General features: G+C 46.8%; 3 protein-coding genes across 13 annotated transcripts in view; all 3 read right to left on the bottom strand.

The window, feature by feature from the left end:
• The window catches only part of LOC102451362 (CD59 glycoprotein-like), an 11,278-nt gene extending 3,753 nt beyond the window's left edge, over positions 1-7,525 (bottom strand). The window contains exons 1-2 of one of the 4 annotated variants that reach the window (XM_075927680.1): positions 7,407-7,525; positions 3,650-3,733 (exon numbers count right to left, since the gene is read on the bottom strand). In XM_075927680.1, the coding sequence (XP_075783795.1) occupies positions 3,650-3,719 (70 nt within the window). In that variant the 5' untranslated portion in view covers positions 3,720-3,733; positions 7,407-7,525. Of the gene's footprint in view, positions 1-3,649; positions 3,735-6,627; positions 6,702-7,251 lie in introns of those variants that run through there. The other 3 variants (XM_075927679.1, XM_075927678.1, XM_006127306.4) reach the window with 3 other exon arrangements.
• Positions 7,526-34,853: 27,328 nt separating this feature from the next.
• Positions 34,854-57,385, bottom strand: LOC102443421 (CD59 glycoprotein-like). Of its 8 annotated transcripts, none has more exons than XM_075927675.1 (4): positions 57,230-57,385; positions 49,606-49,689; positions 44,819-44,920; positions 34,854-35,555 (listed from the first exon to the last, which is right to left on the bottom strand). In XM_075927675.1, exons 2-4 carry the CDS (start codon positions 49,673-49,675, stop codon positions 35,359-35,361), a joined length of 369 nt encoding a protein of 122 aa, XP_075783790.1. In that variant the 5' UTR covers positions 49,676-49,689; positions 57,230-57,385; the 3' UTR covers positions 34,854-35,358. The 8 variants fall into 8 exon arrangements, with proteins under 8 accessions (XP_075783790.1, XP_075783792.1, XP_075783785.1 ...); XM_075927677.1 differs by lacking the exon at positions 57,230-57,385 and adding an exon at positions 56,542-56,627; XM_075927670.1 differs by lacking the exon at positions 57,230-57,385 and adding an exon at positions 55,553-55,693.
• A 7,673-nt stretch (positions 57,386-65,058) lies between these two features.
• The window catches only part of LOC102451598 (CD59 glycoprotein-like), a 19,018-nt gene continuing 13,137 nt past the window's right edge, over positions 65,059-70,939 (bottom strand). The window contains exon 4 of the mRNA XM_006127307.4: positions 65,059-66,715. Within this exon, the coding sequence (XP_006127369.2) occupies positions 66,522-66,715 (194 nt within the window). The 3' untranslated portion in view covers positions 65,059-66,521. The remainder of the gene's footprint in view (positions 66,716-70,939) is intronic.

Here is a 70,939-nt window from a genome sequence, read left to right as displayed (position 1 = left end):
AAATCCAACTCCACAAGTCTCCTCCAGTTGCAGGAACCTGTGGCTAGATCTACACTAGAAGGTAAGTTCATATTAGGATATGCAACTCCAGCTACGTTAATTACATAGCTGAGTCAAAGTATCTTAAACTGCATTTTGTCACCATCCACAGCAGAAGGTGGTTCACAGAAGCACACTCTTCCTTCGACTTCCCTTACTCCTTGTAGGAGAACTACTGGTGCCAAGGGAAGTGCCCTCTCAGTTTTAATTAGTGTATTTTCACTGGACCCACTAATTTGAACCCTGGAAGATCAACTGTGTCAGCTTCGATCTTCTCTTTAGTGTAGACATGACCTCAGTGTTCTGCAGAAGGAAGAAGCACCCAAAGGTGGGTCTGGTCAGGTCTGCCCGTGCTCTGGTCCTTCCACCACCAGAGCAGTTTGAAGGACAGGTCCTGTCCTTCCCTGGATCAATCAGAGACAGAAAGCTCTCTGTGATGGGTTGCTTGTAGGAGCAAGGAGACAGATTTCATGGGAAAGGACTTATTTCATGGTCTGTGACATTTTTCACAGCTGTGAAGTTGTTAGGGCCCTACAAATGAAGCAGGAAGAGCCCTTAACTCCTCTACATTCCATGGAAGTATAGACCTATCTTTTTTGCACATTCTATATCTGCAATACCAAGGGTGAAAGCAACTTAAAATTTCTTACAGGTATAGTCATATCCCAGCCCTCCACCTCAGGGCAGAGGGTTGCGAAATAACAGTACCTGTAAAAACTTTGAGGGGTGGGGGAGGGCTCAGGGCGGAGAATTGAGTGTGTGTGGATGGGTGCAGGGGGCAAAAACTCCATTTAGAGATAGTGAAGGGGGAGGCTGAAGATTCATATGAGGACACTGCTTCTCTTCCCTTTCCTGTCACTATCAGGGAGCAAGAGGAAAGCATATAGCTTGGGTCATTATTCTTCTGCTCCCTACTCTCAGCAGCCAGGAGGGAGAGGAATGGAAGTAAGTTGTGAACCCCCCCTCTCCTGCCTAGGCACCCCACAACAGACACTTTCTGCAAATTGAACTCATTTGGGGCCCACTCCAGAGCCTAGGTAGACCCCAGAAAAATCTACTAGCCTTAACTGTTCTGGGACTTCAATTTGACCCTTACAGCCCACCCGCCCGCCACAGGGCTGGAGAGCAAGGGCAATCCTGGCACCCTGAGTTGCATGAGTGAGACAAGTGTGTCTAATATCTTCTCATATGGGAGCCAGATCAGTCAGTTTTTTCTTTTCACTTGTGCGGGTCCTGACCTAAAAAAGGTTCCCCACCCCACTCTAATTGCTGTGCTCTAATGTTTGAAATAGACCGAGACCAGGGAAGTAAGTGACAAGTAATCACTTTTTTTGGCCAGTGCTGCTTTTTAGGTATTGGAAGTGGATTAAAAGAATTACATCTTTCCAGGTTGGCAAAGGCCAGTGGGGAAAGTTCAGGGCTCAGTGCTGCTGGAAGCTGACAATACTTCCTATACTAATGAAAAAAAGCTACCAGATACAGGCCTTGGTACAGTTTAAATGCAGACTGAAAAAAAATAATAATCACAGCATTTGCTTACAAGTCTGGACTACTGCCACCTTTCACTGAGTCTTTCCTTTGGGTAGGTCTACACTACAGAGGTTTTTTTCAGAAAAGACAAAAAACCTGTCTTTCGGAAAAGACAGCCATTTTTCCAAAAAAAATTTCAATTATGTCCACACTGTAATCCCATTCTTTCAAGAAAAAAAAAATCTAAGAACAGAGGGGTTTTTCCGACATTGGTAAACCTCTTTCTACGAGGAAGAAGCCTTTTTCTGAAAGAGCTCTTTTGGAAAAAAGAGTGTGTGGACGGGGAAGAAAGAGTTCTCTTGCAAGAAGGGAAAAGAGGAAAAAGCACAGGTGCCCTGGTGGCCATTCCACCCATAGTAATCATAGCTTACATACAAGATGGCATCCATTCAGTGTGGATGCTATCTTTCGAAAAAGGAGATGGCTTTATCGATGCGCTTTGGCAGTGTGGACATGCTCTTTTGGAAGACTTCTTCTGAAAAAGTTTCTTCTGAAAGAAGCCTGTAGTCTAGACATAGCCTTAGTGATAACAATTATCAATACAAGTGGAGAGAGTTGTCCCACTATTGTATAATAGATGCCTCAGATTTCCTTGACATTCCAGTCCGAAGTCTAAAGTATGGTGCAGAGACTGCTCCTATTGTGTTAATGGAGGCTCTCAGCCATGAATGATGATAAAATAGCTTTCTGATATCAGATTTATCAAATACTTTAAGTAATGTCATCACAAGGCATCGATGGCAAGCTTGTGGACCTGTTACTGTCTGAGCAAGAAGCACCAAGTCCGTTAGGAGTTCTCTGAGCTGGAACTGCTGGGTAATCACTATTCTGACCTGAAACTCATTTGGCATTCTCTTGGTCAACTTTATATGCAAAATAGGTGCCAGGAGGATTAGCGAAGTAGCATGGTTTGCAGTGTGTAGCACAAAGCTGAGCAACATCTGAATGTTGCTCTTTCTATTGGAGCCCAGACAGTGCGGCTGAACACATTTCCCAGCGTCTGCTTAAATACGGGGCATTGAGGAAAATAAACTGGCTGAGACTCAATGCAGCTAGATCCGGCAAGGTGGGGAAAGTAGCACCAGCTGGAGATGGGAGATATATAGGTGATGGCTGTAAGTACCCAACCTGGGATTCTCATTAGATTTCTGATCATCACTGAATGATCAGCTTCAGCAGCAGTCAAGATGGCTTTTTATTGGGTAGAAGGCTATGGCTTCATCTTTCCAAAAACTGGTCTCAGTTTAGAGTGTGCATTTGTCAAAAAAGCAGCATTACTTGGGATGACACCGTAAAATGCCATTCAGAAACAAAAGCAAATGCACAATGTGGCATCCTGCTTGGTGAGCGAGAGGTCTTCTGATATGCATAGTGCTTTGAGATCCACGCGGGCTGATTAACCTAATCTGGACTCCTAATCTCACTCATCTATCTCCCCCTTGTGATAGAGACATTTGAAAAGACTTCATTTTTTTAGTTTATAAACCTGCAAAGTCTACTTCAGAATTAAGATTTTAGTAATAAGAAGAGTTAGAAATTAATATCCCATGTAGGATGACCTTAGAGATTCCTCTATAAAATTTCCACATGCCCCCTACTTAAGACAGATGTGTAATAGCCTGCACCTTTAATGCTAGATACAGCAAAACATCCTATGCAGCTTGGCATTCCAAGCTCTTCATCTGCTTGCCCTTGATTTCTTCCATATTAATATTTACCTAATTCAAACTTATGCTGATGGTCTATTGCTGAAGAAGGATTCTGTTATTGCACTGGGCTACAATTGGTTTGTTGTCTGGAATACAACACATCCCGCATAAAAAAAAGCAGATTGTCAGACCACAGAGCAAAACCAGGTGTGGCTAAACTCAGCAAGGGGAGGGGTATACTTCCCAGGGCTAGACAGCACCCACTGTAGTGAGTTGGTCAGAATAGGTTTTGGGAAGAAGTTCTGCCATGTGAAGAAAAGTGTAGAGAGGATTCTCCCCCTGAATAATTGCTCTGCACCACCATAGCTAATTGAGTCTGTTGTGGAACTCATGATTTGGCCTTTAAAGTAGGCTCTCTCCAGTACACCTACCAGAACTGCAAAACAGAGCCAGAATGAAGAAGACAGTGAGGAGGACACAATTCATTTTGCTCCCATTCATGTTTCTTCCTTTATCTGGAAGCAAAAACACAGTCATTACATGCCTTCGCTCATAATATTGAATGCTTACAAAATATCTACAAAACCAACCTTTCTAAGGTCAACAGGACCTAGAGGATCTAGTTCGGGACCAAGGTGCCAACGTGGAGATAATGATGCTCCAATAGCTCACAGGGATGTTAGGGAAATAAAGTCATTAGCATGAGAGATACATTGACTTTTACAGTGATATGGCTGATTGCTCTAATTTATGTGGCCCCCGTGATAGCTACAGATTCTTCAGAGAATCCCAGCTCTCATTAATAAAGTTAACTTCTCCTAGGGTGACTAGATGTCCTGATTATACAGTGACTGTCCTGATATTAGGAGTATCTTACATAAGACCCCCTTTGCCTTCTCTATCCTGATTTTTCTCACTTATCTGCTCAGCCTAGTTTCTACTTATTGGGTAATGAATACAAAACATTCAAAACGTGAATGAAGTACGTAAAAAAGCAAAGTGATGAAGTCTGCCAGAAAATGCAGCCAGCTTGTTAAAGCAAGTTTTCTACCTCCATTCATTTCACTAAATTCTGAAGCCTAAGGATGATACTTAAAATATCATTGTTATTATTTCACTGCTGATCATTTAGCAGAAATGCAAATCGACAGCCAAAAATTTCAGAGAGGAAGACTGTAAGTTGCTGCAGAAGTGAAAGGAAACTGAAAGAAGAGACACAAAGCAGTAAAGATAAAGGAACTTGGCGAAACAGGTGTTTGGCAAGGGAGTTCTGCAGGTAAAGGAGTAGGGTTGCCAGGAGTCTGGTACTGACCCGGACAGTCTGGTATTTTTCTTCTCCTTTGCCTCACCAACTTTGGTCTTCCCCTTTTTATTTTTCTCAGGAGAATTTTTTTCCTGGTGGTTTTTTTTTGGGGGGGGGGGGCAGTTCGGTATTTTTAGTTAAACCAGTGGTTCCCAAACTTTTCGGCATCACCCCCCCCTTTTTGATTTTTGAAAAACCCTCCCCCTCCCCTCCTCCCCCCCCACACACAGCAAAACTTGTTGCCTCACGCCCCCCCCCTGGAATTTTTTTTACACACCCCCAGTTTAGGAGCCCTGAAATCCAGGACCTGAAAGAATAATTTCAGAGAATGTTGCCAAATTCTACACACAGAACCAGACAGACAAGCAGAACTGTTGGATCTCAATACATGGATGAGACAATGTAGGGAGGAGAGGGTCTAGATTTATTAGGAACTGGGGAAACGGGAAGCCTGGGTTCCACCTATTCCAAAAGGGAACCAGATTGTTGACACTTAAAACCAAAAAGGTTGTAGAGCAGTTTTTAAAACTAAGAGCTGGGGAGACACCGACAGGTGCTGAAAAGCACATGTATCAGACAGACATCCCATAGGGGAGGATCTAAAAATAGAGATTCTCTATGTCCTAGTAAAGAAGAAAGGATGGAAGATATGGGTAAGATCAGATGAGAAACAGTCAAACAAAAAAAGTCCCATTCAATTGCATCAGGTAATGGCAATCAGCTAAACAGTGATAAGTTTCTGAAGTGTTTATTTAGACTTCTAGCATTTGTATATAAGAAGGGTGAACTAAAGTGCCTTGTATTGAGTGAGGATATAGATGTAATAGGTAGGCATCATAGAAACTTGGTGGCATGATGATAATCCATGGGACATGATCATACCAGGGTACAAAATGTATTGGAAGGATAGAACAGGATGTGCTGATAGGGGAGTGGCACTATATGTGAAAGAAAGCATAAAATCAAATAAAGTGAATAAGGAAAAATTATTTACTTGTTCCCATAACATAAGAATCTAGGGGTCACCAAATGAAATTAATAGGTAGCAGGTTTAAAAACAAGCAAAATGAAGTATTTTTTCACACAATGCAGTGTCAAATTTGGAACTTCTTTCCAGAGGATGTTGTGACAACCAGGATCTTAACAGGGTTCAAAAAGGAACTAGATCCATTCATGGAGTTCATCCATCAAGGCTTAACAGCAAGAATGGGTCAGAATGGTGTCCCTAACATCCGTTTGTCAGGGGCTCAGAATGGGTGACAGGTGAGGGAATCACTTGATTACCTGTCCTGTTCATTCCCACTGGCAGTGGCCACTGTGGGAAGACAGGATACTGGGCTAGATGGACTTTTGTTCTGGCCCAGTATGGCCATTCTTATAATGAAAGGGCAGAAACAGCATTGATCCTGAAGGGACCATATTTTTGGCATTACTCAGTGGGGGCAACAACAATAAGGCATTTAAACAATAAATATAACAACTAGTAAGTTAGCTACTACAGGAAAGCCATGCCTTAGGGGCCTCCTGAGCATCCAGACCGGTGGTCTTAAAGTCAGTCCATGGTATTCTGCTTGTTCCCCCCACCCCACCTTAATCTACTCAAACACACACAGTTGTATCCATTTCCATCTCTCTTTGTGTTCTGCTTATTAGGTTAACAAGCATTCAAAATAGAGTTTAAGACCATCCATTCTCCTAGGTCTTTCCCTACTGTTGCCTCACTCCCAAAGTTTCACGTTTATCTCCTGGAAGCTATTTGGTGAGAACTCCGCAAGGCCACTGGCTTCCTTGTCTCTGCTGTCACTGTGGAAGCTGGCAACTTCTACTCAGGAACAGTACTCCCTCAGTAATTGGAGTTGTCTGATCTAGGACAAAGTCAAACTTTCCCACACCAGCCTCCCGCTCCCCAAAAACAGGGGCTGCTGCCACCCTGCACTGCTGCCCCACAGAGCACAGTTATTAAAATAACTGATTTTTAATATCCCTAAGGATTATAACGCATTATTTTGACAACAATTTTAAACATGTTGTGGTCAGGATTTTTAGTGGCATAGAATTGCCCCGGGAGTATTTTAGAGCTGACTTGACAAAGTCTTTTTTCTTTACCTGTGTTGCAGGAACCCCTCCCAGAATGGAAAACCCATTCCAGCTGCTTTGTGCTCCTCTAGGTAGGGAGGCTGCTACTGAAGCCTTACTGTTCAGGCAAGAAGGGGTGGTTACTACAAACCCTACCGGGGCGCGGGAGGGGGCGAGGGAGAACTACAGCAGCTCTATTGCAAACAAAGGAGGCTGCCGGGGTGGGCGCCAAGTCCCGGGTCAGCACAGGGCTTGCAGAAGACGACACACGGAAGAGGCCCACAGCCGACCCGGGCCACTCTAGTAACGCCGGGGGCTGCATGCGATTTCCAGGCACAAAGTGGGAGCTGGAAAGTTTGGGCGAAACTGTAAAAGAGCCCGAGCCCGAGGCAGCCCTTGGGGCGGGGGAGACAAGTTCCGGACGCCCCGCTCCCCTGAGCGCTAACGCGGGCGCAGGGAGGCCCCACCCGGCTATGGAGAAAGGGCGCAAGTTGGGGCGGGAGAGGGGTCCGCGCAGCCCCCGCCTCATCAGCCACGCGGGCCTCCCACTTGGCCCCGCGGGGGACGGAAGCAAGGAGGGAAAACGCGGGGCTCTGGCCCAAACCGTTATGCTCCAGGAGCCTCGCCTGACAAGAGGCCACGTCCCCGCTCCCCAGCTGCCGGTCTCGCGCCACCTGCCGAGAGCTCTGCCTGGGGAACTGACCGGCTCGCAGCCTCCGCTTCTCGCAGCGCCCCGGAAAAACGCAGCGAGTCTGACGAGCTCAGACACTGCTGCAATAGCCCGAGCGCCCCACCCTGTTGACTCCTACCCAGAGACTGGAGGCAGCCGCTTCCTGCGGATGATTAAACAGCTTGAGCACTCTCTTTCTCTAGACATAGCTAGTCTCTGAAGTCCCACAGGACTATTGGTTGTTTTTAAAGTTACAGACTAACAGAGCTACCCCCTCTGAGACTGGAAGACTAACAGTGTCTCTACACAGCTCCCTAAACTCAGAAAAAGATAAGCAATTCAGATCTATTTTGAAATAGCTTATTTTGAAATTTGGCATGTCTACAGGGTGCCAAATTTCAAATAGCCACTGTTTTGAGATATCCCTTAACCCTTGTGTAACGAGGTTTACTAGGATGGTGAAATAGCCTACCCGTTATTTCAAAAATATTTCAAAATAACAGGCAGCTTGTGTAGACAGGGGAAGCTATTTAGGGATACTAGAGGTATCCTGAAATAGTTGTGCAGAGTAGATTTACCCCCACACATGTATCTTATGCTCAAATAAATGTGTTAGTCTCTAAAATGCAACAACTGTCTTAGAAAAAAAAGAGAATAAAGACATGACTTTGGTCAAATACTCTACAATGAGGCACCTGTTTTACGTTGCTAAAAACATTCCTTCCCCATTTTTCAGGGATTACAAGATTTGAACTTGATTGTCTTGGTTTTCTCTTTACTAAGAATAGATGTTAAGCCTGGAGACAATGGTATTAGTTCCAGGGACTGTGCTTGTGAAGGAGAAGGAGGAGGATGGATCATTTAAAATTTAATGATCAAAAGGGTAGCTGTGTTAGTCTGTATCCATAAAAACAACAAGGAGTCCTTGCAACTGAACCAGGCTTAAGGATGGCCGGAAGCAGTGCCGGCAGGGCATCAGAGGAGGACTTAGAGCGTGGAGATGCTGTCTCAGGCTAGCCGAGGGCTGTGCTTAAAGGGTCCCGACCCCCACCCCGGACAGACAGTTCTCAGGGGTGCCCCGCTTACAAAGCAGTCCTGGCTTGGAGTGCCTGGACTACCCACACTGGGCACATCACAGCACTCGGCCATCAGACCAGCTGCACTTGCCGCAGGCTGCCATCTGGGGAGAGGGGGCAATTGGGGGGCTGCAAGAGAGGTTCCACCCCCAGAAGCCCGCAGAGCCAGCCCAGTCCTCCCCATAGGGGGCTCGTACCCCATTCCTCCCTCACCTCCTTCCACTTACCCTTCCCTAGCCCCCCTTCTTATTGATGTACAAAATAAAGGACAATTGTGTTCAAAAATAGAATCTGTCTTTATTGAACAAAACTGGGGGAGACTGGGAAAAGGAGGTGGGAGAGGGGAAGAGAGAGGCTGGAAGAGGGGAGGGCAACTACAATGATCAGGGGTTAGGAACAGGTCCCATATGAAGAGAGGCTAAAGAGACTGGAACTTCTCAGCTTAGAAAAGAGGAGACGGAGAGGGGACAGGATAGAGATCTCTAAAAGCAGGAGTTGGGTGGAGAGGGTGCATACAGAAAAGTTCTTCATTAGTTCCCATAAAGAAGGACTAGAGGACACCAAAGGAAAGGAATGGGTAGCAGGCTTCAAACTAATAACAGAAAGTTGTTCTTCACAAAGCAAAGAGTCAACCTGTGGAACTCCTTGCTGCAGGAGGCTGTGAAGGCTAGAACTAGAACAGAGTTTAAAGAGAAGTGAGATCAAGTCATGGAGATTGGGTCCATGGAGTGGTATTAGCCAGGGGATAGGAGTGGTGTCCCTGCCCAAGGTTTGTGGAAGGCTGGAGAGGGATGGCACGAGACAAATGGCTTGGTCACTGTCTTCGGTTCATCCCCTCCAGGGTCCCTAGGGTTGACCGCTGTCGGAAGACAGGCTACTGGGCTAGATGGACCTTTGGTCTGACCCAGGACGGCCATTGTAAGCTCAGGGCTCAGGGTCGGGGGTCTCACTGGACCCCCTTGATTTTCATGCACACCTGCTCCTGGTGCGGAGTGCGTGCCTAGTGCCTAGTGCGGAGGTCGTGGACGAGGTCCACGATGTCCGCACTAGCCCAGGCGGGTGCCCGCCTCTTGCGGTCCCAGGCAAGCTCCCGGGAGCCGCCAGCCTGGTCTCCGGAAGAGGGGGAGGGCTGGGGGGCATCGGGTGGGTGGCTCAAGCCGTGCCACATGCAGGGTCTGCTAGCTGGGTGCTGGCAGGCTTGCACCTGGCACGGGCACCGTAGCCAGCCCGTGCCCCTTTAAGGGGTCCAGGGCCGGGAGGGGGGCAGACGAGTTTCCCTGGTGTTGGCCAGAGTGGCCACCAGGGAAACCTGGGGAGAGCTAGCTTCCCACTAGTTCGAATTAAGGGGCTACACACCCCTTAATTCGAACTAGGAAGTTCAAACTAGGCTTAATCCTCGTGGAATGAGGATTACCTAGTTTGAACTAAGCGCTCCGTTAGTTCGAATTAAATTCGAACTAACGGAGCGCTAGTGTAGCGCCTATGAAAGTTAGTTCGAACTAACGTCTGTTAGTTCGAACTAACTTTGTAGTGTAGACATACCCTAAGAGAATAGAGGAAGCTGTAGTAAAACAAAACAAGGATGTGGCTAGAGCAAGGGCTGTAAAATCCCATTTAAATGGTTCACAGATTACTTATTAAAGGGGGCCGTCAGAGCAGTCCCTGGCATGTTGCAGGCAGGGGGTGGTCTGGATGTCCTGATCAGCCCCTTTCTGTGCCAGGCCCCCTAGAGGGCTGGAGCAGCCCCCCCACCAACAGCAGGTGGGGAATTGCTCCAGCTCCCACCAGTTAACCAGAACTGGTAAGCATCACCTGTTAAGCCTTTTACAGCTAGCCAGAGGTGTGGTTCTCAACGTTTCCAGACTATTGTACTCCTTTTGTGAGTTAGATTTCTCTTACATTCCCCCAAGTTTCACCTCATTTAAAAACTCAGAGAAAAATGAGTGTTACAGCACACTTTTATTGAAAAGTTGCCTACTTTCTCCTTTTGCCTGTATGAAATTTTAGTATGCACTGACTTTGCTAGTTCTTTTTTGTAAACTATTGTAAAACTAAGCAAATATCTGAATGAGCTGACATATCTGCTAGAAGACCTGGTTGAAACCCATTATGACAGCAGGTAAAGGAGACCTTAAAAAATATGTTATGATTGTGAAGCCCCACGTACAGGGTAGGACTTAATTTATATTAATATATTGTACTGCATGTAAAGCTTCAGGGCAATACTTTAACTACTGGTCTGAGGTAATGAAGGCCAGGATTAGTACATTTGTTTGATTACAAAGAACCACCCAATCCCCATCAAATTACCTAGCATATGTTTTCTATTCCTGGATTGGAATCAACCCAATTCCCAATCATACACTTTCAGATTGTGGGCCTACAGATACTATTTCTAAATCAGGCCCAATAGAGATAACATAGCTTCCTGGATAGCTGAGTAATAGAGAAGGTAACTTATTATACAGGTAGAAAAACACCATTTCTTTATCTTCAACAGTTGTGCAAAAGTCAACTTGTATAAAATTACTATTGGCATGTACATCAGATGGACTTTCATGCTGAGTGTAGTTAACAAATCTATCTCATCTATATTTTGTAGTGCGTCTGTGAGTCTGTTTGTTCAAGAACTCCTCCTAAACCACAAGAGCTAGTTTACCAAAAGACCATCAAATTTGGTATGCCGCTTCTTTTTTCTCTAACTTAAACCAAAGTCACGGTTTGGTTGTGCCTGGAAAACAGGAAATGCAAGGAACAGGACTGTTTTCAATAACATGAAAAGGGAAGGGACAGAGAACAGAGGGACACAAAAGGAAGGGGCACAGAGAAGAGGGATGAGATTCTGAGAGTGGCCACTGGGGGCATCTGCAGGACAAAGAGGCTGTGTCTAGACTGGCTAGTTTTTCCGGAAAATCAGCTGCTTTTCTGGAAAAACTTGCCAGCTGTCTACACTGGCCGCTTGAATTTCCGCAAAAGCACTGACTTCCTACTGTAAGAAATCAGTGCTTTTTGTGGAAATACTCTGCTGCTCCCGTTTGGGCAAAAGTCCCTTTTGCGCAAAACTTTTGTGCAAAAGGGCCAGTGTAGACAGCTGAGCTTTGTTTTGCGCAAAAAAGCCCAGATCACGAAAATGGCGATCGGGACTTTTTTGCGCAAAAGCATGTCTAGATTGGCCACGGACGCTTTTCCGCAAAAAGTGCTTTTGCGGAAAAGCGTCCGTGCCAATCTAGATGCTCTTTTCCGAAAATGCTTTTAACGGAAAACTTTTCAGTTAAAAGCATTTCCGGAAAATCATGCCAGTCTAGACGTAGCCAGAGAGTGGTCAGCAGGGCTGGGGCTCTGCCATCTTAACTGGCTCCTGTTGTGGCAAGCCTTGGCTACACCCTTATTCTGGGCCAGGCCTCCTCTTCTCTCCACCTGCTTTGTTTGCAGCTTCTCCCTCACCCCAGCTAGCTGTAGGAACTGCTGGGTGTGTGGTGGGCCTCTGCTTCCTTGCCCGTGGGTGGAGAACCGCCTTTTTCCATCTTTTTGGGGGACTATCTGCCCCCACGACCACGTGGTAACAGGCAGCGGAGTTGTCTTCTTCTCACAGGAGGTTGAAGCACTTGGCTTGACCCCGGCTGCCTCAGAGGGGGGTCATCTTGTCCTGGAGGAACAACAGCTGCCCTCTTCCTCTCCCTGTGATCTACCATCCTCACTTCTCTCTGCTTCCAAGTTGCCCCAAGGTGCAACCACCGCCCCGGCCGTGAGCAGCACTTTGACTGTGGCCACTGAGCCCCATGGCACTTTTAGTGGGCAGGAGTTCCCGTTGTTTCCCATCACCTCCAGTGTTGAGGCCTCCAGTGCTGCACTCCCTGTGGCATCGGGGCCTTGTTCTGAGGAGACCCTACCTTCCCCTACAACGGTTACTGGTCCCTTGCCCTGTGAGGAGCCTCCGCTGGTGCCTCTTCCACTGAGGCTGCTGTTCCTGTTCCTGCCCCCAACCCCTGTTCTACTCCTATTCCCTGCTTAACCTCTCTCCCAACCAAATGTTCCACTCCTCCTGTAGTTCCCCTGCTACCCCTTCCTCTTACTCCTTTTCCTAATCCCTCTCTTCCCCCTCCCTGTTCTCCCAGAATCTACAGCCTGAGGTGCTAGGGACTGCTGAGGTCATGCAGGGTCACCTGCTGTACCTCTGATTTGGGTGGAGAGGCTGATGTTAAACCTTCTTAATGTCTACACCCCGACATCTGGCCTAGAAAGGCTCCACTTCTTCCAGCAGGCATCTGCCTTCCTCAGCTCTCGGGATCCTCATGAGTGCCTGGTCCTGGGCAGGGATTTCAACTGCACCCTCAAGGAGCGGGACTGCATGGCATCAAGCAGTGCCAGGCCACCACAGACATCCTCAGGGAGTAAATAGATCAACGCTTCCTGGTGGATATCTAGCACAACCACCGCCCAGACAAGGTCACTGAATTCACCTTTGTCCGGGTGGTGGGTCAAGAGTCGTTTCACTTCTGGTTGGACCACATTCATCTTTCTTATCGTCATCTTTCCCAGGCCCACTCCTGCAGCATTCAGCCAGCCCCGTTCAAGGACCATCACTTGGTAGCCATGATGGCCTCTCTTTCTTTGGAGAGGCTGGGGCCAGCCTGCTGGCATTTCAACAATAGTTTGCTGAAGAACGTGGGCTTTGTAGCGTCCTTCTGGGAATTCTGGCTGGCCTGGTAAGGGCATTATTATTATTATTATTTAAATATTTTTACCCTGCCTTTCTATTTAAAATATTCAAGGCATTAGTGTGCCTTTCCCTTGGCACTGCAGTGGTGGGATGTTGGGATGGTGCGTTCATGGCTTTTCTGCCACAACTACATCCAGGGTGCCTGTCGGTAGCAGGATGTTGTGAGAGAGCAGCTGCAATGTGAGGTTTTAGAGCTAGAGAGGCATCTGGTCACCAGCCCCAGAAATCCATCCCTCTGTGGAATGTACCAGGAGGCGCTCTGGGCCCTTGATGACCTTCGGGCCCTGGGGCACCTTTGTTCGATCTCGCACCCATCTTCTCCGGGAGATGGACCACAGGCTCCCACTTCTTCTACGTCCAGGAGAAAAAGAGGGGCTGAAAAGCACATCATCTGACTTGTAGGGTAAATTGAGGCAGTCCATGGTATCTTGCTGAGAACTGACAAACTCAAATCTGAAAGTAGCAGGCCAACCCTGGGAAGTATACAGTTCAACAGTTACTGTGACCCTGGTTCCCCTAGCAACTACATTCCAAGGGGCCTTTCTTACTCTGATAAGGCCTGGCTGGTATCAGCCAGGCTGCATGGGTTCTCACTGTCTCTTGTGCTTTCAGATTAATGAGCCTGAGTCCCAAGGACTGTGCCAGCGCGAGAAGAAGTCATTCCGCCCTAGACATCACAATTTCAGCTAACAAGCTTACAGCAACATATTCATTCTGGGAGCTGCCATCCTGTTTATGTTGGCTTATTTAGCTTGTTAGGAATAACTACCTGCATTAGTGATAACATGTTAAATTGGCAATGGGCGGCGATACTGTGTAACTGTGGGTATGGCTTATGTGCATATCTCACTTCCGCTGCTAGACCTATCAAATCACTTCTCCTCCGTCCATTTGCTACCTATATAATCTAATGTATGTTTTGGTTAAGTTAGTGCTCACCAGGTTAACTCCTGATGGGTACTCCACCAGCTGTGTGAACCAATAAATCCTCTGCTTGTTTTCACCTGCACCCAGTGTGTCCAAGAAATTATTCCCTACATGACTTCTGATGGAGGATAGCACAGAAAAGCACCTCTCACAGATCTGGTGGAAATGCATGAGAGGCCTTGAGTCTTCTATGCCTCCCTGTTCTCCTCAGATCCAACGGGTGCTAAGGCTCACAGAGCTCTCTGGGATGAACTCCTGACGGTCAGTATAGGCAACTGGGATTGGCTGGAGCTGCCTCTCTCTCTAGCCTAGTTCTCGGAAGCCCTCTATCTCACACCCTCCAATAAGTGTCCAAGCATAGACGGGCTGACCATCTATTGCGTGTTCTGTGATGTCCTCAGCCCCGACCTGGCTAGCGTCTAGGCTGAGTGCTTGGACAGCAGGGTCCTCACTTTATCATGCAGGCAAGCTGTGCTCACCTTGCGTCCTAAGAATGGGGATCTCCATGATCTGAAGAATTGGTGTCCTATCTCACTCCTTAGCACGGACTATAAAATTGTTGCCAAGGACATCTCACTGAGGCTGCAGTCCATGTTAGCAGACTTGGTCCATCTAGACCAGACCCACACCATCCCAGGCCATAACATCTTTGATCATCTTCATTTGGTCCAGGATCTCATAGGTGTCAGGTGTGGGGATGGTCTGTCATTCACCCTCCTGTCCTTGGATCAGAAGAAAGCATTTGACTGGATGGACCAGAGGTATCTCCTGGGCACTTTGTGGGCCTTTGGCTTCGGGCCCATTTTGTAGAGTTTCTCCAGGTGCTGTACGTTTCTGCAGAGTGCTTGGTAAAGCTCAACTGGACCCTGACGGCACCAGTCAGCTTTAGGCAGGAAGTGTGTCAAAGCTGTTTGCTGTCTGGCCATCAAGCCCTTCCTTCATCTCCTTCGCAAGAAGTTGACGAGGCTGGTGCTCTGTGAGGCAGAGATATGGCTGGTCAACGGTTGTTGGGGCTGTGTGGCAGATGAGCTCCCTCCCACCCAGGCTTAATTCCATCTGGTGGAGCGCAGGTCCTCTGCTCTATCTTGGTGTTTTCCATTCTGCCATGCATCCCACCCTGCTGGAGAACTGGCAGGGTTTAGCGTCCAGGGTGGCTGAGCAGTTGCAGAGGTGGACAGTGCCTCTCCCTGCATGGAAGGGTGCTGGTGCTTAACCAGCTAGTCCTGTCCATGTTCTAGCACTGCCTCAACACTCTGCTCCTGACCCCGGGTTTCCTGGCCCCCATCCAGCAGCTGATGCTGCGGTTCTTCTGGCCAGGACTGCACTGGGTCTCTTCAGGGGTTCTCTATCTTCCCCTGGAGGAGACAGAACAGGGCCTGATGTGTTGGCGCATGTGGGTTCATGTCCTCCACCTCCAGGCCCTGCAGAGGCTCCTATTTGATTCAGGTAGTCCGGCATAGAGCACGCTGGCGCTCACTTTCCTTCGCCACTTCCAAGAGCTCTGATATGACTGGCAACTCTTTTATTTGAGAGCGTTCCGCGAGACTTCTCCGAGCTGCTGGCCTTCTACCAGCACCTCCTCCAGATCTGGAAGCTGTTTTCAGTGACCAGGTCCTTGGAAGCCACCGTGGGTGTAGACCTTGTGGAACTCCTGCTACGCAATCCCCATCTCCATGTTCTGGTGGTGGAGTCCCCCTCAGTGTGCCAGAGGCTGGTCTTGGCAGAAATCATCAGAATTGGAGACCTTGACTGGGGAGACTGGCTGGATCCTCCAGCACTTGCCCACCTCAAGGGGATCTCCACCCTTTGTACTCCCTGGCGCGTACTTCAGGAGGTGAGGGACGCTTTGCCACCCATTACTCGGGTTTACCTCAACTGGGTCCTGCGAGAGGGTGCACCCTGACCACCCCTCACTCCTTGCCTTCTAGGTCCCCAGTCCCATTTGCTGTGCCTTCCCGACAGTCTCCTCCTCATCTCCCAAGCCAACTGCACACATTGGAGCTGGTCCCCTTTCAAAACGCTTCAAAAAGCCATCTGTACATGCTCATGCTTCACACTCTTCACTTCCTCACCCTTGTGTCCCACCCAGATAACGAATGGTGAGATCTCTTACCTCCAATAGAGGGAGGGGAGCTCCGGTGGGCCAGTCTTTACTCCACTTTGGTTCAGTGACCTGCCAGGGACATCAGCTGGAGAATCCTCCACTGCACCATGAGCACGGGCTTGCATTTGGCACTGTTTACCCCTGTTCCCGACACTTGCCCCTTCTATGGCATGAGGGAGACCCTGGCGCACATCTCTCTCAAGTACACCAGGTTACAGCCCCTCTTTTGGCTCCTTCCACTTCTCCCCAGCCTTGGTTGTAATTATGATACAATCAGGGCTTGCCCGAGCCCCTTTGGGGCCCTGGGCGCGGGCACACAGTGCTGCTCTCGGGCGCATGGCGCATGCGCGGGCCCGCCCCCCCAAGGTGCACAGGCCTGCCCCAAGGGCCCACAGCAAATGAGCACGCCAGCCACGGCTGCTTGCGTGCAGCCTGGGGCCCACCCCCGGGGTGCACGGTGCATGTGCTGCCCAGCTCGGCCTGGCCCGGCCAGCGCTGCTGGTGCACGTGAGGGGCTGAGCCGTGGGGGGAAGGGCACTGTTGGCCGGCGCCGCGGGGCCAGTGCTGCGGGAGCTGGGCACACAGCACCTGATGGCAGCTGTAAGGGACACCGCGTGTCCCTCATCAGTTGACACCCCTGGCAGCTGCCCGGCTCTCCCATGCCTCCAACCCTGGATATAATGATAGCTCAGTCAGCAACCCCTGCACTGACCCTGCTGGGAAAGATGGGAAATGACTGAGGTATAACAGACAGAGATTGTTTTCCCTAGCAGCCAGGCTTGAAGGAAAGGTCTGGCACATAGTCTGGAGAGGCACAGAGAAGTAATTCTATCTCACATCTGGGAGAACATCCAATTGAAGGAGGTGGAAAGCAAGAAGTCAAAGCCTTGCTGTACTGTCACCCGTGCCCAAGGTCTAGTTCAGTGTTTCTTAAACTGTGTTCTGAGGCACATCGATGTGCCGTGGAGAACAACAGAGTTCAAACTGACTGCCCTTAAAGGGGCAGGCAACTTTTTTTTTTTTTTTTTTTTGCTCAACAACTTCCCCCCTGAAGCATTCTTCAGTCTTAAAAAGTTTAAGAAACACTAGTCTAGATAAAGCAAGAGGCGAAGGAAGGCTGTGCTACTGTCAACTGCCAGGGCTTCAGCTATCCAGAGAATTCACTCCACCACTTCTCAGCTGGAATACCAGATCAGTAATTTATTTGTCCCCCCATAATCACTTGGTTTTCTGGACTGTTTGGACCATAGGCTGGGGGAGGTCCTTTAGATGTGTGTGGGCTTAGACTCGCCCATCTCCCAGAATCCAATGGGACAACAGAAGTAGCTCCCCCCATCCCTCCCAAAGAGGAAGAGAGGAGGATGTAAGGGGGAGGATATGTGACCAACTCAGATCAGCCATCTGCTGCTCACTGGCAGAGGAAATGCATGCTGAAGCTTGGGTGAACAGCTTTCTCCTCCCTGAGTTAAAAAAAAAAAAGGCCAAGTCTAAGGGCAGCATAATCAGACAGGCACTTGGGGTCAATTAGAATTTGCTAGAACCTACAGGCTAATTAGATACAAGCAACCAATTAAGGCCTGTGGTGCTATTTTAAAAGGTCTCCCCCAGGCAAGGGAGGAGGCAGTGTGGTGTAGAAGAGCTGGATGGGTGTGAGATGATGATTGATAAGCAAGTATGAAAGGAAAGATGCTGGAAGGGATTGCTTGGGGGAAGTGGCCAGGGAAAAGCTGCCAGACTGAGAGGCACTGTTGCCACTGCCTTAGGATCTCTGGGCTGGAACTTGGAATAGTGGGTGGGCATGAATTCCTTCCAAACCTCCCTGTGACATCACAAAATCTGCCCCTGAGAAGGGAGATCAGGATGCCAGAGGGGAGTTTACCCCTAACTCCTGAACTAGCCTGTTATGAGTATGGCTCAGTAGGCTGTAGCTCCTGCCTCTAGTAAAAAGAAATAGGCCATGTGGAGGGCTCTAGCGAGCCTCTGAGGTTAACACTATCTGCCAGTAGTATGAGACCCATGGGGAACAGATGGAACTTTGCCACAATTTATATAAGAAAAGAGGAAATAATAGGAACCAATAGCATAAACAACCTGGCTACGTCTAGACTGGCATGATTTTCCGCAAATGCTTTTAACGGAAAAGTTTTCCGTTAAAAGCATTTGTGGAAAAGAGCGTCTAGATTGGCACGGATGCTTTTCCGCAAAAGCACTTTTTGCGGAAAAGCGTCCGTGCCAATCTAGATGCACTTTAACACAAAAAAGCCCCAATCGCCATTTTCGCGATCAGGGTTTTTTTGCGCAAAACAAATCTGAGCTGTCTACACTAGCCCTTTTGCGCAAAAGCTTTTGTGCAAAAGGACTTTTGCCCGAATGGGAGCAGCATTGTATTTCCACAAGAAGCACTGATTTCTTACATGAGATCATCAGTGTTCTTGCGGAAATTCAAGCAGCCAGTGTAGACAGCTGGCAAGTTTTTCCGCAAAAGCAGCTGCTTTTGTGGGAAAACTTTCCAGTCTAGACACAGCCCCTGAGTATATCTCTATCAGGCTGTTAGCAGGCAGGCAGAATCAGGGAAGCTGAGAGATCAAAAATGAACGCTAATACTTGACTTTCTGTTTTTATCATAAGGAAATAGTTCTGCTGAAGTCAATTCAAAACTCGTATTGTCTGGACTTGGTCCAGGAATTGGCTATGTATAAGAAAAGACTGTCATACTGGGGGGAAAGTTTTCAGATCCACAAGACTCAAAACATAACCCATTTGTACCCTTCAGCTACGTCTAGACTGGCATGATTTTTTTCAAATGCTTTTAACGGAAACATTTTCCGTTAAAAGCATTTGCGGAAAAGAGCATCTAGATTGGCATGGATGCTTTTCCACAAAAGCACTTTTTGCAGAAAAGCGTCTGTGCTAATCTAGACGCGGTTTTGCGCAAAAAAGCCCTGATCGCCATTTTCGCGATCAGGGCTTTTTTGCGCAAAACAAATCTGAGCTGTCTACACTGGCCTTTTTGTGCAAAAGCTTCTGTGCAAAAGGACTTTTGCCCGAACAGGAGCAGCATAGTATTTCTGCAAGAAGCACTGATTTCTTACATGAGATCATCAGTATTCTTGCGGAAATTCAAGCGGCCAGTGTAGACAGCTGGCAAGTTTTTCTGCAAAAGCAGCTGCTTTTCTGGAAAAACTTGCCAGTCTAGACACAGCCTCTAAGTTATTTTCTGCCTCATATTCCAGATTTGCCAATCTATTTGTGCTTGAACAAAAGCATTGCCCCTCAAAAGCTCCTCTTCTGTAGTAAAGTCACTATCCTGAATTTATAACAGTAACAGTAATTTCCATAAGCAAATGAAAATGGGTCAGTGACTTCACTACAGGATTAGAAGAAGCAGCAGCGTATGTGGGCAGAAAAAAATAATTGATTACTACATCTCCAATACCCGATGTTGCCCCTGTGGATTATGACATCCACACAGTGTTTTTTGCCCTTACAATGTGTGGTGAAAAAGCTACTCCAGCACAGGAGATATTACTATATGGACCTGGGCAGGAAAAAAAAATGGGTGTCTGTCCTACTACATATATGGGCCAACAACACTACCCTTGCAGGATAAAGACACCCTTGAGCCAGTATGTGTGATCTTACAACCCTCTAGTGGCTGCACATTAAATAGGCCAGGCTATTGTCCATTCCTTGTCGTGGTGAGATGGCTTGTGTGTTTCAATGACCAGAAGACCTATGCCAACGGGAGCTACAGCTTCTGGAAAGGTCACCCAAACTGGACAGGTCAAAGGATAAAGACCAGACAAATTTGGGTCACCTCTCCCCAAGGTAAAAGGCTTATTGTTAACAACCCTATCCATTAAAAAAAAAAGTTACAGAAACATCTACAAGGAAACTTATAACTACACAAGTCTTGAGAGGAGTGGGCAATTGAGTATGAAGCACAGATTGAGTATGAAGCATGGTAGGGAAAGCCGAAAGGAAGCTGCTCCACAGATGATCCTTCTCTCATCCAGGACAATCACCCAGTTTGGTACGTGGAATGTTCGGACCATGTATCAATCAGGGAAGACAGCACAGATTGCAGCGGAGATGAAACAGTACAAGGTTGCAGTTTTGGGCTTGTGTGAGACAAGATGTACACAGTCTGGGCAGCTGTGCCTGGCAGCAGGTGAAACTGTCATCTACTTGGGCCATGAAGAAGAGGGCGCACTAGACACGGAAGATATGGGCTTGATGTTATCACACAGAGAGGCATCTGATGCAGTATCATCATGCATCATCACAGCCAGATTCTACACCAAAGAATGGAAGGTACTGATTGTGCAGTTTTATGCACCAACCGACGAAGCAGCTGAGGAATGTAAAACAGGTTTCTATGAAAAACTACAAAGTGTTGTGAACCAGGAAGCAAAGAAGTATATCTTGATTTTTACTTCAATGCGAAAATTGGAAGTATAAATACAGGTAGGGTACGTCTAGACTTCATTAAAATAAAAACGGCCTCCTTTGTCGACTGCGCCGCGTCTAGACTGCTGCGCTGTGCTGGCTCAGCTGATCTTCGGCACAGCACGGTGGCCATTTTTATTTTAATGAAGCAGGGATTATTTAAATCCCCGCTTCTTTGACTATGCCGAGTAAACTACTTTACATGGCTCCATCGACGTAGCCATGTAATCTAGACATACCCAAAGTGCGTGAGGGTAGAAGAGTAAGCAGGGCAGGGCTTCAGGGAAGGGGCAGGGTAGACTCTGGGTTGCCCTTAAACACAAAAAGTTATTTGGGGCATAAAAAGGTTGGAGACGACTGACCTAGACTATCCCTGAGAGCTGTTTAACTTGTGCTTAAAAACCACCAGTGACAGGGATTTCACAACCTCCCACGGAAGCCTGTTCCACTGCTTAACTATCATTAGCTAAATTTTTCTTAACTAATCTAAATCCCCTGGCTGCAGAATAAGTTGATTACATCTTGTCCTATCTTCAGAGGCCATGGAAAACAAACTATAACCGTAGTGTTTATAACAACCTTTAACATATCTGAAAATTGAGATCAGATTCCCCCCCTTTACTTCTTTAAGCAATTCTAAACGTGTCCAATTTTTGTAACCTTTCCTGTATGGGTCAGCTTTTCTACACCTGCAAAAATTGGTGTTGCTCTCCTCTGGCCTTTGTCCAATTTACTCACATCTTTTCCAAAACTGGAGCTATTAATTAGCCATTTTTAAATTAATTTAATGTGGGCCATATTGGTTTTGCAATGTTTTAGTTTCTTAACTCTAAGGCTATGTCTAGACTACATTCCTCTTTCAAAAGAGGAATGTAAATGAGGCAAATCGAAAGTCCAAATGAAGTGCAGATTTAAATATCTCATTTTTCATTTGCATATTTGCATCTGAGCACTTTTTCGAAAAAGGGTTTTTCGAAACAAAGTGCAGTCTAACTGGGGTTCTTTAAAAAAAAAAAAACCCTTTTTCAAAAGAACCCGTACTCCTCATTTTTTCAGGTGGGGTTTTTTTTTTTTGAAAGAACGTCGTCTAGACTGCGCTTTCACTCTCCTCTGGCCTTTGTCCTCTTTACCCACATCTTTTCAAAGTCCAGAGCCCAGAACGGGAGCTATTAATTAGCCGTTTTTTAATTCATTTAATGTGAGCCATATTGATTTTGCAGTGTTCTAGTTTCTTAACTCTGTCATGTGCTACCAAGTCAAATGCCTTGCAAAGGTCTTTTATGTCAAGGAATCCTGCCTCTGCCTATTATTTTTATCAACCAGACTTGTAATTTCATTAAAAATATTAGTTTGACAATCTATTTTCTCTTATTGGCAAATATTGAATTGGCATTAATTATATTATTAATTATATTATATACACCATTAATTCTTTATTAATAAAGTCCATTATTTCGCTCAAAATTAGTATCACGCTGATAGGTCTATAATTACCTGGGTCACTTTGTTTTCCCTTTTAAAATATAAGCACAATATTAGCTCTCTTCCAGCCCTCTGCAATTACTCCAGTGGCCCAAGGTAACTCAGAAATTTTGTTACTATGCATACTCTACTGTGTATATAGCTATATAAATATCTCTACCAAGGCTACTTAACATGTGGCCTGTGGGCCACATGCAACCTGCGGCCTATTTGTTTGCAGCCATGGTGCAGTTTGGGTTTACACAGGGCCAATGGGAGCTTCTTGTTAGAATAATAGGCACTATGAAGATCTGGCACTCCTATCTCATGCCCCAGATCACAATCCCCTCCGACCCTAGGTCACATGCCAAACCCGTGCACTCCAGTCCCCTGCCCTAGGTACAACCACCTGCTTCATTCCAACTCCCTCCTGCACCCCAGTCCCTTACCCCAAGCTCCCTTTTGCAGCCAACCTCCATCCCAGACCCTGCATCTCCTCCATTAATATCACTGAAGAGTGTAGCCCTCAACCACTTTCCAAAATTTGGGAGTGGCCCCGTCAAAAATTATTGCCCACCCCTGATTTAAGTGTTCATCATCTTTCCAACAACAAGTGGTCTGGAATAGCCTTGGTTGGGCAGTTTGGCAGCCGGGGGAGAGTGGTAAGTGGTTCCACCTCTTTGAAAATGTACTCAGTACCTAGCCCAGCTAATAGTCTGAAGTTAGGCTCATAATTTGCCCTTTAATGTAGAAGCTCCAGGATACCCAGCAGAACAGAAAACAAAGACAGATTTAATGCCTGAGAAAGATGAAGGGAAGGGTTAACAGATTCAAGAGACTGTGCTTTAACTGTAAACTCTGTCACAGACTTCCTGAGCAATCTTGGACAATGCTCTGAGGCCCAGATGCACAAAGGTGTGTAAGTCCTAGTTTGGCTCCACTGTGAGCCACAAAACTGACGCCATCCTCTAAGTTTTGGGAAGAGACCCTTTTTGGTTCATTGGTTAGTGCACTCTGCTAAAGTGTGGGAGACTCAGGTTCAATTCGTGCCTCTTTGCCAGATAGGAACTGAAAGGAGTCTGAGAAGAAAGCTTTAATCCCTGAGCTATAGGATTTTCTGATGTGGGGCTCTTTGAAATCTCTCAGGTTCAAGCTATTCCACTGTGGATAAATAATGAAAGAATGATTGGAGCAGAGGAACTGGATTCAGGGTGCTTCCTACCTTCCACGTGAGTGCCCCACCACGAAACTGCAGAATGTCTCTCTCTGGCCCAATGTCTAAGTAAGTATTTATACACAATGCAACAGACACTGAACCATAGAGATTTCTTTTAGCCTGAATCTCCCACCTCCTAGCCAAGCACTTTACCTCCCTCCCTTGTCTGTTTTGTGTGGAGTAAGGCACGCATCTAACGCATTCCCACAAGAATCATCTTAGGCACCTAAGCTATCTGACTCCAGACAGCAGGTTGCCATTTGTGGATCACTAAACAGAGCTAGGCACCTGCCTCCAAAAGTGGGTCAGGGCTTCTCTCTCATCCACCTGCCTGCATCTCCTCTTGGCTAGCTTAGGTAACTCCCTGCCTTGTGTATTGTCTCTTCTGGATTGCATTATAACGCACCTTACTCTTCCTATTCTTTGTATAGAGAGCCTCAGCACCTAACTTGGCTTTGTGGATTGCAACCATGCGCCTATGATTTTCTTAGCATACAAAGGTGTGCTTGATGTCCTACTCATAAACCTAACAGAATGCTTAACATGGATTTAATTAAATTACTCACAGCTGTAAGTTGTCCTGTCTTTCACTGGGTTTTCAGTGTGGGGAAAGGCACATGCAACAGTCTCTGGGGGTGGAGTCAGCACTGGGCACAGAGGCTGTTGGGAGTGGAAATCGGTGTGGTCATGACACATGTTGACACTGACCCACAGGGCTGGATGGCATGCTGAGTTAAGTCATGGGGTGGCGCTCCCTCCTTCTTGGCTCTCTGTGCCATGTGACTTGGGCCTACTGCATGGGCCTGGCATGAGCTGCCCATGGCTCACCAAACATTCCTCCACAACTCTCTAGGAGGTGTGTGCCCCAGTTTAACTAAGGAGGATATGCTAGAGTTACAAAATCACGATTGATGTGGAGAAAGTAAATAAGGAAGTGTTATTTATGCTTCAGAACACAAGAACTAGGAGTCACCAAATGAAATTAATAAATAGCAGGTTTAAACCATGCAAAAGGAAATATTTCTTCACATTCAACCTGTGGAATTCTTTGTTGGAGAATGTTGTAAAGGGTTAAAAAGAGAACTAGACTAGTTCCTGGAGGATAGGTCCATCCGTAGTTATTAGGATGGGTGTAAAACATGCTCTGGAATGTCCCTAGCCTCTGTTTTCAAGAAGCTGGAAATCGGTGAGACGGATAGATTGCTTGATGATTACCAGTTCTGTTCATTCCCTGTGAAGCACCTGGCATCGGCTGCTATCAGAAGACAGAATACTAACCACTGGTCTGAGGCGGTATGGCCATTCTTATGTGTGTCCAGGGTGAGATGGCTCAAAAGGGGCAGTATGGAGTCTATGTAGCTATATCAAAGTTCAGATTTCTATGTGGTACACTTTTAAATGTAAAATGAATCCCAGCCTATGTCGTGAGGAAGTACAAAATGGCTATCGCCCAGCAAAAGCTTTCTCTGCTGGAACTCCTGGGATCCACCCTATGGTCACCAGGTTCAGCCAAATTCATAAAAACACAAAGATATAAATATGGAATGGGATTATATTGCAGGGCTTCCTGGAGTGATAATTTACATTGTGCCTGCTGGGTATCCACGTTGTTTATCTCAGATGCCTTGCTGAAATCCAGACAGAGTGGAGCTACTGCATTTCCTTTGTTTAAAAAAAACAATTGTCTCAAAGGAGAGCAGGTTGAACTGAGAATGTACCTTTTCTAAAGCTATGTTGCATTTTATCCTAATTACCATTGAAATTCGTTCCAAGACCTTATATACAGATGATGTCAAACAAACAGGGCATATGTAGTTTCCAAGATCACTACAAAAAATGTAGATGGTATAAGAGAGTTACTCACTCTCTGCAGTAACTGACATTCTTCGAGATGGGTGTCCCTGTGGGTGCTCCACCTTAGGTGTTTTGGTGCTGCAGTGCGCCTGGGCAGAAGATTTTTAATAGCATTGGCTTTGATAGCTAGCTCGCACATGTACAGACATTCTATAGCGCTGGATGGCTAATGCGCATGCGCGAGATGTGATCCCTTCAGTTCCTTCTCTGCCCCGGAGAAAAAAGGGAGAGCACCGAAGCAGAGGGGAGGAAGGGTGGGTGGTGGAGCACCCACAGGGACACCCATCTTAAAGAACATCAGTTAGTGCAGAGGGTGGGTAACCCTCTCTTCTTCCTGGAGGAGTGTCCCGTTCCAGACAAAGAGCTACAATAGCTGTGGAGACAGCGTGAAGAGGCAGGGCAAAGTTGTTGAGGAAAAAAAAAGCCACGCTGGGGGAAAATAGGTGCTGGTATACCATCCCACGGCTTTTTTTTTTTTTTTTTTTTAAACATCTTTCCCCCAGGTCTTTGCGGCCTTTTTTTTTTTTTTTTGGTCCTGGCTCTTCACGCTGTCTCCACTGCTATTGTGGCTCACAAAAAAGCACTGGGAAGGGGTGAGAGGTGCAAGCTCTGGGAGGGAATTTGGGTGCAGGAGGAAGTAGAGAAGAGGATGCTGGCTCAGGGAGGGAGCTCCAGGCTGGAGAGTGTTGGGATCAAGTGGAGGGTTGGGATACTGAGCAAGCCGCAGGCTTGTGGCTGTGAGGGTGCAGGAGTTTGGGCTGGGATGCATGAGGGGCTCAGGGCAGGGAGACTGGGAGTATGATGGGCTCAGGATACAGATTTGCAGTGTGTGGATGGTGCAGGAGTGTTGTGGCAGAAGACTGGGGATGTGGGGCTGCAGGAGTTTGGGTATGTGAGAGGCTAAGGACAGGGGGTTCCAGTGTATGATAGGCTCAAGTTTGGGGCCTATGGATACAGGAGTGTTATGATGCTGCGGCCAGATGGGGGCTTGGCACCAATTGGAGGCTTGTTGGCCAGGCTTTATTTTTAAATAAAATATGTCAAACACAAAATGTTTCAGCGTTGTCTTTATTTATGAGAAGGGCAGGGAACCTGTTTTGAGTCAAAGGTCACTGACCCACAGAAAAGTCAGTTGGGGCCAAACAAGTGAGATACAAAAAACCAACCCCTCCAAAACCCCCCAAGTCTTACTAATGTGGCCCCAATTGTACTCGTGGGGGCAGCGGACAGGGTACTGGGGCAGGGTGCTTGTGGGGGGGAGTCTGGCCAGGGGGAGGGGACAGAGACAGCTGGGACCAGTACCTGGGGATCCCCGGTCTCAGGAAGCGTGCGGGTTGCTCTTCCCCTCCTCTAAACAGCTGGTGCGCTTCCTGAAATGCCCGGTCTCTCACTCCGCCAGGGACTTCCTTCCCCCCTGCCTGCCTGCCTGCCTGCTTGCGCAGGGGTTGTGTGTAGGAGTCCCAGGTCTGCATGCGAGCTCCAACTTCTCAGGAAGCACGTGCTCTTCCTCTGCTCCCCATGACAGCTAAGTGCTTCCTGAGATGTTGGAGCTGGCATGCAGTCCCAGGATTCCTACTCCCTCCCCCTTCTCCCACCACGTAGGCAGGCAGCAGGGGAAAAGTCCCGGTGGTGCAACAGACCCTGCATTTCATGAAACGTGCCAGCTGTTTAGGGGAGGGGAAGAGAAGCCTGCTCTAACTCATTCCCCCTCTCCTTCCCCTTCCCCAGAGCCAGGCACACACAGCCCCCAGCCCAATCCCCTTCCCCCCACTCTAACCTAATTATCGGGTCCCGGAGCCACCGCTACAGCCGCATGTCTCCCTCCAGGCGCTGGGGCATGTGCACTGAGCAGCTGACTTTGAGCAATTGCTGGCTGGGACACCGTGTGCAACCCAATCCTCCTTCCCTTCACTAGAGCCAGACACCTCCCCTCCCCGCTATAACCCAATTCCCCTCCCCTCCAACCTTATGCTCGGGTCCCAGAGCCACAGCTGCTGCGCCTCATCCAGGACACCATGCGCCCCCCGCCATACCTGATCTACCTCCTCTCCCCTCCCCTTCTCCAGAGCCAGGCATCTCCCCCCCCACCCCAACCTTATGTCTGGGTCCTGGAGCCACTGCCGAAGCTACTGCCTGTGCTCAGCGGCCGACTGCTAACAAGTGCAGGCTGGGATGCTGTGTATGACCTGGCCTGCACATGCAGGATATGATGCAGTACACTGGGGGACGTGAGTGGAACAGCGCGAGCCATGAGCACGCATGCAGCTCACAGGAGCCCGGCCGTGAGAGTGGCTGACCAGAGCAGTTCTGGTTCTGTCAGGAGCCACAGTTTTTTTCTTGCGGCTTGCGAGCCTCAAGTTGGCCACCTCTTACGTAGTGCCCTTTTGGGCTGTGGTGAGGATTGTGTGTCCGAATGCTGTTTCTCTGGACGTGTAAGAGTCCAGTGCATAGTGAGTAGTGAATGTGTGAGTGGAGGACCAGGTGGCCAATTTGCATATATCAGACAATGAAATGCCTTGTGTATAAGCCATAGGTGTCACCATGGCCCTAGTGGAATGTGCACAAAGTTGTACAGGTGGGTCTTTGCCAAAAATCGAGTATGCTAGTCTGATGCATTCAATGATCCATTTGGAGATCCTCTAGGAGGAGCTGGGGAGTCCCTGGGATCATTCAGCAATTGACACGAATAACCTTTTGGTTTTCTGTGTTCACTCAGTTCTTTCCAGGTAGAATGCAATGGCCCTCTGTAAATCAAGTGTGTGGAGTGTGGCTTCTGTCTGATTGGCATGAGATTTTGGAAAGACGACTTGTAAGTTATTAGAGTCATTGCAGCGAAATGGGGAGAGCACCTTAGGCAGGAACTTGGGATTAGGTTGGAAGACTACCTTGTCTTTATGGAAGATGGTGAAGGGAGGGTCTGCCATAAGGGCTGAAATCTCACTAACTCTCCTGGCAGATATTATTGCCACTTATAGAGTCACCTTCATGGAAATGTGAAGCAAGGAACAAGTCGCCATAGACTCAAACGGTTTCCATGTTAAGGCTCTCAGGACCTAACTGAGGTCCCAGACTGGAGCCGGGGTTTTGATGGGTGGATAAATGTTCTGCAATCCTTTGAGAAACGTTTTGGTAGTGGGATGTGCAAACAGCGAGTTGCTGTCTACTGGCTGATGTAAGGTGGTAATAGCGGAGAAGTGAATCTTTAGGGAACAAGTGCAAGTCCTGAGTTTTGAAGTTCAGTTTTGTATTGTAGGATCACAGATAATGGAGCAGAAGATGGGTCGAGGTTGTGGAGGTGAGCCCAGGTGGAGAATCGATGCCACTTGTACAGGTAAGTTTTGCGTGTTGATATTCTCCGACTGCTAAGGAGGATCTGTTGGACTTCCTCTGTGCATTCCATTTCTAGGGAAGTGAGCCATCAAGGAGCCAGGCCTAGTGGTTCAGGGTGTGGAGATGAAGATGTTGAAGGCAGTCACGAGCCTGAGTGAGGAGGTATGGGAGCTGTGGGTGACGCTGTGGGCAATTGACTGACATCTGGAGCAGGTACGTATACCAGGTCGCTCTGGGCCAGTCTGGTGCTAACAGGATAACATTGGCTCTGTCCAAGCGCACCTTTGGTGACTACTTGATGGAGCAACGGTATGGGGAGAAAGGCATATAACAGAGCTGTCTCCCAGGGTATGATGAATGCATCTCCTAGGGATTGTGCTCCAATGCCCACACGTGAACAGTAGCGCGGACACTTTTTGTTGGCACTGGTGGCAAACAAGTCAATGAGGGAAGCCCCACTGTGAAAGACAGTGGAGTCTAACTCCCATTCATGGACCACAAGGAAGTTCCTGCTGAGACTGTCTGCGGTTATGTTGTCTTTGCCAGAAAGATGTGAAGCAATTAAAGTTATGTTGTGCTAGATGCACCACGTCCATAACCAGATCTTGCCCCTCCTTGCTGGTTCATGTAAAACATCGCCGCTTGGTTGCCTGTAAATATCTGCACTGTGGAGTTGGAGATACAGTTTACAAAATGTTGGCAGGTGTAGTATACTGCTTGGAGTTCGAGCACATTGATGTGCATCATGCTTTCTGTTTGGGTCCACCATGCTTGTGTGGTAAGTGTGCCCAGGTGGGCTCCCTAGCCCTCATGTGATGCGTCTGTGATGATTGTGAATGATGTGGCTTGTCTGTGGAAGGGGACCCCAGTACACACGTTTTGTTCCTGAGACTGTCACTGAAGGGCATGCCTGACTGCATTTGGTGTATGTGAGGTACGTACACTGATCTCAGCCAGTGTTGTAGAGGCCTCATGTGTAGTCTGGCATGTGGGACAACTACAGTTGCTGCTGCCATATAGCCTAGTAGTTGGAGACATGCTCTGGCTGGTAGTTGTGCCGCAGTGGTGTGAAGTTCTACTAGTTGTGATACCTCTGGTGGGGTAGAGATGCAATTGCACATGTGCAATCAAGATGAGAACCTATAAACTCTAGTACTTGGGTTGGTTGGAGCTGACATTTGGAGAGGTTGATTTGGAGGCCAAGTGACCTGAACAGGGACATAGTAGTGGTCACCAAGTCCTGAGTCTCTTGGAACGAGTTGCCTCTTATGACACAGTTGTCTAGATAGGGATAGATCGGTACATTCTGTTTCCTCAGATGGGCCACCACTACCAGCAGGAACTTGGAAAAGACCCTTGGGGCTGTGGAAAGGCCAAAAGGTAGGACTGTGTATTGGAAATGTTGCCCTCCTGCTGTGAATCTTAGATACCTTCTGTGAGCAGAGTGAATGGAAACGTGGAAATATGCATCTTGGAGGTCGAGAGTCACCAGCCAGTCATCTGTTGAGGGAGGGTATGATGGTGAAGAGGGTGACCATCTTAAAGTGCTAATACTACATGTTTGTTGAGAGCTCTGAGATTGAGTATGGGTCTCCAGCCCCCTGACTTTTTCTCTGAGAGAAAGCATCGGGAGTAGAAGATGGTATTCAGGTACTGGTGTGGGACCCTTTCTACTGCATTGATAAGGAGCAGGTGATAGATCTCTTGGCATAGAATAGCCTCATGAGATGGGTCCCTGAAGAGGGACAGGGTGAGTGGTTGGGTTTTGGGAAAGGATAGGAATGCATTGCGGCACCCGAGTTTTATCACGTCTAGAACCCAATTGTCTGGTAATGAGGCACCACTGTTGGTAGAATGGTGCTAATCTGTGGTTGGATAGAATGATGGTAGGCGGCTTGGGTGAGGGAAGACGAATCTGACGGCTCTTGACCAGACCTTCACAAAGTTTGTCTTGAACTTGAGGACTGGGATGGGGTAGGTTGGTCAGTTGATTGTTGCCTCCTCCCCTGATGCTGCCACTTTCTAGAGTCATATTGTCTCTGCACGGGACCAAAAAAAAAGAAGGTCTGTACCTCTGAGTGTAAGGTTTATTTTACTTTCTTTTTGGTGCAGGAAGCTGGCTGCCCAACATTTTGAGTGTGGCCCTGGAGTCTTTGAGGGAATGCAAGGAAGCATCGGTGCCATCTGCAAAGAGCTTCAGACCTTAGAAAGGGAGGTCTTCCACCTTCGTCTGGACCTCCTTTGGGAAGCCAGAGAGATTGAGCCAGGAGGCCCTTCTCATCAGCACTGATGTGGCCAGGGCCCATGAAGCTGTGCCTGCTGAATCCAATGTGGCTTAGAAGGCTGTTCTAGATATCCACAGCCCTTCATTGGTGTTTGCTCTCATTAATTCCACTTTGTCATCTGGAAGGAATTGAATAAAGTCTGTGATTTGTTTAAATATGTGGTGAACGTATTTATCTAGCATTGCGGTGTAATTAGCTATGCGTAGCTGTAAGGAGGCAGAGGAGTATGATCGTCTGCCCATTGCATCTAGCTGTTTCCACTCCTTGTTCGGGGGAGTGGATTTAGTGATGTTTTGTTTGCTCCTCTGGCTCGCTGCTTTAATCACTATGGAATTAGGAGCAGGGTGTGATAGTAGATCCCTTGTGGAGCTACATAGTATTTCCTGTCCACCCTGTTGCCTATGGGTTGAATGTTGGCAAGTGTTTGCCAAAGTTGTTTGGCTGGGTCCATAAAGGCAGAATCCATGGTGAGCGTGAGCCTTGTGGTAGAGAGGCATGGAAGATACTGGTAAGTTTGTGTTGGGTCGCTGGTGCTGTTGTTAAAGAGACCTCCATGTAGGTGCTCAGCTACCCTTTTGAAAAGGTCTTGAAAGGCCTTGAAGTTGTCCCCAGATGAGAGTTGTGTAGGCATGACTGTATCTCCTGGAGAGGGAGGAGACGTGTGAGAGTGGAAGTAGTGGATTCGTCATCACTTGTTGATTGATTGAAGTCATCCTAGTCTCTTGAGGTATTAAGGGACACAGTGGATGTGGGTCTCGAACAGCGCTGAACAGCATGTTGATGTTGCTGCTGCTGAGCCCTGTAAGGTGCAATGGGGTCACAGTAGCTACTTGTGGGAGGCACTGGCATAGGCGGCGGTAGCCACTAGGTAGGTTGCCAGTGTGGTAAGGCTGGCTGAGAACGAGAGAGTTTTCACCTCGGCGTGGAATGTCTGGGAGGGGTTGCAGTCATTATGGAAGTTTGATCCTCCTCACCATAGAATGATGGTATGTCAGACAGAGATATGGAATGCCCCTCTACCTGGGGGGAGGAGTCAGTGCCAAACAACAGTGTCTGGAGCATTGAGGAAATCATGGAGTCATCAGTCAATGTGTAAGGGCAAAATGGTGGCACAGATGGTAAAGAACTTTGTGCGTGCGCTATAGCACGTCTGCACATGTGCGAGCTAGCTATTAAAGCCACTGCTATTTAAAATCTTCCAGATAAGCACGCTGTGGTGCCAAAACACCTAAGGTAGAGCACCCATAGGGACACTCCCCAAAGAAGAACATGAGCTTTCATAGGCACGATACAGTCTATATATTTGTTAAGTCTCCAAGGTGCTGCAGGACCATTCATTAATATTTTTCGGTGACATACTAACACGGCTACCCCTTTGAAAATTCAAAACAAAGTATTTCTTCACACAACATAGTCAGCAGCCTATTGAACTCTTTGACAGAGGATATTGTGATGGTCAAGACTGTATCAGGATTCAAAAAGAACTAGATAAATTCATGGAGGATAGGTCCACCAATGGCTATTAGCAAGGGTGGGCAGGGATAGTGGCCCTTGCCTCTGTTTGCCAGAAGCTGGGAATGGGTAACTAAGGATGGATCACTTGATTACTTGTTCTATTCATTTCATCTGGAGCACCTACATGTGGCCACTAGTATGACCCCCGTGGAACTGTTCTTAAGTTCTTGCAATTTCTTGTGCCAGATCATTCTTAACTGGAGATGATCCAGGCCTCCTCTCTCCACCATTAAATCCCTTTAAGCTGTTAGAAATGACTACACCTGAAGCAGAAGTAAAATCCAACCTCCAGATCCTTGCTGTCATTCGCCACCCTGCACAGTTCCCTGAGTTTTTATGATTCTAAGAAGGAAAATTATTTGTTTAGATGTTGGGCCACGTCTATGTAATCTTTACTCTTCACCCCATCCTCAGTGGGTAAGGCCCACTTCTTTCCTTGTTTGTCTTACAGGCTATAGATTCTTTATTATTATGGCAGACTGAGGGTGTTGCAGGCCCTGTTCACAGCCCCTGTTCACAGCAGCCCCCCGTGGGGCAGGAGTAACCCACTGCCTGCAGCATGTGGGGAGCTCCCCTAGCCCCCACAAATTCACTGGAATGAGTTAACCCTTCCCATCTGTATTGTAAATCACACCCTACCTTTGTGTCATCTGCAGATTTGATCAGTATTTTCTTTATTCCTACATCCAACTTGTTGTTAAAGATATGAAACAACAGATCCCGAACAGAGCCCTGTGGAACCCTGCTCGAGGTGTCCCTCCAATTTGACATAATTCTGATAATATTAATTTACTGTTGTTTATCCAGTTATGTAACCTCCCAACGGTAGTTCCAGTGATCCCACTTTTCTTCAGCTCCCTTATCAGAATGTAAGGTACGACTATGTCAACAACCTTGCTAAATTCAAGGTATAACATGCCCACCTTAGTCCCCCTATGCACTAAACCAAGTAGTCTGTCAAAAAGAGAAATCCAACTGGTTTGGCATGTTTTGTTAAATTTATGCTAGTGATCACCCCTTCCTGCCCCAGGTACCTGCAAATTCAATGTTGTATGCATAGCTCCAGTAGTTTCCTGGGTATCAAGGTCAACTTGATGATTCTGTAGTTCATCAGCTCTTCCTTCTGAAAGGTGGACACTATGTTAGACTGAAGGAGAGTTGCTAGGACTTCTCCCATCATCCATGAATTTGAAAATACTATTGTTAGTGGCTCAGATTTCTTCAACAAACTTCTCCAGCAGCCTCAGATGAATACAGGAGGCCCTGCTGGCTTGAACAGGAGACGAGCAGTACTACCATCACCTGCAACTTGCATACTATCCCTCTGTTAAAACTACCCAAAATTACGTTTTCTTTTTTGCAACATGATGCATTTCATGGTAGTTGGTTCCTCACCTTTACTATGTAGATGGCCTGTGTATTACCTTGGATTGAGAAAGATCCCTTCCCCTGCACCTCTCTGTAAGACTCCACATCTATCTTGAGATTTCTCTGCACTAGAATTCTCAGATTCTGTTAAAATAATCAGCTGCATCTGTTATTTTTATATAAACTTTGTCACCACCAAAATATTATTGCTCAGTCCAAATGATTCAAGTGACAAAATGGTTTAAGAGCAGAAAACACTTGGGGAAAAAGAGTTCTGATCAACCAGAAAAATCACGGTGCTTTTAGAATCTGACCAAAGACACAGTAGCCAAGCTGAAATGAATTGATTAGCATAGGTGACTGGATGGAAGATCCCAATGATCTAAGAGGAGGGACTTTAGTAATTCACCTCACCCTCTCTCTTAGGTAGGGATGTTAAATTTTGATTACTTGAGTACCTGAGTAAGCAAAATCACTGCAGGGAGCACGGGGCCAGCAAGATAGTCTCCCCCAACCCCATGCTCACTACGGTGTTTCAAAGCGGCACAAACACATGGAGCCAAGGATCAGCTCTGGGGACTCCTCTGCTGACCCTGGTCTCCATGTGGTGCTTCTGCTTTGAAATGCCACAGGGCGAGCATGGGTCCACGTGGCATTTCCAAGAGATAGTGCCACACAGAGCCCAGGGTCAGCGGGGAGAAGGCAGCTGATCATGGGCTCCATGCGGCACTGCTGCTTTGAAATGCCAAATGTATCCTGGGGATACCTTAACTGGCCCCAGGTTCAACACAGCGCTGCCACTGTGAAGCACCCCCCTCCACGCTGCCTCTTTCCGATAGAGACAGCTGCAGGGGGGAATGACTAGTCGACAACTGGGTTGACTATCCAATAAGCATTGGCTCATCCAATAGTCAGCTACTCGACTGGTTGTTCACATCCCTATTCTTAGGGTGTGTCTCATATTTCAAAATTGCTTATTTTGTCATTTGTCATTTTGTCTACACAGCTACAAATTTCAAAATAAAGTGCTATTCTGAAACATCCCTTACTCTTCGTGGATGGAAGTTTACAGGGACATCAGAATAGCGAGCCCAAAATAAACAGGCTTGCTATGAAGACACGGAGAGCTATTTTGGGATCTTCCAGTATCCTGCAATAGCACTGCAGTGTAGACATACCCTAAGAGAAATAAGGGCCTGCTTCTCAGTATATTTACAGTTCAAAGAAAAGAGAGAGTAGAACTACAGAAGTCCTACAGGAATAAGAGAGGGACTGTAAACATTGAGTTATTACACTTTATGGAAACAGACTGTCAAGAGTTATTTAATCTATAAGCATGCTGTGCATTAACAGCTACAAAGCAGTACCAATTATATAACTGTTATTAAAAGAAGCGGACATAACTTCTAATATGGGGCGTTAAATAAGAACTTTACCGACTTAAGAAAGTGCTTAACACCATTGAAAAGCTGTGTAACATTACCGTGAGTGCAAAAATGACACTCAGAATCAGATCAGAGATATTAATGTCACTGTAAGCAAGAGACAGAATTTACTTCAGAGAGAGATAATTGTAACTTTTGTCAAGAACTTGGAGTTATCTACCACTTCAAAGTATACTTTGCTTATATCTTAACAGTTTTTCAAAGCGTATTTTTTAAGTCAGATTTCTCATACAACTGTGCTAGGCATCATAAATTTTTTCAACAATACACAGCATATTTATATGCTGACATATAAGTCAATACGTATTTAAGTGAAGAAGATTGCTCCCCCACCATCCATATTAAAAGCAGAGTATCCAGATCATGGTGATCGTGAGAGTGATGCTGAAGACTGCTTCACTAATCATCATGGTTGGACTTATGTTACATAGGGGGTTTTGGCAGCATTTGAATTTAAACTTGGAAGTTCTGAATTCCTCTTCAATTGCATGTTTATTGCATTTGGAATATTTGTAGCAACCATGGAGTCTCTCTTTACCTTTAAAAAAAAATAAAGGGAGTTATGCAAAATTACTAGCTTTCTCTTGTAAAAACTATTTCACAAGATAACATTAGATATTCAGAGATTTTCCTGCCTTTGTTTTTTATTATAACAGGGTGCTTTTCTTATGAGCTCTTTGGGACACAGCAAACAGAGAAATCCAAAGAAGAAGTTACTCACCCTGTGAGGTAACGATTGTTCTTCGAGATGTGCCCCGTGGGTGCTCCACTCCAGGTGTTGGGTCCCATCCCAGCGCCGCGAATCGGAGAGCTATCAGAGCCGTGGTCCGCCGGACTGCGCATGCGTGGCTGCCCGAGGTGGCGTTCGCGCCTTTGATGTGTTGTGCGCGGTCCGGCTTGCTCAATTCCTCTCAGCCGCTCCCTGAAATGAGAAAATGAAAAATACCGGAGCGGGGAGGAAAGGCGGGTCATGGAGCACCCACGGGGCACATCTCGAAGAACAATCGTTACCTCACAGGGTGAGTAACTTCTTCTTCTTCGAGTGGCCCCGTGGGTGCTCCACTCCAGGTGACTTCGGAGCAGTACTCGAACACTTGAGCGCTCCGGAATTAAGGTTTATGGACATGCGAAAGTACTGCCGTAGCCACAGAGGAATTGGCAGCAAATTGGTTTACTACAGCGTAATGCCTCATAAAGGTAGAATGAGAGGACCATGTTGCTGCTCGACAAATGTCTCGGAATGGAACACCTCTAAGAAAAGCTATAGTCGTGGCTACTGCTCTCGTAGAATGGGCCTTAGGAGCACACACAAGAGGTTTGTTACGTATGGAGTAGCAGGTTGTAATACACGACACTATTAACCTCGCAATCCGTTGGGAAGTGATGGGTTGTCCCTTGGTTCGATCCGCTAATGACACTATTAGACGGTCCGATTTCCTAAAGTGTCGCGTTCTTTCGATATAAAAGGCTAATGCCCTCCTCACATCGAGCGTGTGCAACAGTGCATCTTCCCTTGAAGCATGAGGCTTGGGATAGAAACAGGGGAGAACAACTGGCTCGTTGATGTGAAAATCCAAACAAACTTTTGGAACGAAAGCTGGATGAGATCTCAACGTTACCAACTCTTTAGTAAACACCGTGTAAGGCGGTGATGACATGAATGCAGCTATTTCACTCACTCTGTGGGCTGATGTAATGGCAAGCAGAAAAAGCAATTTAGTGGTTAGAAGTTGCAACGGTATCGTAGCCAAGGGTTCAAAGGGGGGGCGTGTCAGGGAATCCAGAACAAAGTCAAATTCCAGGAAGGTGGTGGTGGTCGCCGTGGTGGGTTGAGATTTGTAAGTCCTTTTAGGAACCTCCTTGTGATGGGATGAGCAAATACAGAAAACCCATCCTGACCCTGATGAAAAGCACTAATTGCTGCTAGATGCACTCGCAGCGAGGCTATTGCAAGGCCCGTGTCGTGGAGGTGTAAAATGTAATCAAGTATCTGGGATATCTCTGCGACGTAAGCATCCCTACCATCACTGCTACACCACGTTTCAAATCTGGCCCACTTGGCGAGGTAGGTCTTTCGAGTGGAGTCTTTTCTGCTGTGTACTAATACTTGCTTGACTCTCTGTGAGCATGAGCGTTCGACTGGATTGAACCAGCGAGCATCCACGCCGTGAGGTGTAATGTTTCGCGTTTCGGATGGGAAAGGGAGCCGTTGTCCTGAGTCAAGAGATCTGGAAGCAGAGGAAGGGTGTACGGTGTCTTGATGGACATCTGGTGGAGTACTGAATACCAAGGCTGCCGTGGCCAAGCTGGGGCTATGAGAATTACTCGAGCCCTTTCTACAGTGATCTTTTCCAGGATCTTGGGAACTAGGACGATCGGGCGAAAGGCGTATAGCAGTGACGTTCCCCAATTGTGGAGAAAAGCGTCTCCCAAGGAGCGATGTCCAATCCCTGCCCCAGAGCAATAATAGGGGCACTTGGCATTGGCAGCAGTAGCGAACAGATCTATTGAGGGAAACCCCCATTGGGCGAAAATACCGTGTAGAATGTCCGTGCGAAGTTCCCACTCGTGGTCGTGGGGAAACAGCCTGCTGAGTGAGTCCGCAATAGTATTCTGGACACCCGGCAAATAGGAGGCTGTCAGGATGGTATTGATGCGGGTACACCAGTTCCACAAGTGCATTGCTTCTATACAGCGAGATCGGGATCGAGCCCCTCCCTGTCTGTTTACATAATACATGGTGGCAATATTGTCCGTAAGGATTCTGACAGTCGTGTTCCTTATATGGGACTGAAAATGCTGACATGCAAGACGTATTGCTCGTAACTCGAGAATGTTGATATGTAAGAGCATCTCCTGCGGAGACCAGCGACCTTGAACCGTCATGTCGTCCATATGCGCTCCCCAGCCAGTAAGGGACGCATCTGTTGTTATTTGCTTCGACGGTTGTGGACGGTGAAAAGGAATGCCTGCCATAACATTGGTCGGCTTGGTCCACCACTGTAGGGATTGTTGTACATGTGATGGTATCGCCACCACCTTGTGAATGCTGTCCATCGGAGTGTATACTGTACTCAGCCAGTGTTGAAGGCAGCGAAAATGTAACCTTGCGTTTTGAACAATAGTTGTTGAGGCGGCCATGTGTCTCAGCAGTTGTAACGGCACTCTGACGGGAATCGTTGGAGCATACGTCAGCGTGTGAACAAGATCTTGAATGGCGGCAAAATGTTCGGCAGGTAAATAAGCGCACGCTGTTCTCAAATCGAGCCTCGCCCCTATGAAGATCAGATCTTGTGTAGGTTCTGGCGAGGATTTCTGCATGTTTATGAGTAGACCCAGAGAGTGAAAAACCTGAGAGGCTGCTGTCACCATGTGTTTGGCCTCTGAATATGTTTGGCCTCTTAGGAGGCAATCGTCCAAGTATGGGAAAATTGTCACTCCCAGCCTGCGCAAATGGGCAGCCACTACCGCTAAAGTTTTGGTGAAAACTCTGGATGCACATGCCAAGCCGAAAGGTAGTACTTTGTACTGGAAATATTCTTGACTTAGCTGGAAGCGGAGAAAACGCCTGAGAAAACGCCTGTGTGCCACATGGATCGCTATGTGGAAGTAGGCATCTTGCAGGTCGAGGACTGCAAACCAGTCTCCCTTGTTCAACGACGGAATGATGGCATTTAGGGTCACCATCTTGAAGCAATGTTTCCTGAGGTAGCAGTTTAGCTTGCGTAGGTCCAAAATGGGTCTCCACCCTCCTGTCTTCTTTGGGGTAAGGAAGTACCGGGAATAAAATCCTTTTCCCCGAAACTGACTTGGTACCCCTCTCTATAGCACCGATATTCAGTAGGCGCTGAACTTCCTGTTTCAGCAAATGTTCGTGAGAGGGGTCCCTGAAAAGGGACGGGGTAGGAGTGGTGGTGGGGGGAATGGATAGAAAGGGGATGGAGAGACCAAATTGTACCACCTCCAGAACCCACTTGTCCGTGGTGATACTGGACCAGTGAAGGAGGTACTGTTTTAATCGATGGTGAAACATGTGTAAAGAGTCCTGTGGTACGTTGAACGTGGGGGTCGTGCTTGCGTCCTCGACGGGAAAGTCAAATTTGCTGCTTAGGTGCAGGTTGATTGGATGAACGGTTCGTTTGAGATCTCTTACGTTGAGAACGCTGCCGGAAGCACTGATTGTCTTGGGGACGTGCTTGATTCTTATTGAATGCATAAACTATCCTTACCAACGGAGGTACAAAACGTTTACGTTTATAGGGAGGTGTGTACATTCCCAAGGTACGTAAAGTGGTACGGGAGTCTTTGCCAGAATGAAGAACTTCGTCGGTGTTACTAGCGAAGAGCTTCTGTTTATCAAAGGGTAGATCTTCTACTATATTCTGAAGCTCCCGTGGAGTTCCGGCAGATGATAACCAGGAAGACCGCCTCATTGCGACCCCTGTAGCTGTGGTCCGTGCAGCTGTGTCGGCCACATCCATGGCCATCTGCAAAGTAGTACTGCAGGCTATATATCCTTCTTGGACTATGGCTTTCAGTAAGGGTTTCTTGGCATCAGTTAGATATTGTAGTAGCTCTGTAAGCTTTGAATAGTTATCAAAATTGTGGTTAGAAAGGTGGGCCGTATAATTTGCGATTCGTAACAATAACGTAGCCGAAGAGTAAACCTTTCTTCCAAACACATCCAATTTTTTATTATCCTTGTCTTGGATTGTATTCTTATATTGAGGAGCCTTAGCCCTCCGCTGTACCGCATCAACTACAAGAGAGTTGGGTTGAGGGTGGTTGAAAAGGAAATCCAGTCCTTTAGCAGGTACGAAATACTTTCTATCAACCCTCTTACTAGTTGGGGCAGCCGATGTAGGGGTTTGCCATATTTCGTCTGCCACTTCCATGATGGCCTCATCGATAGGGAGGGCGATTCTTGCCCGTTGTTGCTGTCGCAAATTCTTCAAGAGACGATGTTTCTTCATAGGAACGTCTGTTAACTGTATTTCCTGTGTGTTTGCAACCCTTTTGAATAGGTCCTGGAACTGCTTCAGGTCATCCAAGGGAGAGGCGTCATCTGGAATCATTGCTTCATCCAGTGACGACAAGGAACAGTCAGCTGGAGAAATGTGTGGCTGAGGATCTTCTGTCTCGGACAGTTGGCCCTCTTCTGGTTCTGAGAGATCCTGATGGATGGGTAAGTTTTCTGATGGAGGTGATGAAAACAATCTTTGTGGACGCTCTCGTAAGTGCTGCGCACTGGGTGATAGACGGGTACATGAAGAACCCCTATAAGATAGAGTAGCGTGACCAGGGTGGGGGGCGATCATATACAGCCCTATGGTAGCGCCCATAGTAACAGTCAGACCGTGCTGGTGAGGAGTATCTGGAGGATCCTGAACTGCGGATGTAGTAGATCCGCCGTGGCGACCGCCTAGGTGATCTATGCCTTGATGACCCCCTTGGGGAGCGAGAACGTGATGGGGGGCATCTTGTTTCTATATAGACTGTGTCCCCATGGGAAGGTCCTCTAAGCACTTGATAAGATGGAGAAAGGCTATAGTCCCGGTGCCTTCGGTACCTGTGTGGAGAAGGAGATGGTCCTGGAGAGAAGGTAGGCGAGGGGGAAAGCGCCCTGTAAGTTTCTTTCTCTGCGGCTTTGTAAGGCAGTGAAGCCTTGTCAATTTCTTCTGTTGGAGGAGAGCTCGGTGCTGCACGCGGCTGTAATGCCTCTGTATCGCCACATGGGGGCAGCGTTGACGGTGCCGAGGAAGAACCCGGTGCCGGCAGATCAGCCCGTGGTGCCGCCTGAGAGACTTGGCGGCTCGGCACCGAGGGGTTTAAAATCGCCGCCGCCGGCGCCGCTTGGGCAGCAGTTGGCGGTGCCGGCTTTCGCGCTCCTGCTGATGCCAGCTTCTGCGTGGTTTTTGGAGCTGGTGCCGGTCTCGTCTGTCCAGGAGCCCATTTCTGCCCTGGGATTGCTGACCCAGATGCCTCGTCAGGGCATCTCATTTTGGTGGTGTCTGGCAACGATTGAGCTGGGGACGCCTTAGTCTTTTTTGTAACGGCTGTCCCGGGAGACGTTGCCCGCCGTTTCTGGGCTGCTGTGCCGGAGGCAGGGGTGGCATCAGACTCTAGCGCCTTTCCATAAAGGATCAGCTTCAGGCGCAAGTCCCGATCCTTTTGAGCCCTCGCCGTCAGTTTGCTGCAGTGGATGCATTTTTGGGGGACATGCGTCTCACCCAAGCACCTGACGCAGGAATCATGCCCGTCGGATGCCGGCATGGGTTCTCGGCAGACTGAGCATTTTTTAAAACCGGGGGACGCCGGCATACTGAAGTAGTGGGGAGAGAGAAATTGACATGTACAATCTCTCCTATGCCCGTCCCCCTCAGGCCGCCGCAGAAACTGTCCAAAGTCTGTAGAAAAACTGTTTTTTTTGTTTGTTTTTTTTGTAGAACTGGTCAATTTAACGCAAAAGTAAGGAAGGAAGAGTTCTGAACAATTTACCAAATGTGAAGATTCTGGGAGAAAACAGTTGGAATGAAACTGACAAGAAGGAGCTCTCGTCTGCGACCGAGGGCAGCTGAGAGGAACTGAGCAAGCCGGACCGTGCACAACACATCAAAGGCGCGAAGGCAACCTCGGGCAGCCACGCATGCACGGTCCGGCGGACCATGGCTCTGATAGCTCTCCGATTCGCGGCGCAGGGACGGGACCTGACATCTGGAGTGGTGCACCCACGGGGCCACTCGAAGAAGAACCTGAACTTTATATGAGATTCTGAATTTCACAGATGGACTCATTTCAATAGATGGCTAGAACAGACACGTGCACACACAGGATGTAAAAGTTTAACCAGTAAACCAATAAGCATCATCTTATCTGTTTCTGTTATGGTTAAATTTTGCCCTCTTAGTGAGCGCTGGCTTCACCCCCAGGGAGCTGGCTGCCACCCTGTGCTGCAAGTTTTGCAGTACAAGGCTTATATTGCTGAGCCCACAGCAAGGGGAAGCAACCAGCTCTGCAGGAGCAAGGATGGCAACCAGAGCAGGTGAGTACCAGGTGTAGTAAGTTGAGGTCAGTAACATGGAGTCAGCAGGCCTAAATAGAGACCTGTAACATGAAAACAGCAACAGGCCTGCAATCTAGTGAGCAAGACTTTGGTTCAGTAACAGGAGCCAAGAAAGAGGCCCTATTGATAACTGTGCGATTGTGTAAGTTAGGTCGAGCATGGAAGGACACAGGGAGGTACTGGGTACAGACTGTAAGCCAAAGGGGAGTATTGGAACATCTTAATAGAAATGTCTTGGTACAAAAACTCCCTAAAAACTAATGCACATACCGACCTAGGTTCAGGACCGGGTCGAAATTGACAGCATGAAGGATAGTAAGTAAGCCCCCCTTCCATAAGGTGAGGGGTGGTAACTAGGCAACAGAGGGTGGTAACCTGGTACGTAAAGAAATGATGTAAGTTGTTTGTACCTGTCTATAAAAGGACACCGCAGAGGGTGCTCTCCGGCCGACCTTGGGGGGGGCGCACTAGGCGCCTGAACGGCAGGTGTCATTGCCTAAACTTACAGAGTGCACAGTAGCTTAACTTTGACTAACTGCTGTTAATATTTGTTATATGGCAATAGGCCTGCCCGGTGTTGGTACCTTGTCAACGCGGGCCATAGTGCCCAGTGGTGTAACATTGTACTGATCTCTGTTACCATCTGGTAGAGCTTCGCATTTGACAATAAACCTGCTCGATTGATTTCAAACCTTGCCTGCATCTGTCGTTTCCGGGGCCTCTCAGAGATCTCTTGTGTTGACCCAAGTGCACGGGGTCTAACACTCTAGATAAAGGGAGTACCGATTGTTACGCACGCAGCCGAAAGTTTAACAACGGAGTAGAGGTCCTGTCAGGAGCGCGCCAGGACAACCTTGACCAGACGACGCTGACACTGACAGTCCAGACCACCAAAGGTACCGAGGTACGAAAACACCGAGGTACGACACCAGGCGTGGTTTGCACTCTCCAGCTACCAGCCCTACTCCCAGGGAGCTGGCTGCACAAGGCTTAACTGCAGACTCCACAGCATGGGGCGGTTTTAAAGCTTTTTTTACAGCCTCAACACAGAGAGTTTTGTGGCTCTGGCTCATCTTTCAGACAAAAGTACTGCAAGACGCAGGCAAGTGGCTCTTACACAATATAAAACCAGTGCAGGGTGGAGACTGCTTCCAATACCTGACCTGGACAAAGGGGAACAGCTGTGAAATTCAGGCCTTAGTTCCCGGAATTCTCATTTGCATTCATTCCTAGCTGGAATGTAGAGTAGGGAACAATACTGGCAGGCATAAAAAAGCCTACAACTCAGTTTCCAAAATGAACTGCAGTGTAATTCAGTCATTTGGCATAAAGAAGCAATTTATACTCCAATCCTCAATCAGGAAAATGGAGAGTGCTGGCCCCCCACTTGGTACAGTAAAACTCCGATGGTCCGGCATCTGAAGGTCCGGCACTCCTGATGGTCCGGCACCATCAGGAACTCAGAAGTGCTCCGGGCAGCCGGACCATTGGAGCTGCTCTGCCCCCAGCTTCGCCGATTCAGCCACTGCTAAAACTGACCAGCGACTGAATTGGGGAAGCCGGAGGCAGGGCAGCTGGGGCACTGCCGGGTAGGTCCCCTAGCGCTGCCCCTCAGGGCTGCGGGACCAACTGGGGAGCACCCCAGGTGTCCCCGATTCAGCAGCTGCTGAAACTGACCAGCGGCTGACTCCAGGAAGCCCGAGGCAGAGCTGCTCTGCCCCGGGCTTCCTAGAATCAGCTGCTGATCAGTTTCAGCAGCAGCTGACTTGGGGACACCTGGAGTAGAGCAGCTGGGGTGTTGCCAGGTTGGTCCCCGCAGTGCCGAGGTGTGGCACTGCGGGAACCAACCCGGCAGCGCCCCAGCTGCTCTGTCCCAGGCATCCAGATTCAGCCGCTGTTGAAACTGACCAGCAGCGGCTGAATCTGGACGCCTGGGACAGAGCAGCTGGGGTGCTGCCAGGTTGGTCCAGTAGCACCGAGAAGCAGCGCTGCGGGACCAACCCAGCAGCACCCCAGCTGCTCTGCCCCAGGTGTCCACAAGTCAGCTGCTGCTGAAACTGATCAGCGGCTGATTCCAGGAAGCCCGGGGCAGAGCAGCTGGAGTGCTGCCGGGTTGGTCCCGCCGCGCCAAGGGTCGGCGCTACTGGACCAACCCGGCAGCACTCCAGCTGCTCTGCCCCAGGCGTCTCCAATTCAGCCGCTGCTGGTCAGTTTCAGCAGCGGCTGAATCAGGGACGCCTAGGGCAGAGCCGGACTATCGGAAGGGGGGGCTATGAGGGGTTTAGGGTGGCATCCCCCCCCACCCCAGACCCCTCATAGCCCCCCCTTCCGATAGTCTGGCATATTTGATAATCCGGCACCTCCTGGGTCCCAAAGGTGCCTGATTATCGGAAGTTTACTGTAGTGAGATTTCCTCCGTTCACCAGTTTCCCACAAGCCCACCAGACATGCAATAGAACAGTCTGTTAGATATTAAACTGCAGAATGGGATCTTAAGTAAAAAACTGTGTCCCTTTGGAACATCCACAGATGTTTTATATAGTTCAAACTGTATTCATGCACATAATCCTATATACAGCTGAAGGAGTTAACAAGGACTTCATTAAGAGTGCACTTCAAATGGACATTCATACGCAGATTGTAGAAATAAAATTTCTACACTTGATTACATTGGAATCATTAAAATTAAACCTTATTTACTGTACTTAAAGCAACCAAATTTGGGATTGTAAACATACCAATTTTAAGCCGCAAGCAAGAATCAAGGCCACTTGCACAGGTAATATTTGTCTTACATGGCCCAACAGTAAGTGAACAGTTGTAACAATCCAGCATATAACCTGAGAGAGAGAGAGAGAGAGAGAGAGAGAGTTTATTACTTAGTAAGCAGCTTCTTTCTCCTTCTACATTAGATGTTCTGACAATTGACTTTTCAAGATTGTTAGATCAAAACAGTGATAAATCCCTAAATTATAACCTAACGATAATCTGGTTTAAATACTGAAGCACCTTTCAGTCAGATCACCCAATGCTATAGTATTCTAATTCCAACAGTGAAGTTATATTTAACTCCTAATGCATTCACAAGAATCCAGGGAGATAGATTTACATAACTAGTGCTTCCTGGTCCAAAAAGATCCTCAATTGCAGCAGTTGGCAGGGAGTTCTCTCCGGACCTGACTCCAACAAGGTCCAGAACAACTGAGACTGGATTTAAACAGATTATGTAATTGCTGCTCCATATTCTTGGGGACTGCAGCCTCCATTCCATTAGTATCATTTTCTCCTTTGTTTTACCAGGACATCTGTACTGCCCACACCCACCCACTTCATCAAAACTTCCTTAACCCTTCTCTCCTCCTAGTTCTATTGGTCTCACCCCTCCTTCTCTATTACCTTCCCATTTCTGCTCTCATGAATTCCACCTCTTACCATCCCCTCATTTTACCAGTCTTTTCCTTCACTTAATATTCTAGCAAGTCTTCAGTTCTCCTTAATTCCAAGCCCAGGTGTCTACTGGAATACATGCTATAGCACAGGTTTTCCCAGCCTATGGGTCTGGACCCAAATATGGGTCGCCAAGTGTTTCCCCAGGTGGCTCTGCCCTTCCGCCACCCCCCATTTTTTAATTGCTTTGGGTCAGCAAGTCTTCCTGAATTGTCAAAATGGGTCCCCATCTGGAAAAGGTTGGGAACTGCTGAATATGCATAAAAGAAACAGCAGTATAACCAAAATATGCTCACAAGTTGTTATAGACTCATAGACTTTAAGGTCAGAAGGGACCATTATGATCATCTAGTCTGACCCCCTGCACAGTGCAGGCCACAAAATCTCACCCACCCCTCCTAGAATAATACTCTCACCTATATCTCAGATATTGAAGCCTTCAAATACTTTGAAGACCCCAAGATGCAGAGAATCCTCCAGCTGTGATCTGTACCCCATGCTACAGAGGAAGGCGAAAAACCTCCAGGGCCTCTGCCAATCTACTCTGGAGGAAAATTCCTTCCCGACCCCAAATATGGCGATCAGCTAAACCCTGAGCATGTGGGCAAGACTCATCAGCCAGACACCCAGAAAGTTCTCTATAATAACTCCTATCATCCCTCCATTGACCTATTTCCCACTGATAATGAATGGTCAATTAGTTACCAAGATCATGTCATCTCATCAAACCATCCCCTTCATAAACCCATCTAGTTTAATCTTGAAACCAGATAGATCTTTTGCCCCCACTACTTCCCTTGGAAGGCTGTTCCAGAACTTCACTCCTCTAATGGTTAGAAACCTTCGTCTAATCTTAAGTCTAAACTTCCTACTAGCCAGCTTATATCCATTTGTTCTTGTGTCCACATTGGTATTAAACTTAAATAATTCCTCTCCCTCCCTGGTATTTATCCCTCTAATATATTTAAAAAGTGCAATCATGTCCCCCCTCAGCCTTCTTTTGGTTAAAGTAAACAAGCCAAGCTCCTTGAGTCTCCTTTCATAAGACAGGTTTTCCATTCCTCGGATCATCCTAGTGGCCCTTCTTTGTACCTGTTCCAGTTTGAATTCATCCTTCTTAAATATGGGAGACCAGAACTGCACACAGTATTCCAAATGGGGTCTCACCAATGCCTTGTATAATGGGACTAACACCTCCTTATCCCTACTGGAAATACCTCGCCTAATACATCCCAAGATCATATTAGTCTTTTTCACGGCCATGTCACAATGGCGGCTCATAGTCATTCTATAATCAACCAGGACTCCGAGGTCCTTCTCCTCCTCCGTTACTTCCAACTGATGTGTCCCCAGCTTATAACTAAAATTCTTGTTATTAATCCCTAAATGCATAACCTTACACTTCTCACTATTAAATTTCATCCTATTGCTATCACTCCAATTTACAAGATCATCCAGATCTTCCTGTATGATATCCCGATCCTTTTCTGAATTGGCAATAGCTCCCAACTTTGTGTCATCTGCAAATTTTATTAGGACACTTCCACTTTTGGTGCCAAGATCAGCATTAAAAAGATTAAATAAAATTGGCCCCAAAACTGATCCCTGAGGAACTCCGCTAGTAACCTTCCTCCAACCTGACAGTTCACCTTTCAGTATGACCCACTGTAGTCTCCCCTTTAACTAGTTGCTTATCCACCTCTCAGCTTTCATATTAATCCCTATCTTTTCCAATTTAACCAATAATTCCCCATGTGGTACTGTATCAAATGCCTTACTAAAGTCGAGGTAGATTAGATCCACTGCATTTCCTTTATCTAAAAAATCTGTTACTTTCTCAAAAAAGGAGATCAGGTTGGCTTGGCACGATCTACCTTTTGTAAAACCATGTTGTAATTTGTCCCAATTGCCATTAGCCTCAATGTCTCTAACTACTTTCTCCTTCAAAATTTTTTCCAGGATCTTACATACTACAGATGTCAAACTAACAGGCCTATAGTTACCCAGGTCGCTTTTTTTCCCTTTCTTAAAAATCGGAACTATATTAGCAATTCTCCAGTCAAATGGTACAACCCCTGAGTTTAGAGATTTATTAAAAATTTTTGCTAATGGACTTGCAAGTTCATGTGCCAGTTCCTTTAATATTCTTGGATGAAGACCATCTGACCCTTCTTTTCTCTCCCTGCTCCTAATGCGTGACTCCCTCCTGGGCAGGGAACATATCCTTTGTACTGTAACATTCCTACCAAACTTTGAGCACTATGGGCTGAAGCTTGCTCTTCTAAAAGTGAACGGTTCCCTGCAGGACCTGGCCAGATGAAATCAGACGCTTAATAAGCAAATCTCAGATACACCCTATTCAATATAAATCCAATTCAATATAAATCCATTTATACCACATTTTAACATATCCACCAACTACATTATCCCCTCCCCTTTTTACTGCAGCCAAGTTAGTCCTTCATTGATGATTAGCAAATGAATAGGCCATATGAAATTCATCGTCCATTATTGACAATTTCACAGCCATAGGATTTCAAAATTGGTAAATTTCACATTTTCAGCTGTTTAAAAACGGATACAAATATTTACAGGTGTTACAATATTTCAGGTATTCTAACTATGGGATCCCAACCTAAAGGATCACAAACTGGTTGAGGGAGGGTCATAGGATTTCCACCTCATTTCTGTGCTACCTTTAGAGTTGCAGAATTTTCTGCAGCTGCAGGAAGTTCCAAGAGGTAGGTGGCAGATCTGATGTCCCCTGTCATGCTGGGAGCATCCCAGGTAGGAGTGACCAGGGTTGGGAGGGACTAGCTAGGACAATACTTGCTCTCTCTTTCCACAGCTGTAGAAAGCTCTGCACCTCCTGCCCCACTTTCACTTCTTGCCCCTGTCCTTCCCCTATGCAGTCAGACCTAGGCACCCCACTTTGATGGGGTACTCCCAACAGCACAGGGAACATAAAATCCAACTTCACAAGTCTTCTACAGCTGCAGTAACCTGTGGCTAGGTCTACACTAGAAGATAAGTTCAAATTAAGATATGCAACTCCAGCTATGTTAATTATGTAGCTGAGTCAAAGTTTCTTAAACTGCATTTTGTCGCCATCCACACAGCAGGAGGTTGACAGAAGCACACTCTTCCTTTGACTTCCCTTACTCTTCGTAGGAGCAGGACTACTACTGCCAAGAGAAGTGGCCTCTCCATTTGAATTAGTGAATTTTCATGGACCCACTAAATTGAACCCTGGAAGATCAACTGTGGCAGCTTCGATTTTCTCTGCAGTGTAGACATGGACTTAGTGTTCTGACGTGGTCCTCTCTCCTCCTCCTCGCCTGAAAGATAATCTTCGTATGTGCCAGCATGTGCAAGTGCTCACTTGGTCTCACTCATCTGTCTTTCCCTTGTGGTAGAGACATTTGAAAAGACTTCATTTTTTAGTTTATAAACCTGCAAAGTCTACTTCAGAATTAAGATTTTAGTAATAAGAAGAGTTAGAAATTAATATCCCATGTAGGATGACCTTAGAGATTCCTCTATACAATTTCCACATGCCCCCTACTTAAGACAGATGTGTAATAGCCTGCACCTTTAATGCTGATCTAGATACAGCCAAAACATCCTATGCAGCTTGGCATTCCAAGCTCTTCCAAGCTCTTCATCTGCTTGCCCTTGATTTCTTCCATATTAATATTTACCTAATTCAAACTTATGCTGATGGTCTATTGCTGAAGAAGGATTCTGTTATTGCACTGGGCTACAATTGGTTTGTTGTCTGGAATACAACACATCCCGCATAAAAAAAAGCAGATTGTCAGACCACAGAGCAAAACCAGGTGTAGCTAAACTCAGCAAGGGGAGGAGTATACTTCCCAGGGCTAGACAGCACCACAGATCAGTAAGCATAGCGTAGTGAGTGGGTCAGAATAGGTTTTGGGAAGAAGTTCTGCCATGTGAAGGAAAGTGTAGAGAGGATTCTCCCCCTGAATAATTGCTCTGCACCACCATAGCTAATTGAGTCTGTTGTGGAACTCGTGATTTGGCCTTTAAAGTAGGCTCTCTCCAGTACACCTACCAGAACTGCAAAACAGAGCCAGAATGAAGAAGACAGTGAGGAGGACACAATTCATTTTGCTCCCATTCATGTTTCTTCCTTTATCTGGAAGCAAAAACACAGTCATTACATGCCTTAGCTCATAATATTGAATGCTTACAAAATATCTACAAAACCAACCTTTCTAAGGTCAACAGGACCTAGAGGATCTAGTTCGGGACCAAGGTGCCAACGTGGAGATAATGATGCTCCAATAGCTCACAGGGATGTTAGGGAAATAAAGTCATTAGCATGAGAGATACATTGACTTTTACAGTGATATGGCTGATTGCTCTAATTTATGTGGCCCCCATGACAGATACAGATTCTTCAGAGAATCCCAGCTCTCATTAATAAAGTTAATTTCTCCTAGGGTGACCAGATGTCCTGATTATACAGTGATACTAATGTCAGTATCGCGCAAATTGGTTGAAACTATGGTAAAGACTAGAATTGTCAAAAACATAGATACACATAATTTGTTGGGGAAAGTCAACATGCTTTCTGTAAGGGGAAACAATGCCTTACTGGAGTTCTTTGAGGGGAGAGTTAAAAGACAGGAAATAAAGGGTAGGAATAAATGTTCAATTTTCAGAATGGAGAGAGGTAACTAGTGGTGTCCCGCAGCAGTCTGTATTGGGACCAATCCTATTCAACATATTCATAAAAGATCTGGAGAAAGAGCTACTCAGTGAGGTGGCAAAACTTGCAGATGATACAAAACTGCTCAAGATAGTTAAGATCAAAGCATACTTTCAAAAGGAGCTCACAAGACCAGGTGACAGGGCAACAAAATGGCAAATGAACTTTTAAGTTCATAAATGCAACGTAATGCTCATTAGAAAACAGTCCCACTTATGTACAAAATGAAGACTAAATTAGCTATTACCACTCAAGAGAGAAATCTTGGAGTCATTGTGGATAATTCTCTGAAAACATGCACTTAATGTGCAGCAGCAGTCAAAAAAGCAAACAGAATGTTAGGAATAATTAAAAAGGAATAGCAAAGAAGACAGAATATCATATTGCCTCTGTATAAACCCATGGTACATACACATCTCGAATACCATTTACAGATGTGGTTGCTTCATTCCCCCCCCCCCCCCATTCAAAATCTCTTGCATTGGAAAAAGTTTAGAAGTGGACAAAAAAATGATTAGGGGTTTGGGACAGTTGCCATATGAAGAGAGGTTAAAAAGACTGGGACTTTTCAGTTTAGACAAGAGGAGACTAAGGGTGTGTGTGTGTATTAAAGAGAATTATAAAATCATGACAGGTGTAGAGAAAGGGAATAAGGAAAAGTTATTTACTTGTTCCCATAAAATAAGAACCTAGAGGTCACCAAATGAAATTAACAGGTAGCAGGTTTAAAAACAACTCTCTCTTCACACACCACACACTCAATTGTTGGAACTCCTTTCTAGTCCATGTTGTGGTGATCAGGACTTTTAATAGGGCTCAAAAAGGAACTATATAAATTCATGGAGGAGAGGTCCATCAAGGCTTAATAGCCAGAATGGGTAAGAATGGTGTTCCTAGCCTCTGTTTGTTAGGGGCTGGGAATGGGTGACAGGTGAGGGAATCACTTGATTACCTGTCTTGTTTATTCTCACTGCAGCACCTGGCAGTGGTCACTGTGGGAAGACAGGATACCGGGCTAGACGGACCTTTGGTCTGGCCCAGTATGGCCATTCTTATAATGAAAGGACAGAAACAGCATTGATCCTGAAGCATATTTTTTGCATCATTCAGTGGGGGCAACAGCAATAAGGCACTTAAACAGTAAATATAGCAACTAGTAAGTTAGCTACTACAGGAGAGCCATGTCCCACTCTAGGGGCCTCCTGAGCATCCAGACTGGTGGTCTTAAACTCAGTTGGTGGTGTTCTGCTTGTTTCCCCCACCCCTTAATCTATTCGCACACACACAGTTTTATCCATTTCCATCCCTCCTGGGCTATGTCTACACTGGCAGGTTCTTGCACAAGAATGGCTGTTCTCGCGCAAGAACCCACAGAGCATCCACACTGCCCGCCCGCTGTTGCGCAATAAGTTTTACAGTACAGCGTCAGAAGACAGGGCTTCTTGCGCAAGAGTTACACTCTTTTCTAACAGGTATAAGCCCTCTTGCGGAAGAGGGTAGTGTGGACGCGCGGCAGGGGTTTCTTGTGCAAGAAAGCCCTATGGTTACAATGGCCATCAGAGCTTTCTTGAGCAAGAGAGCATCCACACTGCCATGGATGCTCTTGCACAAAAGCACATGGCAGTGTGGACGTGTTCTTGCACACGAGTTCTTGCACAAGAACCCTTATGCAAGAACTCACCAACATAGACACAGCCCTTGTGTTTTGCTTTATTAGGTTAACAAGCATTCAAAATAGAGTTTAAGGCCATCCATTCTCCTGGGTCTTTCCCTCCTGTTGTCTCACTCCCAAAGTTTCAAGTTTCTCTACTGGAACCAATTAGGTGAGAACTCCGCAGGGTCACTGGCTTCCTTCTTTCTGCTGTCACTGTGGAACCTGGCAACTCCTGCTCAGGAACAGTACTCCCTTAGGGTACGTCTACACTACAGCGCTAGTTCGAACTAACTTAGTTCGAATTAGTTAATTCGAACTAAGCTAGTTCGAACTAACGCATCTAGAACTAAAAACTAGTTCGAACTAGCGTTTTGCTAGTTCGAACTAGTAAGTCCACATTGAGTGGACTCTGAACAGGGCTTAATGATGGCCGGAAGCAGTGCCGGCAGGGCATAAAAGGAGGACTTAGAGCATGGAGATGCTGTCTCAGGCTAGCCGAGGGCTGCGCTTAAAGGGTCCCGACCCCCACCCCGGACACACAGTTCTAAGGGGTGCCCCGCTTGCAAAGAAGTTCTGGCTTGGAGTGCCCTGAGTGCCCACACTGGGCACATCACACCACTCGGCCATCAGCCCGGCTGCACTTGCCGCAGGCTGCCATCTGGGGAGAGGGAGTAATTGGGGGGCTGCAGGAGAGCTTCCACCCCCAGAAGCCCGCAGAGCCAGCCCAGTCCTCCCCATCGGGGGCTCGTACCCCATTCCTCCCTCACCTCCTTCCACTTGCCCTTCCCTAGCCCCCCTTCTTATTGATGTACAAAATAAAGATAACGTTTCTTCCAACATTGACTCTGTCTTTATTGAACAAAACTGGGGGAGACTGGGAAAAGGAGGTGGGAGAGGGGAAGAGAAAGGCTGGGAGAGGGGAGGGCAACTAACATGATCAGGGGTTGGGAACAGGTCCCAGATGAAGAGAGGCTACAGAGACTGGGACTGTTCAGCTTAGAAAAGAGGAGACGGAGGGGGGACAGGATAGAGGTCTCTAAAAGCAGGGGTTGGGTGGAGAGGGTGCATTCAGAAAAGTTCTTCCTGAGTTCCCATAAAGAAGGACTAGAGGACACCAAAGGAAAGGAATGGGTAGCAGGCTTGAAACTAGTAAGAGAAAGTTGTTGTTCTTGACAAAGCAAATAGTTAACCTGTGGAACTCCTTGCTGCAGGAGGCTGTGAAGGCTAGAACTAGAACAGAGTTGAAAGGGAAGTGAGATAAAGTGATGGAGGTTGGGTCCATGGAGTCCTATTAGCCAGAGGGTAGGAGTGGTATCCCTGCCCAAAGTTTGTGGAAGGCTGGAGAGGGATGGCACGAGACAAATGGCTTGGTCATTGTCTTCGGTCCATCCCCTCCAGGGTCCCTAGGGTTGGCCGCTGTTGGCAGACAGGCTACTGGGCTAGATGGACCTTTGGTCTGACCCAGTACGGCCATTGTAAGCTCAGGGCTCAGTGTCGGGGGTCTCAGTGGACCCCCTTGATTTTCATGCACACCTGGTCCTGGGTGGCCAGGCTGGCAGCTCTCCTGCCCTAGACGGCCACTTTCCTGTGCCTAGTGCGGAGATCGTGGACGAGGTCCACGATGTCCGCACTAGCCCAGGAAGGTGCCCGCCTCTTGCGGTCCAGGGCAAGCTCCTGGGAGCCGCCAGCCTGGTCCCGGCAAGAGGGGGTGGGCTGGGGGGCATCGGGTGGGTGGCTCTGTGCCGTGCCAGGTGCAGGGTCTGCTAGCTGGGTGCTGGCAGGCTTGCACCTGGCACGGGCACCGTAGCCAGCCCGTGCCCCTTTAAGGGGTCCGGGGCCGGGAGGGGGGCATAGAGTTTCCCTGGTGTTGGCCAGAGTGGCCACCAGGGAAACCTGGGGAGGGCTAGCCTCCCACTAGTTCGAACTAAAGGGCTACACAGCCCTTAGTTCGAACTAGCTAGTTCGAACTAGGCGTTAGTCCTCGTAAAATGAGGTTTACCTAGTTCGAACTAAGCGCTCCGCTAGTTCGATTCAAATTCGAACTAGCGGAGCGCTAGTGTAGCGCATAGGAAAGTTAGTTCGAACTAACGTCCGTTAGTTCGAACTAACTTTCTAGTGTAGACATACCCTTAGTAATCAGAGTTTTCGACTGCAGGGCAAAGTCGGTGAGACTTTCCCACACCAGCCTTCTATACTCCCTATAAGCTCTCTAAGGACAGGGGCTGCCTCATGGAGCAGTTACTAAAATAACTGATTTTTAACATCCCTAGTAATTATATTGCATTATTTTGACAAATAAGCACATTTTTAACATGGCCACAGAATTTCCCCAGGGAGTATTTTAGAGCTGACTTGACAGATTTTTTTGCTCTTTAGCTACCTTGCAGCAACAAGAGGAACACAGCCTTATCTACCCATTCCAGCTGCTTTATGCTTCCCTACTTATAGAGAAAACACAGGCCCAATGCCGGAGGCTGCTAATGCAGCATTACTGTTGAGCCAAGAGGGGGGCAAGTATTACAAACCCTACAGGGGCCAACTACAGCAGCTCTGTTGCAACGAAGAGGCGCTACTATAGTGGGCGCCAAGTCCTGGATCAGCACAAGGCTTGCAGAAGACAACACGCTGAAGAGTCACGCAGCCGGCCCGGCCATTTCCAGGCACAAAGGAGGACTGGAAAGTTTGGGTGAAACCTGCCGTTCAAGGAGCCAGAGCTCGAGGCAGCGCTTGGGGGACAAAGTCTGTAGCCCAGGCGCCTCGGTTTCCTTCCTGGGGCGGTAGAGGGGCCGCACAGCCCCCGCCTCATCAGCCGTGCGGGGGACGGAAGCAAGGAGGGAAAACGCGGGGCTCTGGCCCAAACCGTTATGCTCCAGGAGCCTCGCCTGACAAGAGGCCACGTCCCGCCCGCGGACAGGCGCCCCCGCTCCCCAGCTGCCGGTCTCGCGCCACCTGCCGAGAGCTCTGCCTGGGGAACTGACCGGCTCGCAGCCTCCGCTTCTCGCAGCGCCCCGGAAAACGCAGCGAGTCTGCCGAGCTCAGACACTGCTGCAATAGCCCGAGCGCCCCACCCTGTTGACTCCTACCCAGAGACTGGAGGCAGCCGCTTCCTGCGGATGATTGAACAGCTGCCCGGACGCCGTCCAGAGGTCAGGGGCAGCGGACATTGGTAGGGCGACAAGAGGAGTCTGAGCATGATTGGCGGCTCCTCGCCCTAACAGCCCCCAGTCCTGTGGCAGCCCCTCATCTGAAGCAGTGGGTTTTGCCCGCAAAAGGTCATGCTACTCACTCTCTTTCTCTAGACATCGTCTCTGAAGTCCCACAGGACTATTGGTTGTTTTTAAAGTTACAGACTAACAGAGCTACCCCCTCTGAGACTGGAAGACTAACAGTGTCTCTACACAGCTCCCTAAACTCCAAATTGCAGATCTTATCTCAAATTGATTTTGAAATTTAGCACATCTACACGGTGCCAAATTTCAAAATAACATACTATTTCATCTAACCAAACACATGTAATAATCCAGGCCTTCATTACCTCAGACCTGAGCCTCCCCTTCTTTTCTGAGTTACCCCTTGCCACACAGAATTTCACTGGCCTATTATTAAAGGACCACCCAATCCCCATCAAATTACCTAGCATATGTTTTCAATTCCTGTTGGAGGAAAGTCAAGACAGAGGCCGGAGACCTGATGAACCGAACTTTAATACACAGCGGTGTGGAGAAATCACAAGGGGATTTCTACTGGACACAACCAGGTGAACTCTTTTATACACCAGCGCAGTAAACAACCACTACCTGACATGCCAAACCTTATTGCTGGGCAGGATACAGCAGCTATCATGTTTGGCTGAGAGCCAAACATGTTACAGTTTTTTCTTTTCCCGCCTAAACATGCTTATCCTGCCCCCACTCAGTATTCCCCTTTGACCTGCCTCCACTTATGTTAGGAGCCTGCTTCCACAGAATCAACTCAATTCCTAATCATACACTGTCAGATTGTGGGCCTACAGAAACTATTTCTAAATCAGGCCCAATAGATGTAACATGGCTTCCTGGATAGTTGTGTAATATAAGATATAACATATTGTATAGGCAGATAAACACCATTCCTTTATCTTCAACAGTTGCGCAAAAGTCAACTTGTATAAAATTACTATCGGCATGTACATCAGATGGACTTTCATGCTGAGTGTAGTTAACAAATCTCTCATATCTATATTTTGGAGTGCATCAGTCTGTCTGTGAATCCATTTGTTCAAGACTCCCCCTAAACCACAAGAGCTAGTTTACCAAAAGACCGTCAAATTTGATATGCAGCTTCCTTTTTCCCTAACTGAAACCAAAGTCACGGTTTGGTTGTGCCTGGAAAACAGGAAATGCTGGGAACGGGACTGTTTTAAAGGGAGGGGACAGAGACCAGAAGGACACAAAAGGGAGTGGCACAGAGAAGAAGGATGAGATTCTGAGAGTGGCTACAGGGAACAGCTGCAGCTCAAAGAGAGTGGTCAGCAGGGCTGGGGCTCTGCCATCTTGCCTGTCTCTAGACTGGCTCCTGTTGTGGCAAGCCTTGGCCAGGCCCCCTCTTCTCTCCACCTTCTTTCTTTGTAGTTTCTCCCTCACCTCAGCTATCAGTAGGAGCTGATAGATATGTCGTGGGGGGGCCTCTGCTGCCTGGCCTCTGCGTGGAGAACCTCCTTTTTCCATCTTCTTGGGGGACTGTTGCTCCCCCTGGGACAGAGAGGTAAGGGGGCTGCTTTAGGGCAATTCCTGGGGCCCTCTCTCCCCACAGCTTTCTCTGTGGTAGAGGAGTGGGGGAAGTTTGTAAGGGGCCCTCTCTCCATCTGGGTTCCTGGGGTGGTTGGTGTAGTTTTTTTATGTGGAGTGCTGGAGGTGGTTCCCTCCCACATACACACACATCCCTGCTGTTGCTGCTGCTGCTCCCTCCCCTGGCCTCAGTTGCTGCAAGGGCCTTTTTCCATTCTTAGCCCCACTGCTTGTTGTCCCCCCTCCATTTGCTCTGGTTGGTCCTGCAGCAGGTGCTATGGACCTGCTACTCAGGCGCCATGGGCACACCTGCTCTCCTCCCTCCCCCAACAGTGTCTAGCTGCCCTTCTCCCCCCCTTCTTCTAGCAACAGACCCTTCCCCCCCTTCTTCTAGCAGCAGACCCTTTCTCACTGCCTGCCCTCCCTCTCCACTTCTTTCCCCCCTTTCTATGTGCCCATGCCCCCCCCTTTATTTTATTTTGTTTGGCATCTGAGCCTCCCCTTCTTTTCTGAGTTACCCCTTGCCACACAGGATTTCACTTACCCCATGTTGCTAATATAATTTACCCCCTCATCTTTCCAGTGCAGCCCAAGGAGCAGGTCTTTCCTTCCTGTGCTGGAAGTTGTACCTCTTGTCTTTCTACCCCCCTCCTTTCTGTATTGCTTCCCTTCCACTCTGCTTCCAGCCTGGGGTGAGGGAGTGCTGAACCTTCCTCTTCCCCTTGCTCCCTCCCCTGAGATTTTTCCCCCTCCCCCAATTGCTGTTCCTGTCCTTCCCTCCCCACCTAGGACAACAGTGGAGAAGCTGTCATGTGATACCCCTGTCACTCTCTCCCGCACCTGTTCTTCCATCTACCTCTGTAAATGCTGTCCCCTCTGAGGCTGCCAGGCTACCCACTCATACAATGGAAGCAGTGGGCATGGATGGGGACTCCGGGACCTCCACTGCTCATGCTGTGGCACCTTCTGCCAGTGTCACCATTAAGAAGCCCCTCCTGAAGGGCAGGAAGGGCCAGGGGACCAAGAAGAGCAAGAGCTCCACCTGGAAGGCAAACCCCCCCATGCTGTAGCCCTGGTGTCAACCACAGCTTCCCCTCTTTCCTGCCCCTCTGTTCCCTCCACCAGCTCTTGGGGAGTGGGGGGAAAGAGACATTCTAGCTTCCAGGGCATATGCCCAGCTAGCTGCCACCTCCCCCCTCCGCCCCTGCCACCTCTCAATCCACGCAAGCCACCTCCTGGAATTTCATTCCTGACAGACATGGCCCCTTTCCCACCCCGACCAAGAGGCATGGAGTCCATTGCCTCCTGGTGTTGGCCTCACCCCACGTAGAGACCTATGTGAGGACACTGGAACATGTGGTGGGGTCCGTGGCCATAGTGGCGGCCTCTAGGATGTTTGGGAAGGTTCTATTCTTTCTGGCATCTGAAGCCGCCACCCAGGAGATGGTAGAGAGGTTTGGTGGGGGGGGGGGAGTCCACATTCCATAGGAGCCTCTGCAGGACCTGGGCATATGGGTGGTGTTTTCTTCCCTTCCTCCCCAATGCCACCCTACTGCCATTGCTTTCCGCCCTGGGGAGGCCCTTGTCAGTCCTGGGTCATTTTCCTCTGTGCTGCAAGGATCCTGCCCTCTACCATGTCCACTCCTGTTGGCAGGTCCAAATCCAACTGCTGCTGGCATGGCATACTGGAGAATTTCTGATGCCCCATCAAGAGGCCCAGTACTGGGTATACTACAGTGTGGGGGAGGCCCGGTGCTTTCTCTGCCGAGTGATGGAGCACATCTGAAGGGATTGTCCCCTGGTTTGGCACCTGCAGCTCCCACTGGCCAAGACTAGGGAACTATGGCCAGTGGGAGCTGAGGGGGCAGTAGTGGCATACATGACCTCTAGGGGCTACAGGGTACATTGGCCTCTTCCCAGAGTGGTGTGGGGCCGGGGCAGGAAGGGAGCCTGCCTTAGTCTTGCTGCACTGCCAACCAGGAACTGCTTGTAGTAAGTGCCTCCTGACAAGAAGTTACACCCTATTTTCTAGATGCCTCCCATAACCAGCACCCCATACCCTCCTATACCCCAAGCCCAGGCCTGAGCCCCTTCCCAGGGTTAGCACCCCAAACTCCTTCCTGCACTCCAGTCCCTGAACCCAGCCTTGACCCCCACTCAGAGCCAGCACCTTGTACTCGTTTCTGCATCTCAACACTCTTCCCCAGCCCAGACCCTCCTCCTGCATCCAACCCCCCTCCCAGAGCTTCCACCCATCACCCCCTCCTTTACCCCAAACCACCTGCCCCGGGCTCAGTCCAGACCATCCTCTGACACTGCAAACCCCTTGGCCTCTGTCCAGAGCCTGCATTCCCTCCTGAAACCCAACCTTCTGCCCTGGCCCAATGAAAGTGCATGAGGGTGGGGGAAGAGTGAGCAGGGCAGGGCTTCAGGGAAGGGGCAGGGTAGACCCTGGGTTGCCCTTAAACACCAAAAGTTATTTGGGGCATAAAAAGGTTGGAGACGACTGACCTAGACTGTCCCTGAGAGCTGTTTAACTTGTGCTTAAAAACCACCAGTGACAGAGATTTCACAACCTCCCATGGAAGCCTGTTCCACTGCTTAACTATCATTAGCTAAATTTTTCTTAATAACTGCAGATAGTCCCCGATTTACGAACAAGTTATGTCCCAAGCACTTGGTCGTAACTCGATCTGTTCGTAAGTCGGACCCCATTCATTTCAATGTGACGGCACAGTTCGTAAGCATGAATCGCGTTCATAACTTGGGGCCGCGCTTAATGGGAGGTTGGTCGTAAGGACGAACGGTGGTAAATTGATGCGTTCGTAACTTGGGACTACCTGTAATCTAAATCCCCTGGCTGCAGAATAAATTGATTACAGCTTGTCCTATATTCAGAGGCACTGGAAAACAAACTGATGACCTTAGTGTTTATAACAACCTTTAACATATCTGAAGATTGAGATCAGATTCCCCCTCCATTACTTTAAGCAATGCTAAACATGCCCAATTTTTGTAACTTTTCCTGTATGGATCAGCTTTTCTAAACCTGTAAAAATTGGTGTTGCTCTCCTCTGGCCTTTGTCCAATTTACCCACATCTTTTCCAAAACTGGAGCTATTAATTAGCCATTTTTAAATTAATTTAATGTGGGCCATATTGATATAGCAATGTTTTAGTTTCTTAACTCTAAGGCTATGTCTAGACTACATTCCTCTTTTGAAAGAGGAGTGTAAATGAGGCAAATTGAAAGTCCAAATGAAGCATGGATTTAAATATCCCACGCTTCATTTGCATATTCATGTCTGAGCAATTTTTTGAAAAAGGGTTTTTTGAAAGTGAAAGCACAGTCTAGACAGGGTTCTTTTGGAAAAAAAAACCTTTTTCGAAAGAATCTGTACTCATTTTTTTACTTTTGAATAGTTGATTAACCTCATGAATTCTTATTGGTTACTCTCAGCTATTCTATAGTCCCTGAGGGTGAGGCTGGCAGCCAATGTGCTCCGGCCCCACTCCTGAGGAGCCCCCTGCCACTCTGTGCTGCTGCCTCTGTTCAGAGGCAGCTGTGTGGGGTGCCAGGTGGGTACTGAACCGTGATGGGTGCCAGTTGAAAAACCAGGTCCCCTCGCTGATCAGCTGCCTGCTACCACCTCTGATGCAGAGACAGCAGTCCTTGTCCAGGGTGGGTCTGAGCTCCCAGACCTGGTGCGAGTCGCAACTGAGCCAGTCTGCTTGCCCGCCTGGCTTCTAATACACTTTAAATGCAGAGGCACAGTGGGGGTAGGTCCCAGACCCAACGCAAGCCTGGACTGAGCCATGCTGCTGACCAGCCTGCTAAAAAATGTACTGGCAAGGGCAGAGAGGGGAAGGAGAATGCATGTAGTCTATAACATTAACCTATAAGCTTTTGCTTATCAGTTAATCGACTTCACTATTATAAGCTAGTCTGTCTAAGGTAATACATTTATATGTGGGGAAAGGAATCCTGCCTCTGGAGTTCAGTCTTGCTTGCCAACAAAAATAGCGTGGTTCTATTGTGCAAGGACAGAACAGTGCATAGAGTGCAATCCACTTGTTTGCCATGAAGCTCAGTTCAAAGGGGGCAGTAGTGTGGGGAGGGATCCTTCTGCCATCCCTCTTGATATCACTTCCTGCAGGAGGAGGAAGTATTTAAATCAGGCCTGGGCAAAATATGGCCTCCGGGCAGCATCCGGCCTGCAGAGGCAGCAGGAAGCCCCAGGCAGGCTCCCCAGCTTGCCCTGCAGCCATGCAGAAATGTGGCTGAAGGGCTCCATTTCTGTTTTGGAACTGGAGGGAAATGGGGAGTTTTAGAAGCCACCCCCAACATATTCTCATTCGCCAGTTTCTGGCAGAAATCAGCCAATGCGAGTTGCTTCTTAGTATAAAAGGCAGCTATGAAGAATCATGCCCCCCTCTCCTGGGCTCAGTTATTCATGAAGCACAGGGCCAGGCAAGTGGGCAGGCAGGCTGGCTGGGAAACATTTTAAGCTCTGCAGGCAGGCAGGCTAGTTTGGCAGCTGACAAGTAAGTCTGTTGGCCACAGCCTGCTTCTGGCACCCCAGCCCTCTCCTGCCCCACTCAACATACCCAAACCCTCTGTCCCCCTCTTACACCCATACCCAGATCTGGCACCCTTATCTCCTGCCCCAGATCACAATCCCCTCCTACCCAACATCACATCCCAAACTCCTGCACTCCAATCCCATGCAGAACAGCAAAACACAGAGGCTACGTATATACTGTGCATTGTTGTGCAAGAAGATATGCAAATTAGGCATGGGGATGAATATCGCTGTGCCTCATTTGCATACCTAATGAGCTGCCATTTTGCAGAAGGGGATTTTGTCTACACTGCTCCTTATTGCGCAAAAAAACCCCTCTTGCACAGAAGCCATTCTTCCTGAAAATAAGCGGCAGAATAGACGTAGCCAGATAGATTTAATACCTGAGAAAGATGAAGGGAAAGGTTAACAGACTCAGGAGACCCTGCTTAAACTGTAAGCTCTGTCAAAGACTTCCTGAGCAATCTTGGACAAGGCTCTTAGGCCAAGATCAACAAAGGTGTGTAAATCCTGTTATGGCTCCACTGTGAGCCACAAAACTGACACCATGCCTCCTAGGGGCCTAAGTTTTGGGAAGAGACCCTTTTGGCTCATTGGTTGGTGCACTCTGCTAAAGTGTGGGAGACTTAGGTTCAATTCATGCCTCTTTGCCAGACAGGAACTGAAAGGAGTCTGAGAAGAATGCTTTAATCCCTGAGCTATAGGATTTTCTGATGTGGGGCTCTTTCTAGTCTCTCAGGTTCAGGCTATTCCACTGTGGATAAATAATGAAAGAATGATTGGAGCAGAGGAACTGGATTCAGGGTGCTTCCTACCTTCCATGTGAATGTCCCACCACCAAACTGCAGAATGTCTCTCTCTGGCCCAATGTCTAAGTAAGTATTTATACACAATGCAACAGACACTGAACCATAGAGATTTCCTTTAGCCTGAATCTCCCACCTCCTAGCCAAGCACTCTACCTCCCTCCCCTGTCTGTTTTGTGTGGAGTAAGGCATGCATCTAACGCATTCCCACAAGAATCATCTTAGGCACCTAAGCTATCTGACTCCAGACAGCAGGTTGCCATTTGTGGATCACTAAACAGAGCTAGGCACCTGCCTCCAAAAGTGGGTCAGGGCTTCTCTCTCATCCACCTGCCTGCATCTCCTCTTGGCTAGCTTAGGTAACTCCCTGCCTTGTGTATTGTCTCTTCTGGATTGCATTATAACACACCTTACTCTTCCCATTCTTTGTATAGAGAGTCTCAGCACCTAACTTGGCTCAGTGGATTGTAGCAATGCTCCTATGATTTTCTTAGCATGCAAAGGTATGTTTGTTGACCTACTCATAAACCTAACTGAATGCTTAACATGGCTTTAATTAAATTACCCACAGCTGTAAGTTTAAAATGCACAGTACTTACCAATGGCACAAGCAAGGTTTTCTCAGCAGTGGAACTATTTCTATGCTGCAGACTGCAATGCTAGGGCAGGGCCAATACTTACCTGACCTTCATTGGGTTTTCAGTGTAGGGAAAGGCACGTGAAACAGTCTCTGAGAGTGGAGTCAGTACTGGGTACAGAAGCTGTTGGGAGTGGAAATTGGTGTGGTCATGACACATGTTGACACTGACCCACTGGGCTGGATGTCATGCTGAGTTAAGTCATGGAGTGGCGCTCCCTCCTTCTTGACTCTCTGTGCCACCTGACTTGGGCCTACTGCATGGGCCTGGCATGAGCTGCCCATAGCTCACCAAACATTCCTCCACAACTCTCTAGGAGGTGTATGCCCCAGTTTAACTAAGGAGGATATGCTAGAGTTATAAAATCACAGTTGGTGTGGAGAAAGTAAATAAGGAAGTGTTATTTGCACCTCAGAACACAAGAACTAGGAGTCACCAAATGAAATTAATAAATAGCAGGTTTAAACCATGCAAAAGGAAATATTTCTTCACATTTAACCTGTGGAACTCTTTGTTGGAGGATGTTGTGAAGAGTTAAAAAAAGAGAACTAGACTAGTTCCTGGAGGATAAGTCCATCCCTGGTTATTAGGATGGGTGTAAAACATGCTCTGGAATGTCCCTATCCTCTGTTTTCCAGAATCTGGAAATCAGTGATAGGGATAGATTGCTTGATGATTACCAGTTCTGTTCATTCCTTGTGAAGCACCTGGCATCAGCTGCTATCAGAAGACAGACTACTAACCACTGGTCTGAGGCGGTATGGCCATTGTTATGTATGTCCAGGGCGAGATAGACTCTATACTGCCCCATTTGACCTATGTAGCTTTATCAAATTTCTGTGTGATACACTTTTAAATGTAAAATGAATCCCAGCCTATGTTGTGAGGCAATACAAAATGGCTATCGCCCAGCATAAGCTTTCTCTGATGGAGCTCGTGGGATCCACCTTATGGTCACCAGGTTCAGCCAATTCACAGACACACAAAGATATAAATATGGAGTGGTATTACATTGCAGGGCTTACTAGAGTGATTATTTACATAGACAGCCTGGATACCAAGGAGATTGCATGTGTTAACCCAAAACAGACTGCATACAGCATATCTAAGCTTCTGAATACTTCAGGCCAGAGTCCAATAGATAAAGGCTCTCAGCCCAGGCAGATTTCACTCCTCTCTGGAATGTAGGGTTCCTTCTGTAGCCCAAACTATTGCATTTTAAAGACCTGCTTTGCTAATGAGGCTCAGGTGTCATTTCCTACCTTCAAGTCTGATTTCTCTGTGTTCAGCCAAAAAATTGTTTTAAAAAAGTATTTTTTTCTCCTTTACTATACTAGGCAAGTAAAACTTCTTCCTCTTGGAAATGAGGAGTTGTGCCTCACCTGGCAGAAGGTGGAATTCCTACTATGTGAGGTGACAAGAACATTTTTCCATAGGTCTGGCATCATAGGATTTGAACTAGAATCCCTTTCATTTGGCTTCGCTGGGAACATACAATGGACTGTTTCTGCTCTTGACTCTGTGTTTATTAAGGGCGAGGAAAATTGTTTATTTAAAAAGAATGTCATGGAATTGCTTTCTGTTTGGAAGCAGGAAGGTACTAAAAAACAAGTGAGAGTAGGGCCTTGGAACACAGGCTGATGATGCCATGAGTTTGCAAATGGAAATGTAGCTAAGTCTCTTTCCTTGGAAAGGAAAAAATTATGCAGAAGCAGAAAATAGCTCTAAAAAGAAAGGAAAGCAGGTTTGTTCCAAGAGAAGCAAGATAATTAGAGGCTTGCTTCTGGCCTTTTGTATATATTTCATATAGATTTCGTTTGAAGTCCAATATGTACATTGTGTTGCTAACTGGGACCTAAATGAAATGGCTGATAACTAAAATAGTAACAGCAATTAACAAAAATGTTGTTACCTGAATCAGTTATGAATTGAAACCAGTATATTCAGCATGAAAGAAAAAGATTAAATTATGAACTAAAAAGAACAGAGGGAGGATTTGGTTTAGAAAGCCAATGATTCATGTAATGTAGGGATGAAAAACACCTATGAATCATCTAGCCTACTGTCCCTTGCAGGGTAGGATTGTTCTCTCGTCTATTGTATATTGTATTGTTAGTTTACCCCTACAAAAAAGAGGTAGTTTGAAACCTGAAGTTAGATTAGAAACCCTCACCATTTCCTAATGAAATAGCCCTTCCTGGCCCACCTAACAGCTCTGGACACATTGATTGATTGGATTGATTGAATGTAGTCTCTACTTCCTTGTGATGTAAGACTAGGTTTCTCATTTCTTACCATAAGATTATTTTGAACTATAACAAGCATTCTGGTAAATAACCATACTTAACTCGCAGTTTTGTTTATTTTTGTCCTTTTTTATTAATGAAAAACCACGGTCACCACTCATGTTCAGAGTGATCAGATAAATACCAGACTATCATAATAGCTTGAATCATTTTGGCCAAATGAAACTAAAATCAAACAGTCATATGTTCTATATAGAATGATACGGTATCTTCATCTGGCCCTAGCTATGGCAGCAAAGCAGCAGTGTATAAGACCAATCATCATAGGAGACTCTGGTTACCACAGACCATGCATCTCAGAAATAAAAATATCTTTGGTAACTGACCCCCTTCCCTGCAGCAAGTAGGTAGTATACCCCTAAGGAAGCAGAAGAAGATTTGATATTACAGAGTACAAATTAAAAGCAGGGCCACCAAATATAGTAAAAGCACCTACACCTATGCCCATCACTTAGTAAGACAGTACAACTGGCAGCAAGATGAAGGCTGTGTCAAAAGCTATCTTTCTATATATAGAATGCGCATTTTTCATTCAATACATGTTTATTAGCAGCAATAATAAAATATTGGCAGTTATAAATGTTGCACAAAAGTTCTACAAGTCTTTCTGGAACATCCACATTTAGAAGCTGGAAGAGTTAGTTGCATTTGCTGAATCTGTTTTCAAGCAGAAAATATATAAAGCATATCCAAACTGAAAATTCTGCTTTTAAACTCTTAACTGTTTTTCAGACAAAAATATCAGGTTGAAGCCAAAAGATTTCACACAACTCTGAATATACAAAGTTAACTGCTGTGCAAAGAAGTTGTTCAGCTTAAATTTTTGTTGTGAAAGCCACCATGAGCAAAAGATAAAATTTACACAAGATGTTGAAGCAGCACATACATGTACCTACATGTTCATAGAACTCTACAGAGAGGCAAGGCATTCCTCATGTACTTCAAATGCACCTCAATTTAATTTTCAGTTGTAACACACTCAAAATATTTTCCCCAAAATAATGCAATTTCAGTGGCTACATAATTTATTTCCAATCACAGCTAATCATATTTCAACAAGAACTAGGATTTCAGCTATGTTAATAAGATCATAAATTGTATTTTGAAACAGCAGGAGAATTCACTGGATAATATGGATTCACTGAAGGCTAATAAAACATATTGAACAAGAGAGAAAAACATAACTGCAAATTCATAGAGCGTTGAGAAATTACAATTTTTAGCAATTAATATGTATTTTCCCATTCCTCCCCCTTATATACAGATTTTTCTAAAAGATGACATTTTCCTCCAACTGAGGCAACACAAAATGTTCTTTCTGACTGATCATACACAATATGCCTCTCTTTCCAGAGAGCTCTGGATAGTAATTTATCCAATAGAGAACATTTTGTGAATCATGATTTATAAATCAGAGGACAAAATACTTCACCACACTATTGGTAGAGATCTAGGAAAATATTTAGCAATACAAACAGAAAAATATTTCTTTTTGTTTCGAGATTAAAAGAGTATCCAGATCATGGTCATCACAGTCACAATGCTGAAGGCTGTTTTACTAACCACTGTGGCTGGACCCTTGTTGCAAAAGTCCTTTTGGCAGCAGAAGAAATGAAAGTTGTCAACACCAAAATCATCAGCAATCTCATTCATGTTGCATCGGGCGTGTTTCCAGCAGGTATAGGTTTTCAAATTATCTTTCCAAAAAAAGTAAAAAATAGAAAAAATCAGAAGCAGGATATTAATCATAAAATTGGAAGGAACCTTGAAAGGTCATCAAGTCAAGTCCCCTGCTATCATGGCCAGACCAAGCACTATCTAGTCTGTTCCTGACAGATGTTTGTCTAACCTGTTTGTAAAATCTCCATCATTGAAGATTAAGATCTCCCTAGCCAATTTATTCCAGTACTTAACCACCTGGTTTTTCCAAATGACCAATCTTTTTTTTTTTTATAAAGTACCCCCTTTGAAAAACAGTATAAGTACTCCCAGTTCCTGAAGTTTTCAGACACAAAATTTTTTTCTACCATTGCAACACATTTGTTTAAACAACTTAATCATAGTCGGACGGGCGATGAAATTTTTGGGTGTAAAAAGTACAGAAATAATAAAGCACTGTAAAACTTAAAACAAAAATTCAGTTTTCTCCAAATTTGAGTTGTGTTGACATACCCCCTCCCAGACTTCTCTCGAGTACCCTTGAGGGTACTCCTACCACTGGTTAAGAAACACTGGTCTAATCTAAACCTCCTTTGCTGCAATTTAAGCCCATTGCTTCTTGTCCTATCATCAAGAATGAAGGAGAATAATTTTTCTCCTTCCTTCGTGTAACAACATTTTAGTACTTGAAAGCTCCTGTATCCCCTCTCGATCTTCTCTTTTCCACACTAAACAAACCCAGTTATTTTAATCTTCCCTCACAGATTATGTTTTCTGGACCTTAAATCATGTTTTTGTTGCTCTTCTCTGGACCTTCTCCAATTTGTCCATCTATTTCCTGAAATGTGGTATCCAGAATTGGACACAATACTCCAGCTGAGGCCTAATCAACACAGAGCAGAGTGAAAGAATTACTTCTCATGTTTTGCTCACAACACTCTTGTTAATGCATCCCAGAATCTAGTTTGCTTTTTTTGCAGCAGTATCACACTGTTGACTCATGTTTAACTTGTCATCCACTATGACCCCTAGATCCTTTTCTGCAGTACTCATTTCCCTTTTGTATGTGTAAAACTGATTATTTCTTCCTAAGTGGAGTACTTTGCATTTGTCCTTATTGACTTTCCTCCTATTTACCTCAGATGATTTCTCCAGTTTGTCCAGATCATCCTGAATTATAATTCTATCACCCTAAGCACTTGTTAGCCCTCCCAGATTGGTATCATCCACAAACTTTATTAGTATTCTCTCTCTGACATTATCTACATCATTGATGAAGATATTAAACAGAACTGGTCCCAAAACTGATTCCTATGGAACCCTACTTGTTATGGCATTCCAGCATGACTGCAAATCATAACTACTCTCAGAGAACAGTTACCCAACCAATTATGCACCCACCTTACGATAGCCCCATCCAGATTGTATTTCCCTAGTTTATTAATGAGAAAGTCATGCAAGACTATATCAAATGCTTTGCCATAGTCTAAGTATACCAGATCTACTGGTTTCCCCTTATCCACAAGGCTTGTTATCCTAACAGGGAAAGCTGTCAGGCTGGTCTGATATGATTTGTTCTTTACAAATCCATGCCGACTGTTACTTATCACCTTATCTTCCAGATGGATTCCTTAATTATTTTCCTATTTTAACTTCTGAACCTACCTAATTTTCATACTGGAATGTTTGCTTCTCTACAGAAAGAAGAAAGACTGCTCTAGTCTAAACATACCCAATTCTTGTTGTTCAAGCTCCTTTCAACATGTTCCTTTGCTCTTCTCTGAGCATGCACTATAAATATGCGGATGGGAACACAACATGTGAGGTGACAATGGGTGTATCTTCAGCTCAGTAGTAGCTTGAGACATGAGCAATCAGTGAAGGGAGGGCTGGGGGAGGCAAACCCCCAGCCCCAACCCCACCCGCAGTCCTGCCCCTTCCACTGAGGCCCTCCCCCCCGGACCCAAGCCTTCTTCCCACCATGAGGATGTCAGCCAGCATACCGTATGCGCGCCCCCGCACCACCATGAGGAGGAGGAGAGTGTGGGTGGGTGCACACACACTCACCCCAGCCTCCCTGGCCCCTGAGCACAGGGAGGGAGGGCAGCGAGTGGCTCCAGCCTCCACCCTCTGAGTGCTCCAGAGCCAGGGTCCCTGAGGGAAGCAATGCTCCATCCCCAGAACACCTACAGTAGGCATTCTGGGGGTGGAGTGTAGGCAGGGCCAGGCTAGCAGTTTGCGAAGGCAATGCCTTCCCTTGCTTAGCATACCAGCTGTCCATAGCTTGAGATATGACTCTAGTATTCCCTCTAACTTAATGTCTACATGCAAATCTCTAGCTTAGCTGAAATAGTGAGTGAAATAGTGAAAACTTGAGCTAGATGGTTATCAGGGCTCTGCATTCAAACTCAAGCGCTGCTGTCCCTCAAGCTAATAATGCAGTGGGGATGCAGTTACGTTGTGTTAGCAAAACTCATAAGCTGCACGTAGTGACTGGATTAGTAGCTGGAGTGTTCTTTTAAAGGGAAATCTGGGATAAACTATTCATTGCTGGATAGTGCCCAGTTCGTGCTTAGTTCTCATCACAGCTTCAACAGGTTAATGAAAAATACTAATACTGTCTCTTTCAGGGTGTACCAGTGAAGTTTCCTTCATGCTCATGAATTCACGGCAATGCAGCTTTAATATTTTTTGGCAATGATGGAACCAAGAGGCATTTAAAGAGTTCCCATTATCACAAGACACCATTCCTGTTTTGGAGAAAAAGAATGAAATGGGGGCAGGGAAGAGGGAGTGTGTGTGGTGGAATCTAAGGATAGTAGAAACATATTTCAGTCTGGCAGTCTTTGTTTTTACAAAAGAAGTTAGTGCAACTTCCTCATGTAAATAGTACCTAATTCACAAAGGCAAAATGTTCAGCTGATGTGAAAGAATACATGGAAACTCGTGTATGGCTTATTTCAATTTTAGTTTTCTAAAAATATACAAGATTTTCTACATAGCCTTTTGCATTGCTTTAATTGATTCAATTTCAAATTTCAAATACAGTTAAGATGGGGCTTGTCTACATGAGAAAGTCACACTTAGTTAAAGGCTCCATTTACAGCTTACCACATGATATCCCAGCCAGTCTTGTAAGAATTCTAACATACAAAACATAAGAGGCAAAGCCACCATTTGGTTTGGTTTGAGCACTATGGGATCTCTGACTAAGAAGGCTGTTGTTTACGCAAGAGTCTGTAACCTTTAAAAAGTTAGATGTGGAGTAAAACCAGATCCAAAAAAAAACAAAAAAAACCACCTTGTAGTCACTGGCTTCTTTTAGTTTATGCTTAAAGAAATAATTGTAGACTAACTTGCTCCAATGAAGTCCACATTGATAGCACACTTAGACCATGTCTTCACTAAATGGAAGATTAATGCTGCTGTGATCGATCTTCCGGAGTTCAATTTAGCCTGTCTAGTTAAGACCTGCTAAATCAAACTGAGGGCACCCCCTTCAGCAGCTAACCGATACTCCTGCTCCTGTGAGGAATAAGGGAAGCCAATGGGAGTATTTGCTCCTGTTGGCCTTCCACTGTGGGAGCAGTGGGGAAACTCGAATCAAGTTATGTCGACTTCAGCTACATAATTAGTAGAGTTGCATATATTGAACTAGCCTTGCCCTTTAACGCAGGCCTTACTGAGTATGTAGTTCTGTGCAGTTTGACCAGCTGCTTCGGTTCTTAGCTTCTTTATCAGGAAGAACATTCTATCCCTTAACAATCCTCTCTTTTCTGAAGGACTATCATTTATAAGAGCTTAACCATTTATGCTTTCCTAGCATTCTCTTAGCATTTCTCTGACTACTAGAAAGTATAAATCATATAATGGAAAAATATGATTAAGGCCAGAAAACAGACATTCTTCCTATATGGTTTCCTACAATTCCTCATTCCTTGCTGTTTCTCAGAAAAAGTGAAATGTTCGTGTTATCTACATTGAATATTAAACATGTGTTAAAAAACCCAACCTTGTTCCTCAGGCAGATTCATGTTTTCAGGTCTAACTTCTACGGCTAGATTATATATATCTGGCTTTTTGCTATTCTTCAGTGAAAAGCGTGTACCCAATATTCTAGGTGCCCATGACAATTTTTGAAAGACATAAGTAGATATGACATTCTGGTGTCAAAAAAATTGTTAATTTTTTTGAAAAATGCTTCAGTTCTAAATTTTTGACCATAAGTTTATTTTAATATAAGCTGTATTTATGATGAGAAG

Source organism: Pelodiscus sinensis, chromosome 4 (assembly GCF_049634645.1).
Source record: "Pelodiscus sinensis isolate JC-2024 chromosome 4, ASM4963464v1, whole genome shotgun sequence".
In the NCBI taxonomy this organism is placed as follows: Eukaryota; Metazoa; Chordata; order Testudines; family Trionychidae; genus Pelodiscus; species Pelodiscus sinensis.
The sequence above is the reverse complement of the archived record's forward strand: the minus strand, read 5'-3'. Positions and strand labels throughout refer to the sequence as shown.

Bases quoted from the DNA above. Each gene is read 5' to 3' on its own strand.
- LOC102443421 (XM_075927670.1), bottom strand. The intron at 44,921-49,605 runs GTAGGTGTACTG...TCTCTCTCTCAG, and splicing joins GGCTCTGTTTTGCAGTTCTG to GTTATATGCTGGATTGTTAC. The intron at 35,556-44,818 runs GTATGTTTACAA...TTTTTTTTAAAG, and splicing joins TTGCTTGCGGCTTAAAATTG to GTAAAGAGAGACTCCATGGT.